The following is a 72089-nucleotide window of genomic DNA, read 5'->3' as shown; positions in this document are numbered from 1 at the left end:
GACCTCGGCCCGGCTACGTGCCCAAGGTTCCCACCGCTCCCTTTCGGGACCAGGTGGTGAACTTACAGGCGCTCCCCACTGGGGAGGAAGACCCAACCCCGTCCGTGTTGTGTCCAGTACGCGCGCTGCGCCTCTACTTAGACCGCACACAGAGTTTCAGGAGCTCGGATCAGCTCTTTGTCTGTTTCGGAGGTCAGCAACAGGGGAGAGCTGTCTCCAAGCAGAGGTTGGCCCACTGGATTGTGGACGCTGTCAAGGCAGCTTACCAATCCCTAAATCGCCCGTGCCCCCTAGGAGTGAGGGCCCACTCCACCCGGGGTGTTGCCTCCTCTTGGGCCTTGGCACGGGGGGCCTCTCTCGCAGACATTTGCAGAGCTGCGGGTTGGGCTACACCCAACACCTTCGCGAGGTTTTACAACCTCCGCGTAGAGCCGGTGTCAGCCCGCGTCCTGCATGGCCACATGTAGGACCGGCAACTGGTAGGGTGTACGCCTGTTCGGTTCTTTTCCCCCTCTCTCGAGTGGGTCAGTATACCGATTTAGCCTCCATTCTTTCCCCACTGGGCGAAGAACAGGCACTCCATCCATCACTAAGCAAGCACCCCCTGGGGCGGGCTGGGCAGAGCAGCCCTGCCCCTTAGGCCGGGTATCACCTGAGTTATTCGCAGCATAGCTCTAACCGGACCTAGTGCTACCAGACGTTGCAACTCCCCAGTAGGGCGGTTCCGTCTGATGTATCCTCATGCTGGTTCCCACCTTGGTAACCCATGACCTCCCCGGGTGGACCTCCACCTCGCGGTTTTCTCTTCAGCCGCACTTTCTTCCCATGAGTTCTTCCCCATCGGTGAGACCATGTTGGTATCTCCACTATTCTCCTCCCTGCGGTAGGAAGTGGTCTCTGTAGCGCATCCCCCACTTGAGGAAGTAGCGCTTACCCAGTGCCTTACGGTTCCGGGCGGCTTCTCGCTGTTAGAGAAACAAGGCCGCCGCCTGTGAGGCCGAAGGTAGGGGCCTTCCCACCTTTCAAGAAAGCTCTGGGACCCCCTACCTACCCACTGGTAGGTTACAATTTCGCGGTAGCGTTCACGGCTGACACGCCCAGGCCAGTCACCGTCGCTTCGTTGAGATTGTGACAGGGCACAGTGTTATGGCGTTTTCCATTGGAACCCCATCTGTCGGTTCGACACAACGTCGAGAGACCGACAGAAAGGGAACGTCTCGGTTACGTTTGTAACCTCGGTTCCCTGATGGAGGGAACGAGACGTTGTGTCCTCTTGCCACAACACGTGCTGTCCTCTGCAGCAGTCATGAGAGGTCTCAGGCTCCTCAGAACTAAGGTGAATGAATGATGCACGCTGTCTCCCTTTTATACCCGGATGTCCGGGGCGGAGTCCGGCATGCAAATTTCATTTGCCAATTTTCATTGGCCTTTTCTAAGTAGTCGGAAGCGATTGGTTCTCAGGGACGAACCCCCATCTGTCGGTTCGACACAACGTCTCGTTCCCTCCATCAGGGAACCGAGGTTACAAACGTAACCGAGACGTTAATGCATACCCATAGAACATTTTTCAACCAATCAGATTGAAGCATTCAACAGTCCCGTGGTATAAATGTATATAAAGCACAGTCTCACAACATATTTACTTGGACGTCTGTTTAAAGCTGGACAGAACTTTTTCAACACCTGTCTGCACTACTTGCATTTAACAGTAATATTAATATGCACAGTATTCTTACATATTTTTAATACAATTTACTGATTATCGATCTGTCTTTTCTATATTCCTCAAGTATTTTTGTGTACACCGCTGAATAACTTTAAAAATAGTAATTTGACCTGTGCTTTATTTTTGAAAACATCTAGTAAATTAGATTATTAATGATACATTGGATTTGCAGGACAAGATCGACATATTTGGTTAAGGTTTTAGTTATAGAAACAATAAACAGTTAATAAATGTAAAAAGTGACTGCTTTGACAATTGTATTGCATTACAAATGTGTAATAACAAATAAAAATCTCTAGTAAAACAGGGAATTGAACAGGAATCGAAAACAGTGGCTAGGAATCGATTCTTGGAATCGATTCTTTCGATTCCCAAACCAGGAATTGGAATCGAATCCAAAAAATTCAGAATCGAACAGCCCTAGTAGTCTGGCACAAAGTTAACTTCCTGTCTGTGTTTGGTGTTATAGGCTAGTAAAATAAAAAAATATTTAATATCCAAATTATATTAATATTTTATTGTATATTACTTAACTGATTCTTTGCAGAGGTCTACCGGAAGTTATGCTTTGGCCACATTAAAAGTTTATGTTATTGCTGCTGAAACTCAACCATGTTTTTAACCATGGTTAGTTCAAATTCGGTGACAATGTACCATATATAGCTACATAATATTATTTTTTTTGTTATTACTTATTTTATTATTATTTTTTGTTATATTTCATAATTTAAATAAATGCAAAAAATATCATTTTCAAAAGTCAGATAAAAAAACTAAATGAGCAAAGAAAGAATGCAGTGTGTATTTTAATCACAAGTACTCTAAAACTGTCTCACTGTAGATTAATGTTTTAACATTACCGGTCTGCTTCTATGTCCTCATACTGTAGCTTTTGATGAAAACCTGACAGAAAAGGTAACCCAAACAGATGACTATTAAACTCTTGTCCTGACAGCATCATGACAGTCACCGGGCCAGTGACAGCTACTACCTCTGATGGTAAACAAATTAATCTTCTTAAAGGTCGCCATTTGTTGTAACGCTTTGCTTTGTATGGTGATGAGCGCTGCAGAGGCTGTCACATTCTCCCGCCATCAGCATTCCGCTCAGGTGAATTGCGCTACGCCTGCTGCGTCACAGCTGTCTCCGGACAACTGCCGAGCACTGGATCTCTGCCCATCCGGACCTGCGTATCTGTGCTGCTGGCCAGCATTTCTCCCTTTAAGCCTTCTGTCCGCGACAAAGATAGAGTCTCTCGCTTGCCTTAAAAATGTGAACACCTGTTCTACTTAAGGCCTCGTGTCGGTCTCTGGAGAGCTGAGCCTCAAAATGACAAAACATGTATAGGCATATTTACTGTTAAAAGAAACTTAGCACAGTTAATTTGAGGGCAACTTAAAGAACTGATTCTAAATTTTCAGCTGCTTTACTCTTAGACTGTGGAAATCTGTCAACAAGTTTATGTCTTGCGACAAATATTGTCACATTCAGCTGATCAAATCTGGCGATCGTCCACTTACACATCAGGTTGAAATGTGCCTACCCTGCTTTTAGATCCGGATGTGATGTCACACAGCTTGAGAAAAGGCATATTGACTGGTTTCCCCACTGCAAATCTAACAGCTTTAGTTTTAGTCCACCAGCTGCCAGGCTCCTGATTAATGGCTGCTCAATGTCTCCCCAATGAAGAGTAGCCATTTGAGTGGGACAGAAATCAAGACAGCGACCCTTTACTAATAACATTCTATTTGAGCAATCTATTGAGTGCACAGACCACTAATGCTTACTGTGTGAAGCGTATGCGAGGCAACAGAAAAGGTTAATAATCTAACCTTTCAGCCTGACCATTCATATACATGTGCACATGTATACACTGACCTTGATCATTTATTTGATTGTACCGAAACTGAGATCACATTTAGATTTTGTCTCAATACCACTCAGTTCTACAGTACATACGCTTACACATACAGGTACATCTCAAAAAATTAGAATATCGTGAAAAGGTCAATATTTTTTGTCACTCATTTCAGAAAGTGAAACCCATATATTATATAGATTCATTACACATAGAGTGAAATATTTCAAGCCTTTATTTCTTGAAATTTTGATGATTGTGTTTTACAGACAATGAAAACCCCAAATTCAGTGTCTCAGAAAATTAGAATATTACATAAGATCACAAATTTTTTTTATTTTAAACAGAAATGTCAGGCTTCTGTAAAGTATGTTCATTTCTATGCACTCAATACTTGGTTGGGCCTCCTTTTGCATGAATTACTGCTTCAATGTGGCGTGGCATGGAGGAAATCAGCCTGTGGCACTGCTCAGGTGTAATGGAAGCCCAGGTTGCTTTGAAAGCGGCCTTCAGGTCGTCTGCATTGTTGGGTCTGGTGTCACTCATCTTCCACTTGACAATACCCCATACATTCTCTATGGGGTTCAGGTCAGGCGGGTTTGCTGGCCAATCAAGCACAGTACCACCATGGTCATTGAACCAGCTTTTGGTACCTTTGGCAGTGTGGAAAATGAAATCAGCATCTCTGTATAGCTTGTCAGCAGAAGGAAGCATGAAGTGCTCTAAAATTTCCTTGTAGATGGCTGCGTTGACTGTGGACTTCAGAAAACACCCCAGGAAATCATTTTTTTATTAGGAGTAGTTTATTTAATCAATAAGTGTAACAAAACATAACAATAGTAGTTAAGTTCAAAATAAAACCATGCAAATAAAAAGCCATCAGCCTTTGGATTTTGCTCCCCCTCGATCGTGACCCCTGAGGTGATTACGTTACGTTAGCAACCGCATTAGGTTAGGTGCAGCAAGTAAATTTACAGCAACACGTTAAACATTCCCATATGTGCATGCAGATTATTTTTCAGGCTTTAAGTTTAGGATATTTTTAATTGTCGAAATGAAATGTTGGTTAATATCGACCAAAGACAATGCAGGGAGGCCAGTGGAGGAGGGCGGAGAAGCGCCGCAGACAGAAAGGCCATCGTCGTAGTAGTACACAATAGTATAAAACAATAAAAACGGCCAGTTCACTGCACCTTTAAATCTCTTTTCTCTGTTCTCTGTGTTTACAATATAGGGTTTCAATAAGAACACTTGTGCATTAATAAGAAAAGAAGAGATGCTTTAAAGTTAAGTTTTTGCTATGTCTATCAAGCATTGATAAAGATTAGAAGTGACACTAAATAATGTGGAAGTTGATCTTTTATGACTGATTCGAATGTCCTGGTTCACAAATGCAAAGATAATGTGATAAAATTAACAGAAAATTGTCTTGGCACACTTAGACATCAACAGTTTCATACAAACCTCAACAATGGTTGACAATCATCAAACTAATTCAGCAGATTAACTGTAATGCATGCTGGGAGTCATGAATGAGTTTTGTACTATGATGTTACCCAGCATGCATTGCCGCATGAAGCTTTCTTTTGTGTTTTCTATTAGTTCATATTGTGTTTTAGAACCACTGTTTAAACCTCACACTGTAGGATCACTCAATATTCACACATTAATAACGCACTCCTGAGCAATTATTTAAATAACCACACAATGATTACAGTCACCAAGCACTTGATCCAGATGGTTCTTAGTATTCATTGTCTAATCAAATGTATTTTAACACACTGTCACAACAGACAATGAAAACTTATCATTAAAGTATAAGAGTCAAGAGCCCAAAGCAAACTCTGATCACAATAATGGTGGTTTGTTGAAATGTATAAATTTTTATTTGAACCAAGCCATACATACATAATTTGAGAATAACTAATAAAATTGCTTGAAACAAGTTGACGTAATTTTTTAAGTTGTCCAACGTTAAAGTATGTTTTTTTAATTTGGTCCAAAGTTTCACTTTTTTCAGTGTAGCACCATTTTTTTTTAGAGTTATGGTATAAACGGGATAATCCACACTTTAACGCACGGCTAGCTGGGGATTATCCCTTAAATAATTCATCTTTTCTCAACAGTATTTATCTGTCAGTCTAATCTAAATACTGTGTTCAGTATAATACCTGAACATTTTCTCCAGGATTTGAAGTTATAAATGCAATGTGACGGATTCCTTAGCTCTGCAGGATATTATAAAAATGCTTATTGGCTGAATTAAGGCACCACAAGAACGCAAAGTCCCAAGCTTGTTGAGCTGTGCCCTAAAACAGCAGACAGATCTATAAAACTTCTACTGTAATGTAAGACAAATATTTGTGATATATATATATATATATGTCTAAATTAGCCATTTTAATGTCAGTGCTTGACAATGCTTGTTGTCAAAGTTGACAAGCACTCTTTAATACATTTTAATGGTTTGAGCTTTGCAAAATCCGTAGACAAATATAAAGGGTGACTAATAATGATGATTTATGATAAAAAATTAAAACCAGTATACCATCTACCAGTATAGGGGCTATTTAACTGTCCAAAGCAGAACCCAAGTCTTTTCATTATTTGCAAAATTACCACAATGGCCTCTACCCTACACTTGCTATCGTACTGTAGGTTCAGCTGGGATGCCAAAGATCATTGCCATTCAATTATGAATGCATGCTTAGTCTCATTCTATACAGAAAAGACTTGATCTTTTAACCCTTCTAAATATTTCTCAGTATTTTCTTTCAACAATGTTGAAAACACCTTTTTTGTGTAAAAACATTACATATAAAGTTGGTCTGATGTGTTCTCATCAGTTAGGACATTTGTTTGTGTAAATCATAAGTTATATATGGACTTTCAATTAAAGCAACAGTGTTTACATGAAGAGTCAGACAAAATCATTTCTTCACTGTTATCAATTTAACCAAATGTTGACAGGAAAGTCTCAAGTTAATTTGATCAATCTGAATTTGTGTGGTATCTCTGTGTCAAACCAGTTTAGCTGCACGCAGGAGAGAAACAGCATTTGGATAATGAAGCACCAAGGTGATTCTGTTCTTACAATGTAGCTGTGCTGTCATGTAATGTCCCATTGTCACTATCACACAGACGTTTTACATTCCTAACCCTAAAGACAAATGATTTAGGATTTTCTGAAGATTTGTGGTTTACTAAAACACAGGTGGTGTCATAATTTGATTTCAGTCTAAATTTTATTTGGTTATGTTGTAGAGTGGTAATCCTGATACAACAGCTCAAATCACATGATCGATGTCTATGGATGTTAGAAATAGTTTGCTTATGGAATAAACTCAGGTTATCATCTTGAGTTTGAGATTAAGCACATCTTTGATAAATATGTTTTAAAAGCTATTAGTGTGAAACATGCATTAAATTTTATTCATATTATTTAGAAAAAGTTTAAATAAGTTTTTAATAGTAAATTACAGTAAATCACAGCAGAAGCACATGAAAGGGGCATTACTGGTAAACTTGCTGCTAAATTCAGATGGGCAGTAACATCAGATGTTCACAGGCTGGAGAGTGATAGCAACAGAAAGAAAGTAAACCTACTGCAGCTGGACAGAGGCAGAAATATCTAACCTTCAAATGCAACAAATTCTTTCTCTTTCCATCTTTCCTCACTTCACATTTTAATATTTCATAATTGCACACTCCACAAAAATAACTATGGTTTAAAAAAAGAAAACATGGTTTTACTACAAGTGTTAACAAAACTTCATTTATGTAGTGGTCTGAGTTTATAAGGCAAGAGCATTGGAGAGTTTTATCTCATTTAAACATTAATATGTTGTTAATTACATCCATTATGTCCCCCTTCTAGCTACACCATGTTGCTGACTAATTGAATATATGAGTCAAAGATGTCTGTATGCCTGTAATGAATTTAATTAATGCAGTTTTTGCTTTAAGCATTCCCGTTAAAGCATATCACGTTGTATGCGTGTTCAGGTGTGTGTTTGTGTTAATCCCCCTGTCAATGTTCAGTGTTTGTCTTGATTTCTGGCAGCTGGCAGCCAACTGGAAACACATAAGGTCTTTCAGGAGGGCAATTCCCCAGCATCCCTCATTATGGGTCTCTCTCTCTCGCTTGCAGGTCCATCACGCACGCACGCACGCACGCACGCACGCACGCACACTCGCTCGCACGCATGCACGCTCAGCCATCGCAGATTTGAGGCAGCCTTCTCGTCTTATTCAAATTGGTCTCGGCAGGAAAATGGGTTCATGATGATGGGGGGAATAACAGTGGAGAAAAGAGCATCTTCGGCTTCAAACACCATTTAATTTGGAGATTAAGTTAATAAAAAGACATTAAGGCCAACGCCTCGCTGTTGTAGCAGGCCATAGCGATACACAGTAATTCCTTCTCATTTAGCGGAAATGAGCTATAAAAGATTAGGACTGTGCGTGGTATTCTTTTTATGTTTATATGTCTCCCAAGGTTTATGGAAAAGCATAATCAGTCGCTTTAATGTGTTGCTTTTTTCTCCGCCGTGATTTTGTGAGACGTGTGGCTTTGGCGCCAGAAACAAAACCGAGCAAGAATTATATGCGAGTTTTAATCAAATTTGCAGTCAAAATGATTAGCTACGATGTCTAATATTATTTAGCTCTAATTACCAGCAGATGGTGTCTTTATCTGCACTTAGGGCGCACGAGGCTTGGAAGTGCTGCATGCACAAGAATAATTAAGAAGTTTAGTTGAGCTGTTGTTTTTTTCCCGGTCTACTTTTGTGTGCTTTAATAGTCAGACTCAGCACCCTAATGTTAATTAGTGCTAATTTGATAATTTGATTACATTTATTCCCGTAATCCGAGGATTCTCTATTGTATCTCTCTCTTAATGTTCCAGCGAGCTTTATCAGCCTGACAAATAACAGTAGGCTATGTTTGCCGTATAGCCTAGCAGCGGTCTCATTCTCTGACATCACACACACTTATATTTATTATTCATGCACATAATCTCACACCATCATTTGCAGATCTCACAATTCCTTCTCACCTCTGCGACAAATGGACACTTAGTATAGATATGTGCGTGTTTTTTGCTGGGAACGGGAACACGGAGCTCACCTGTGGAGACAGAAGCAGACCAGCTCACTGGGGTATTGATGGAGTCATGCAGAGTTAATCAGACTCAATACCAGTGCTGATTCCTTCATTTCCTGCAATGATGGTAATGCAGTCCCTGTTGGAAATTTGTCAGCATATGGTCTTGTGTAATGTTCCTATTCCATCGTGCATAGATGCATTCCATAGGACAGAACGGCATTAACCAAAATGTAGCTGTATAACAGGCTGTAAGAGTGCAGTGGTGTTTGACAGTCTATTATGCCAGTCTTCACAATAAAGTTTGATACAGTCATTATTAACTTTAATAGGATTAGGGTAAACCTGCATGCACATATAGCCACTTGATTGTTTACCTTGTCTAATGGCTGCACACTGTCAGGGGGGTGAATTTGTGCATTTGTGTGGATTTGCATCCATGACAGAATAATTTTGTTGGTAATGCATTGTGGTGTCAGAAGGGGTGGAAATAGAGGGATCACTGAATGAGTCCAGGGGGTGGATTATCTATATGATAGCCTCCAAATGCTATGCCCCTGGTCTGTACTGGTCATAACGGTCAAATCTGCTGAAATAATGATTGAGACATAGAGTATACACAGCATCTAACTTGAAGGGATAGTTCGCCCAAAAATGAATTTTCTGTCATCATTTACTCACCCTCAAATTGTTTCAAATCTGTATAAATGTCTTTGCTCCGTTTTTTGAATTTTGAAGCATGTGGGGTACCAAGTAGTTTTGGGGCACTATTGACTGCCATTATAGTAGTCAGTAGTACCCCAGAACATTCTTCCAAATATCTTCTTTTGTGTACAGTGTAACAATAAAATGTTTACAGGTTTAATTGAGGGTGAGTAAATGATGACTGAATTTTTATTTTTGGGTGTACTATCCCTTTAACTTTCATAATAGACCAACAATCAGGATAAGATATAATGTGGGCTCAAGTGGCTCAAAAGCTGTGTTTGCAACATATGTGTTGATCTCACAAAGTGTGCTTGATACCCTATTAGTGTCCAGATGACAAAAAGAACCCTTTCAGAAATGTAACATAAATGGAGCATCCTTATGAGAATTAGCAGGTTATATGTGGGATAATTTGAATGAGTTTTAGACATAATTATGGTTTAATAATCGGGACCATTACTTTGATCTATATCTAGCGATTACAGGAAATTGATTGTAAATAGACAATGCAAACAAGATTGGGAATGGATATTAAAATCCTTTGTTAATGTCATTCTGTCCACAGTGGAGGAAAGTGAGGCAAGCTCTACATTCTGCTGCAATTACAGCCTCTTCAGCGAATGGTTTATTTGTGCTTAGCAGTTGGCAGTGCATTGATTTCATATGTAATCTGTACACATAGGCCTGAGATGTAAATTTTTCTTACACTCACAAAGCAGCTTTTGATTTTCTGTCGTGCTTTAATTACTGCTTTTCACCGCTAGATGGGAAGCTTTTGTAAACTAATTATTAGATAATCATGGTGTACTGCAACCATGGTGTTTATCATCATCTTTTCTGTGCGTTACGAAAGTGTTTCCTATGCGCACGCAATTTTCTACTGTCTGTTCACTCACTCTAATTCTCAGGGTGACATAGTTAGTATCCATCCCATAATTGTTGGGGTATCTGCACTGTTAATTACTGAAGTAAATGGTTGAACTGCTGCCAAGGACCAATTGTGTTGGTGCTTTGAATTGTGTTTTTACCATCTGTAGAGCTAGAGGAGAGTAGGGAACAGGGGAGCAGGGGGAGGCTTAAGAGCACGCTCACAGCCTCCGGGTCTGAGGCCATATGGAGCCAGCACTTCGCCTGCGCTTTATTGCACACCTTGCTGTTTTAATCAATGGCAAGCCTGTTCACAGGACACAGAGAACAGAGGTTATCGCACTGCGTGTTAGTGGACTTTTTCTCTGGTTTTTGTTTCTTTAACTTTTGTATTTGACTTCTTTAATCTTGTTTGGTAAATGGACCGTCTCGTGTGTTTGTCTGTTTTTGTGCCATAGGCATGAATCAGTATCGCGTATTATTTACTGTAATGTGTTACATTTGAGGAATACGTTAGATCAGGGGTTTTCAGCATGGGGTCTGTCACCCCTAGGGGTCCCATGTGGTTACTGCAGAGGAATCTGCTAATTATTGTTTAAACTCAAACTGCTTTTGTGCGAAATATGCAATAAAAACAAAAATAAGATCAAGCTAATGTTAAGAAGGTATAGTTAAATGTTTATTATCCACTTTACTTAAATACACGAAGTAAAATTAAAATGCAAGTATATAACTGTGTTATAACTCTTTGTGTATTAAATTTAAGGTATAGTTCACCCAAAAATGAAAATTTTGTCTTCATTCACTCATCCTTTTGTCATTTCAAACCTGTATGACTTTCTTTCTTCTGCAGAACTGTATTGAAAACTGTTGGTAACCGAACAATGGCGGTACCCATTCACTTCTATTGTATGGACACAAAACCAATGCAAGTGAATGGGTGCCGGTTAAAGTCCCAGTGAAATGAAAAATTACAATGCCTATTTTTTCATGAAATATTGCAGCATTTTTGTAAATAGTTTATCAATGTGGGTCATTCTCTTTATAAAAAATCGTGTGCCCTCAAAATCTTTAGTTAAAATCTGAAAATGCACTTCCGTCCTGTAGCGACTATCCATCTTAGATGACGTATGTTAGACGGCATGGGCGGTTCATCCGTTAACTCGTCCCCTTTAACTGTCAGTCTGCTGCCAGTTCCATTTCAAAATGCAACGGCTGTTTTTATACATCCAATCAAATCGCAGAGAAAGGCTAAAGCCACGCCCACTATTTTTCTCATTCAAAATTCCATCTGAAATTTCGATCTCAACTTCGGGTTCACGGGGACTTTAACAACCTTCTTCAAAATATCTTTTGTGTTCTCCAAAAGAAAGTCATACAGGTTTGAAATGACAAGAGGGTGAGTAAATAATGACAGCATTTTCATTTTAGGATAAACTATCTCTTTAATTTAGAAATTTTGCAATTTAAGCATCATAACAAATGCGTATCTTTTATGCTATGCTTGAAAATGCAATACTCTGCAACTGTTCCATATTTCCATACAGACTGAAGTCTACCAAGATAGATTCAATCCATTACAAATGTTGTGTGTCAGCTTTTATCTGAACACAGTTATACAGAGTCAAACAGCCAGTATTAACAGCCACATCCCAGTTCAGCATGTTCATTCTCCACTGTTGGTTTAGTGCAGTCATTACGGCTGGTGAGGCCTAATGTTATGGCTCGTGCTAATGGTATACTGTGTGTAATAGTGGCTTTGTGTCTCTCATTGTAATGTTATAGTTTGTGTTAATGGGGCAGCCAGCGTGATGGAGCGAATGTATGTGTGTGTGTAGAAATGCATGGCAGGTTCAGTCAAATGTTATAGTTTGTGTTAATGGCGCATTGAGAGTGTTAACTGCTATAGTCCCAGCTGTAGACACAGCTAGGCCTCCCCTGCCCCAGTTATGCCCTATGCTGAGAGAGACCCCTGCTATTCACCAGCCTGTGTGCATATTGTTTAATTATTGGCTGTTCTGGGAACACCACAGGAGGGAAGACACTGAAACTTACTAGTTCCTTTGTACAAAGTGAGGTAATCAAACCGCATGTTTTTTTCTTTACTGGAGAGCCTGTAAAATGGGCCCGTGGTTGAATTGGCTGTATTAGGAGATAGTTAGGTTAATAGCCTGAGGCAAGGTGTGAACTGAAGTGTGTGTGTTTCAACCTCAGGGCCTTTTAACAGAGCTGACTTATGGCTATAGCACTGACTTTACAGGACTGCATGCAGTGGGCAGCAGTATCCTCAATTATTTTCATCACACACTGACTTTAAATAGCATGAGCAGATGGAGAAATGTTTGCATCGTATGTGACCTGATTTTCCCCCAAATGTGTTTAGTTGATCTGGTAAGATTTTGGCTGTTGTCTATTAAAATTGGTACATCCCTTAGATATTTCCTCAAGGGTCTCAGGAAATATGGATCAGCAGTTTGGAGTGTTTTAATATTGATTTGATGAACTGAATGTTTTGTAATACTTCAATGATTTTTTTCCGTGTGCCCTCTGAGTTCCCTTGTGCAAAAATATATGAAATCATGCATTATTATATTACCAAATATTGAATAATACATATGTAATTTTCATATACTGACAAATATAAGCACTTTGTTCTAGTATATATGGACTATGGAAATGTATTATTTAGAATATTGCATTATATTTTCCAGTATGTTCCCATATTTCCAGTATATTCCCATTACCTATAGTTTGGAATGCAGTCAAAATGAGTTTTAAAAATACTTGAAAAAGGAATGTAAATAACATCTTAATCAACATTTTTCAAGGGTACCAAATCTTTACAATTACATTGCTTTACTCATCAAGCATTTTGTGGCAGGGAATACCAATATTTTCTGTGAATGCAGGTTAACAGTGAGGGCAAAAGCATTTGAAGGCATGCTGAAACAGATGATCATTATCGCTCGACTCAAGGTATTGAATTGTGAATAAATGCAGCGTGCCTATCTGCAGGTGTGGCCACCCTCAATTAGTAACCTGAGGGACCTCCCGCAGAAATCTTAACACAGCAATTAACAACATAATTAAGTGCTAAAGTCATTGTGTCATTCTCCCCCAGCAGAAACAAGAGTGCCATTGACCAGATGAGAGACGACTGGCCTCTGATTGATCGTCTGATTGACTCGCTTGCACAGGCATTTATCACCATCTCCAGAACAGAGAGAGAGAGAGAGAGAGAGAGAGAGAGAGAGAAACAATGTATTATGGCAAGATGAGGTGATTCATTTTCACGTTAAAAAGCAAGTGTGAATGGTCAGAACACTTATAATCAGCTTTTGTGCTCAGGATACACTTGTATATGTATATATGTATATTTGTATAGATTTGTATATACTGTCAGTGAGTGATCTTACATCTACTGTACAATAGCTGAATCTCAAATGTTAAATCAGTCACATCAGAAACTGTCATTAGGAACTTCATCTTTGCAATGTTTGCTCATCTGACTGAACAGACGCGACGTACAGCAAGAGTTAAACGCTTTTCATTCAGTGCTCCAAAACGTAATGACTGCAGATGTGGTCCTATCCCAAGCCAAAAAAAAAACCTAAAATATATGCAACCAAATACATACATCTACTTTGTATGGCTGCATAACTGTTACATGTTACAAACTATAAAAAAAGATTTTTGTATATTAACATTTTTGCCAGCAAAACTTAATTTAGAACAAAGTTTATTATTTCAGGTTAGTCGTTTAATCCGAGCTAAACTACAAGAACCTCGAGGGCCATCAAACGTGATGTAACCCCTGTGATAGATTTCTCATCTCATTTATATCGTTTCTGCTTGTCCCATGAGATCTGTGAAATTGAGAAGCAGACAAGAGAAGGAAGGGAACAGTGGGCGATGGAACATCAAATAAACTGCCAGGTCTTTTTGTGTCAATAAACTAATTTCTCTTTTAGGATTTAACCTCTGACCTCTAGTGGCTGGACCATCCGGGACTGTGTCAGGAGAGAATCTCTTGGGAACTAGATGTGAAAATAAGAGACATGGAGGGAAAGGGAGGGAGCGAGTGAGATTGTATCTGTGCTGAGGATGTGTCAACACAGAATCTCTCTCACACATTGATCCTAACAATCAGAAAGTTCCTTCCGGTTTCCTCATGTGCTGCGTGTTTTACAGATGGGTCCACTGCTACAAACTTAGCACACCTAATGAGCCATCTCACTTTACTTCCACACAGAATTGTGGAATGATGTTATCTTGCTATGGCTTTGTTTGTCATGAGGCTGTTTTGTGTGTATAAAATACTAATACTAGCAGATTCTTAGCAGATTGTTTCCTTTTTGTGCTTCTGCATGTTTTTGTTATATCTCTGTGCCGGTGTGTGGCAATCGTTCAAATACGTTTGGCCACCAGAGGGCGCTGGTATATGGAAAGTACGGGAACATCAATCAGTATCCAACCTTTACTTTAGGTTAGTTAGCGCTTGTTTGCTTCCTTGCACTACAAATTACTCATAGATTTGAAAGTCAAAACACAATGGCTCATCATTTATAATGCAGCACAATTTACAACAAAAATGTACCATGACCAAATGCTATTAATGGGATAGTTTAATAGCAGAATGGAAATTCTTTCCATCATATACTCACCCTCATGTTATTTCAAACCGAAACCTGTATGACTTTCTTTTTCTGTAGAATACAAAAGAAGATATTTTGAAGAATGTTGGTAACCCAACAACATTGGACCACGTTGATTTTCATTGTATGGACACAAAATCTCTTCTTTTGGTTCCACAGAAGAAAGACATGCTGGCATGTAACTGTTTTAAACCGACGTGAGGGTGAATAAATAATCTCTGATTTTGTTATAAATATGTACTTTGTAACCCTGTAAATTAAAGGTTACATCCAAATGCATTAACCATTCTTAAAGTCATTAAAGATTTGAATGGTCTGAACGTTGATTCTGTAATTACTGTACACAAAGACTCGTGCAAACTACTGCTACACACAAATTATCACTAAACACTACAGCACTGCAGCTCAGTCAACAGACAAACATCTGTTTAATGTGCCGTTTCTAGACGTTTCTACACTCTGTGTGACATTTACATGTTTGCTTCAGAGTATGTAGCCTGTTAGCTGCTAACGAGTGGTAGCATTCACAGTGCACTGAATCAGCTGTCAGCACAGCAGAGAGCTGGATTCTTTCAAAACATTAAAGGAACCCACAGGCGTGAAGCCCAAAGAATCCACCTATCCAATCCATTTATCTCTCTCCTCTCCACCTACAGCTGGAGCGTGGTGAGCGCACTGGCGCCGTTGTACTGTGGCTGCCGTCGCATCATCCAGTGGATGCTGCACACTGGTGGTGGTTGAGGAGAGACCCACTCAGATGTTTGTGAAGCGCTTTGGGTGTACATCGATACATAATAAAGCGCTATATAAATGCCTCCTTCATTCAATGCTGGGCGAGATTTGAGGACAAACCCAGCTACAATCAATGCTCTATTTACATTCAAGCCTTTTTGCGAGAGCCCATCTCAATTAATCTATTTATTTACTGCTTCTTTATTATTTGAAGGCTAGCATCAGGTCTCGTGTGTTTGCCCTTGTGTTAGAGTGCTGCATTGTGGCTTCGCCGGAGGCTCAGCTGCAGGATTGTGGTTTTTAATGAAAAAGTGACGCTATAGAGCACAGGTACAGTCCATGCTTGTATTTCACTTGCCTTTGTTATATTTTACAACGGGGCGGTGCGCTTGGATTCTAACAGACACTGTTAATGACCCTCTAGAGCCTTGGGTTAAGCAGACGGGAGCTGCGTCAGGATCGATACAGGGCTGGACTCCCCCACTCTCATACCTTCAATAAGTGCATTCATATACGTGTAATTCTGCCCATTTAGTCTGTCTTTAAATATAACTGGTACTGTGATGCTGGAATATGAGAATCCATTTGTGGTGATACTGTATACACCAGAAATACCATTGATCTATGCACGCTATTTACAGTACAGTAAATAAAAATAGTCTATAGCATACAGATTATGATATAAAACAACCTTGCTTATGGGTCTGTAATTAAAGAGTGAATTTGAATGAATAATTATTCATGTTAGTTCATGGTGCATTAACCAATGTTAACACTTACTACGTTTGAATTTACTCTGTAAAAAAGGCGACGGATATTTACTTAAAAAATGAAGGTAACAGTATTACACAAAATATTTTTAAGTACTTTAAAGCATATTTTTAACGCAATATTCCATGGATAAATCAAGTAAAATTACCTTAATTATTTAAGCACATGTCACATGATAAACTTTAAAAAATCAAGAAGTACTAATTTGAGCATTGGAGTTAACTTCTTGATCTTGTTTAACTTCAGTTTAACATGTATTGTTTACAACATACTGTATATGATGTACAGGTAAACTGATAGTTGTCTCAGTACTGGCATTAGCAGCATTAATGCTCAATGAGTGAAAAAACAAACATCACGAGCTCTCCCATGACCTAAGCACAAGCACCACTCTTCTGAAAGATGGTAACCACGAACAGAATCTCTTCTAAATCTTAAAGACAACTGAACAATAAACACTATCAAGTCTTTCATTTTATTGTAAAGCACACAAAATAGCACTTTTTTCACAAAAATGACTTTCCTAATGCTGTCGTATGCAAAGCATGCTGGGAACTCTAAATTCACTGCTCAGTTAGGGAAATTAACTTAAAGAATTAATGTAGTCCCACCACAAAATAATTAAGTAAAGATCCTTTATACAAGTTTAAGTGGGTTGAACATGATAAAATTAATTGGAATTTACTCAATAATTTGTGCATTTAGAATTCCGAGATATTTATATAATTTTAACTTAAATGTTGGTTAAAAAAACAAGAACACAATTGTATTAAGTAAAGTTTACTCAAATAATTTCATGAAATCTACTACGACACAGAATCATTTTTTACAGTGTAATAATGTATTAATAAATGCTGAAATTAACATGAACTAAGAAAAATAAATGCTGTAGATGTATTTTCATTATTACTTTATGTTAGCAAATTCATAAACTAAATGTTACTAACCTAAAACAAACTTATTGTACTGACCAAACTGATAAAGAAATTGCAATGAAGTACATACTTGAAGTACATAAAATTGTGTCCTTGTGTTCTAGACATGACTATTACTGCAAGTATTACAGTAGGCCTGCATCATATCAGAGTTATGGGTGTGTAAAAAAAGGCAAATGTTTGAACTGTCTTTAGCAAAGGTCAGATGTAGAGGCAGTGGTGTGAGTACATTAGCATACACACTGGCAGAACGTTTAAGGTGACAAATAGGATAAACTCTGAGGTCTGCGCTACCTGGCTCAGAGCTATTACCAGACCCCCTCAGGCTCGATTTATCAGCTCCCTCTCACTGTGTTTCTGCTCTGATATGACTGTGAAAATGTACTAGTTTAAACACAAAACCTTGATCTCACTGACCTCTTAATATGCTTATAATGATCCCATTTACCAAACAGATGTTACACAGCCAAGCCTTAACATAGGCAGTAGGCACTTAACAAGACAGCGCTGGCCTTTGTCAGTCAGTGCATGGTTTAACAATACCTTAAGTAGAATTATTTTCAGTATTTAATTCACAGTTAGATCAGAGTGGAACTGTGAGGTATTTACTGAATGATAAATAGAACAAACAAACAAGTTTACTTAAGTAAAACCTTATAATTACACAAATTAATACAATCAAGCATATCAATGTTGCTTAACTGGTGTTTGTAAAACACTTTCAGAATTGATACACTCATCTTTTGTGTAAGTCAATTGGTTATCAGATTGACAGAGGAAAAATGTATTTATAATATTCAAACAGAGATATACAGTAGTTGGTGCCCAGTGTAGACCCTGCCACTAAGGTGATAGATGAGCCAAATAAACAGGTAATAAAATATTCACAAGCCAATTTATTATGCATGTGCATCACTACTTTATGGATGCACAGAGGACCTCATTTCCATATTGCTCACACTTTAGCCATTACAATCAGAGTGATGCTGGACTCTTTCGAACTCCAGTGGATCAGGTGGTGAGTGGTTTGATGTTCAATACAGAATGCAATGATTCGGTCCAAACTGAGGAACAAGTGTTTTAAAGGAAAGAACAATATGGGAAATATAATGAACTTTTATAGATTTAAACAAATGTTGGCATCAACATTTCAAATACTAGAAAGACCTTGATCAGAAATTGTTTAAATTCTCTATAATAAATCTTTTTTATGAGCATAAATGTGGCCACCTTGCAAAACACCTACGAATTTTAAATGGTCCGGACGAGGAAATCTGAATCTGTCTGTCTTAAACGATAAATGCTTGTTTATCTTTCGTTTTTCTCTCAGTGCAGAGAGTTAAATACCAACAACTCAAAGAGCTCCATCTCCGATAAGCAGCTTGTCAAAAAAAGAGCAAGAGAGAAAAGACCATTTGGGTGGATAAAATGTTTTTTAATGACCAAACACTGCATTTTAGGCCAGCCCTCCCTCCTATGGACCTCTACACAGCCAGGTCCAGACTTTGATTTCTGATAATTGGGCTTGCTGATCTGGCATGTTTTTTCTTTAATACTGCACAAGCAGACGGATCTAACAGCAGGCCCACAGAGGGACAGTTTGACAAACTGCCATTTTCATCTCTCCTCTAATCAGCACTTTACTAGATGCATTGACTCTTGTACTCCATTCCTGCTTGCAATTCCATCCCTAAACATGCAACAATGAAACTCAGCCATTACTTATTGTGTGGTTTGACACACAATCAATGTCACGCAGAGCAGATGATGACTTTGTGTGGAGGACCTCAGATCATGGAGGGTTAAGCACTCATTAGATTTGATTATGTGTTTATGAGCCACGTGCATACGGATGTGTATTCAGCTGTACACACAAACTGTATTTTAAAATGTTAAGGCTATCGAAATGATAAAATCCCCTACTTCTTTTTCCCCTTTTGGTAATTGTAATATGGGTAATATAATATGATCATTAAACGGAGAGCTCTTAGTAAGTTTTCAAAGCCGACTGTTTAAACTGTACCATCAGAGAAGAATGGTCTTCAGTCTATTGAACGCAGCCCCACTGCGTATTTAAGCTTTTAGCTTTTGTTCTCGTACAAAATGAGCACAGTAAACATTTAAGGTGGTATTCTTCTACTCTTTCAGACTATGAATTTGTTCCATTAACAGGCCAGCTTTAGGACTGACAATAGATCAGAGCATTGATAGGCTAGAGACACCAAGTTTGATGTAAAACCTGATCCTGTTTGGAAAGCAGTGATCACATCATTGTGGATTTCAGATCAGAGTTAGCTTTCATAGCTGTTTATCATTACACATAAAGCCTGCCTGCGGTTTACAATATCCAGACTGCATTAGCAGGACTGTGAGGTCGGAAGAAACAAAACTCTTCTTTACCAAAGGATCAATGTCTGTTGAGGCTTTTGCAATCAGGCTGTGACCGTGATTGAGGGAGTGAGCCATCCCCTAAGATAAGGCTGTAATCAACAAGGCACTTAATGTTCTGTGTTGTACATTCAATTACACACTAATGAGTTGTGCAAAATGGAAATCTTTAAATACTAATGCTATTTAAATTGTTTGTAAGTAAAGCACAAAAAGAGGAAAACCTATAAAATAGTAAACGATCTAATATAATATACAGTAATAGTGAAAGAAATAACCTATGAAGACGTGTTAAACAAATAAAATAAAGATGTAATGAGGCAAATTATTATTATAATTATTAGAAATATTAAGGTACCTCTCAATTAATTAAAAATTACAGCCAATTACCAACTTTTGAAATAAGCCTTCGGCTTTTTAAAATCAATTAGATACAGACACTAGAGGTAACAGTGCAAAATACAGACACTTGACTAACATCTAGCATTTTTTTCAGAAAAGATAAAAAACATAAACATACTATACAATAAAGTTTTCTATTTCTATGAGAAAAACAGAAAAGAGGCACCTGGTTGGTTAGTACACGTATGGGTGTAATGCATGATATAAAATAAACAAGGACAAAATAAACAACAAAAAACAAAAACAACAAATGACATAAATAAATACATTTTCACTTCGCGAATTAAAATCGCAGTACAATTTCTGAATCATTGCGGCTTTTGTGAGGCTTTTATTGCCGTCACATCTTCAGCTTCCGGGTAAATGTCGGTACATTTCCGCTAAACTTCCTCTACTTTATTTTCTTTGTTGACAGTCAGTTAACTGCTTAAACTACATGATAAAAACCGCTGTTCATATGTACTTAGTATATCTATGATGATATCGCGCTCGTTTGTTTATAGCTTTATGGCAAAAATGCGTCATGTTTCCATCACTTACTGTTAGTGAGCTAAGCAGCTAGCCGCCTAGCCTAATAAACAGCTGCTGTGTGTCTGGGAGTCTCCGCAAAAAGTCAAGATTATGTTTCTCTCTTTGCTTTTGGTATGCTTTTACTTGTTTTGACTAACATGTGCAGCATGGAAGCAGAAGGAATAATCATTCGGATAAAGACACCCATGGGGGACATGGACTCATCAGTGGACTGTCCATCACATCTGAACTTCAATGATTTACTGGTGAGATTATTTACAGTTTATTTACAGCGTGGTAAGGTTCATATCTCGGTATATTCAAGAGGAAGAAACCGTTTGTAGATTCATTCCCCGAAGTGAATTGGGTTTAGAGTGGTGGTGCTGATTGACAGCTGTCATTCACATGTGTGATTACTCAGTGATTCTCTTGTGTGACAGGCGGCGATCAGAGATGTCATGCCTGAAGCTACAATCACAGCTTTTGAATGTAAGCAGCTGTGATTATAAATATTTACTTTAGCATAGACCGAACACATTCTTGCACTCCTTTAATTTGGTTGATTAAAAGTGGTAATCATTCATTTTATTAAATTATGTATAATTTGTTTAATAAAAATGTCTGAAGTCATGTAACAGTAACTAATAGTTTGCATAATGAGTGCCAAAAATATCTTTTACATTTTAAAGAATTGTTTAACCTGAAGATGATTCATGTGTGTATTCTTTGGTTTCAGATGAGGATGAAGTTGGCGACCGAATTACAGTTCGGAGTGATGAGGAGCTCAAAGCCATGCTGTCCTATGTGAGTAAAAAAATGTGTTTGTAATGTTACAGAAAGTATGTTACAGAAATATATGCAAAGCTTAAATATATGCATAACATTTTATGTTTATTTTTAAGGTGGACAGTTTTTGTTTGTTTTGAAGAATTATAGCTACTGACCCTAAACTGCTCAGGTCTGTAATACTATTGTAATACTGTACTTTTAGTCCTAGAGGTGTTTTTGTTGGACAGAAAAAGCTATTAAAAATCTGTTTTCCTAGATCTGTTCACCCTTGGGGAAAACGTACTCATTACTTTTCAGATTGGCAAGGATGACAAGTAGATACATATTTCCCGTTTCTGTACAGTTTTCTTCATCTGTTTCCTTTTTTTGGCCATACCACTTGATGTTTCCATGACAACATTTGGTTTCTAGCTTGCAACTGCATTTTACAGGTGTTAACCAAGCAAGATTAGCGAAGAATAAACAGTAATAAATTATTGTTTATTTATTTTTGGAATTCATTATTTTTTTGTTTATTCAGGCAGTGCATTTCCGTGTGCATCAGGAAGAATTAACAAAAACATTAACAAATGTCTGCAATTCCGCAATCTTTTCTGTGATAACTGTTTGACTTTTTTTATTTAGATAATCTTACATATTTGTAGTTTTTCTGCCTTTTAATCTTTTTGTTTGCTGTTCCATCTTCACTTGAGACCGCCTTAGAAGTGTTTCTCAATACTTACTGCTTACATTGTGGACACCAAGTGTAATGACTCGTAATAGTTTTTTTCCCTCTGTGAAGTACAGTGGAAGTTAAATGAACTATCAACTTTTATTATTTATTATTCAATACTTAAAGTTTCGCCTCATTAGAAGCAAGGGCCTCCTGGGTAGAGGAATTTTTCAAAATCCACTTTCAGCTGGTGTTGTCTTTTACCCCCCATCAGCTCTCAATGACTCTACAGTAGCCATGGGCTTCAAAAACCACTGCTTCTTCTTCTGCAGGAAATGAAATCACTTAAATGTGATATTTATTTATTTTCAGAGATCCTTTATCAATGTTGTACCTCTCAAGGCCATTGTAGTCATTAGCCAGATTTAGGCCAGAAGGTGACACACTGACAATCATGTCTCGGGGGTGTCCTGGAGTGCCAGAGTGTAATTCAACTTTCTTTCTGCCTTGATTAATTCTGTGTTGGTTGTGCTGATGTTTGAAATGCAGATTTTGACATTGGAGAAATTTGAGGAAATGCGTGCGTTCTCATCTGTTATCTCGGCGACCAGCGTTAATACTTGCGCAGACTTTGCCACTTAAGGAACGTGGTGGTGTCACACATCACGAAGAAATTCGTTGAGGTTGTGTTACTCTGACAGTGAATATTACCGTGCATTGCAGATTGCCTCTCTGTCGTATTTTGGTTAACAGCGCAACTGAGTCCACTTTTTCTGAAAATGAGTTTTTCCTCCCGCGATGCCGTTTGGTCCTCCGGGGAGACCTCAGGCTGCTGAGAAAGGTGGAATTTAATATGCGTCTAACATGTCCGGGGGGGGGGGGGCTGTCGCACGTACATTTAACCCATCATTGTGGATGTATTTTAAGCATGTGCCCTTTGCCTCCGTGGCTCTTTGGTGTCTGTTGGGACCTTTATGAATTTGCTTCAATTAATTCCACATGATCTAGCGCTATGTAGACTTAATAGGAATTATGAGATGACTTCTTGCTTTACAGGTGCATAAGCTAATTCACAGGACTCTCCTAACCTTCAAACTGACTGGATAGTTTTTCAGCAGTCTGCAAGTAAATCGTGACTTTGAGGTCTCGGAGATGTTCTGTGTCCCCAGCGAACCCTCAAGGATTGTTTTTACCATCAGCCCTTCCAGTATGAAGGAAAAGGATGTTAGTTCAAAGTTAAAGACCGACCCACGTCAGACGTCACCTCGTGATTGGCTAACACACACACACACAAACAGATCTCCCAGGCTGGGCCGGCTAATTACGGAGCCGCCGTTAATGATTGGGGTCCAACAGAGCGGAGGTCCGACGCCTCTGTCCCTTCCAGCTCTCAAGCTGCCTTCCTGTGATCAAACTGCCTTTAGTTATTGTCCAACAAAGGGCGATTTCTTTTAATACACTGTTACAGATTAGTTAGGTAATTGCAGCCCTAATCGATAGCGCAACCGAGTGGAAAATTAAAGGTGTGTGTGTTTTGGTTGAGCTACATGGTTTCAGTGCCTGCGGGCAGCGCAGAGAGGTGACAGTGATAAATAGGGTATTTAATAACAGCTGCTCTAACACTGCTTCCTCTGCATGTCCTCATGTGTGCCCTGGCGTATTCATCAGACATTCACACGCGGCGGAGGGACAGCACTGTACCGCTGGCCCCTCAGTTACGCTCGCTTTTGACCTTTGTCTTGTTCGGGCTTTGTCTCTCACTCTCTCGCTCGCTCTCAAACACTGACATTCTCCCCTCCTCTCTTGTCCATCTGGGTCTGTGGTTTTTAATGGGTTTATTGTGTGTGATGGGGGCCCTGTGTTTAGACACAAAGGTCCCGTGCTGGACTGAGATGAGGGTACGGGCAACCAGATGGTTCTGGTAACCGAAACATCTATTGAATGTTCTTTTGGCAGGAGACACGGGATCAGCGCTTGTGCGTGTGAAAGCGAGCACGGTTTAATATTTCTATAACAGAATCTGCAAAAGTGCATGTTTTTGTTATATAGTTGGAAGGTGTATGAAATTCTTTGTACTTGCTGTTCATAAGACTGGGATGTTTTGTTATATAGGCTGAAGTAAATAATAATGAGTAATTATACAATTCTTGTGGTTTTAACGGTTGAATTTTTTTAATAACATTTAGGTATTCATTTTAATAATATTACTCAACTCTCAACTCAACTTTATTTATATAGCGCTTTTTACAATTTTCATTGTTACAAAGCAGCTGTACATAAGACATATTGACTATAAGCAAAACAATTAAAGTTGTACCTGGAAAAACAAGAAAAAGTTGAAAACACAGAAGACAGACCTACCCACATACAAAACACTCTACACACACAATATGCACACGTACTAACACACATAGACATAGACACACACACACGGACGTGGACGCGCACACACACGCTTTGGTTGACTATCCCCGTGGGGACAGTCCATAGGCGTAATGTTTTTATACTGTACAAACTGTATATTCTATCCCCTAAACCTAAAGATCATAGATCACTTTTTGCATTTTTAGATTTTTAAAAAATATCGTTCTGTACAATTTATTAGCTTTTGTGCCCATGAGGACCTCAATTTTGGTCCCCACGGTGACACGAATCCCCATGTGTTGGTGTGCATTCAGGTTTAGGTCCCCACCAGGATATACAAACATGAACACACTCACGTACACAGACAAGTACGCGCACACACAGACACGCACGCACACACACACTCTCAGTGAGAGCACACATTTAAGATAAAGGAGAGAGAAACACAGGTCAAATATAACAGACTATAAATTCCTATATGCAATATTAATTAAGTAAAACTTTAAAATTCTAAAGCAGCCCCCCCGGCCAGGCAAATAGTGCAAAAAACAGTATGCAAATGGTGGCGAGGAATCCAAAACTCTAATCGAGAAAAAAAACCTCAGGAGAACCCAGGCCCAACCAGGGGATTCCAGTTCCCCTCTGGCAAAAGCTGCTGCCTCTGCACAAGCTCCAGAGAACTTGCACAACAAGGCTAAATAAAATAAATAAACTTACTAATAAGGTAAATTATAGTTTAAGATTATCATTAATAATCTAATAGCATTTGAATGTGGTGAAGGCGTGTCAGGTGACCGCGTCCTTCTTTATCCAGCTCTATCATCTCAGCTCTTGTCAGGTCGCCGCTTCCCATTCTCCGCTCTACCATCAGGTCAGGCCATGAAGACGTGTCAGGTGACCGCGTCCTTCTTTATCCAGCTCTATCATCTCAGCTCTTGTCAGGTCGCCGCTTCCCATTCTCCACTCTACCATCAGGTGTGGGCATGAACTGCATCCTGCTCACTGTGGTAACCTTGGAACAATGAGACAAGACTGGCTGAGAATAGAGTACTGATCTGCACTCTTTGATGCAACAAGTACATCAGTTGTGTTTTTGGTTCCGGTTGATCTAACTAATGCAGCCTAAACCCTCAGAGGATTTATATTATGGAAGTGTAGTGTATGCAAGATTAAAAAGATGCGTCGTTAGTCTAGATTTATACTGACAGAGTGTGTCTGCCTCCCGGACAGGGCAGGGAAGACCATTCCAAAGTTTAGGCGCTAGATAGGAAAAGGATCTACCACCTGCACTTGATTTTGAAATTCTAGGTATTACCAACTGACAGGACGCCTGAGAGCATAATGCACGTGAAGGACTGTAATACAAAAGGAGTTCATTCAAGTATTGAGGCGCTAAACCATGTAGGGCTTTATAGGTAATGAGCAAGATTTTAAAGTTAACGCGATGCTTTATAGGTAACCAGTGCAAGGTTGACAGAACCGGGCTAATATGTTCATACTTTTTTGTACGTGTAAGAACTCGAGCTGCCGCGTTTTGGACCAGTTGGAGTTTTTGTAATAAGCCTGCTGGGCAACCACGTAACAGTGCATTACAGTAATCTAGTCTTGATGTCATGAATGCATGAATTAACTTCTCTGCATCTGACATTGACAGCATATGACGTAGTTTAGATATATTCTTAAAATGGAAAAACACAATTTTACAGGTGTTGGCGACGTGGCTCTCAAATGACAGATTACTATCGAATAGAACGCCAAGATTCTTTGCTGACGACGAGGGTTTTATGGAACATCCGTCAATAGTTAAGCAGTATTCTTGGTTGTTACGTATAGCAGTTTTCAGTCCAATAAGTAACACTTCTGTTTTGTCCGAGTTCAGTAATAAAAAGTTGTTACTCATCCAGTTTTTTATATCGACTATGCATTCCATTATTCGATGGAACTGTTGTGTTTCATGAGGCTTCGAGGAAAAATATAGTGGAGTATCATCAGCATAACAGTGAAAGCTAACTCCGTGTCACTTTATTATATCTCCTAGAGGTAGCATGTATAATGCGAAGAGCAGAGGCCCTAAGACTGAGCCCTGTGGTACACCGTACTGGACTTGCGATTTGCGTGACACCTCATTGTTTATTGCTACAAATTGAAAATGATTTAAGATTTAAACCATTTCAAAGCTATTCCTTTAATGCCGACGTAATTTTTGAGTCTATGTAGGAGTGTGCTGTGGTCAATGGTATCGAATGCAGCACTAAGGTCTAGCAGCACCAATAACGAGATACAACCTCGGTCAGACGCCAATAGCAGATCATTTGTAACTCTGATCAAAGCAGTCTCTGTACTGTGACATGCTCTAAATGCAGACTGGAATTCTTCATTCTTCAATATTAAACATCAACAAAAGATCACATTAATAAAATCACAAGATAAAAGTGTTTACAGACTCTATTTCAGTCTATTATGTGTTGTAATTAATGAATAGGCAGCCGTTACTGGCAGATTGCTTTCACGTCAGGCTGAAATGAGATGGCTCTTCCAGACTCCAGGCAGCCATTACAACAGATGAATTGATACAGAGAGTGACTGGAGTTTCAGAAAAATTACCTGAGCAGGGTGCCGGATTCATTTACGAATTCCCTTTCGCTCATTGCAATTGACTCTAATAGGAAGAGAGTTTTTGATGTCAAATTGCTTTTATGTACTTCTTGAGACTTTTATCTGTACGACTTTTAGAGTGATATTGATTGTGTGTGTAATATTAAAAAATAACTTCTCTCCAGAGTTTCTAATTTGTTGTTGTACTTCATTCTCTGCAGTACTGCAACACGGTGATGGAGCAGCGCATCAATGGATTGTTACCTGAGCCTTTACAGATTTTTCCACGAGGTTTGTGATGTGTGTATGTGTGTCCGTCCGATTTACAGTTTACCACTGCAACAGTAAACCTGCCTGAGGCCTACCTAGATCCAAGATCACAGCTTAAAGGGGTCATATGGCGCGAATACGTGTTTTTCTGTGTCTTTGTTGTGTAATAAGTTGCCCATGCATGTATTAGACACGTAAAATTGCAAAAATTTAAGTGTCGGAACAAAAGATGCATTCTATCTAAAAGCGAATGCTCACCCAGACCTGCCTGAAATGCCTCGTGTAACCACACCCCCACAAATCGTCAGTTAGTGGTATGATTTGACTAAGACCGCCCAAATGTAGAAGCAAGTAAGGTGGATGTACCTGTCAGTACAATTGCTTTGGAACCTAATGTTCCAAATATGGTAAGAAGCGTTACATTTCCGTTACACGCTTGCAGTATTCGACCAATCACTACGCACTGGTTAACTGGCCAATCATAGCACACCTCGCTTTTCAGAGCGATGAGCTTTGTAAAAAATCTGAAAGAGGTGAAAGAGGACATACAAACAAACACGGTATGTGGAAAATACAGCGTTTTTGAACCTTAAATTGTGTATACACATTGCATTACATCTAAAACAAGAGGTGGAGATACAACCGTTTAAAACTCTGGAATCTGACGGTGCAAAAGAATCAAAATATTGAGAAAATTGCCTTTGAAGTTGTTAATCAGTGGCACTGTAGCAGACCATCCACTCACAAAAATAAAGTTTTTATATATTTAGGGTAGGAAATTTACATGTGTGTTCATGGAACATGATCTTTAATGATTTTTGGCATAAAAGAAAAATCAATAATTTTGACCCATTCAATGTATTTTGGGCTTTTACTAAAAAAAATTTGGTTTTGTGATCCGGTGTCACATTTTACACATTTCAAGCATTCTGCTTCTCTCTTTCCTGGCTTCACATGATCTACAATCTAGTCAATTTTTTTCCAGCTGGTAAGACCCCAGGGATCCGGAACATACATGGCCTGAAGGTATGTGTCTCAATGATTGTTTCAGCATCGGTTATGCAGCGTACCACTTATTGAAATGTCAATTGAAGTCAAGACTCTTTCTGTCTGTCTCTCCTATGCTATCCCCTCACTGCATTTCATTGAATTCTTAATCAGCTGAAACCATTTCCTGGTCTTTGTATGTGACTGAGATAAGAAAATGCTATGTTAATGAGTAAGTCACATCTGAATGTAACACATTTTGTGTTTGTTTACTTAAGCAGTATGATCACGGTGATCTTGTTCTTGTTGTTTTGGTTTCATTTAGAATTAATTTGGCTTGAAAAGGGTGAACTGATAAACCGCTGTAAATGAGGTCTTCATAGACACTAATTAAAGAGAGAATCGCTGCTTTACTGCACCACACTATACGACCTGCAGACCTCAATTAATCTACTTATTTATATAGAGCCTCTCTTTGAGTGCTTTTCCTTCATTCTCCCTCTGCGATCCGTTGGTGGGGATCTGACAATAAGCAATCTAATGAATCCTCTTTAATGACAAATATAGGACAATGTTGATTCATTATTTTCTTTTTTTTTTAACCTAAGGATGTCCACAGAGTTATATTTAATTTTGCCTGATAGATGCAGTGACCCCTTTCCTCAAGCCTCTCTCTTTATTTCTCTCCGTTTCCCCCACAAAAGCCAATTAACCTTGCGGCCAAACCAGGCAGTTTGCTGTTGAATCACAGGTTAATTAGCACAGGGATCTGATTGTCTTTGTTTGCCCGCAGGTGAACACGCGGCCCGAATCCTCAAGTGGCAGGGGCTCATCTGCGGCCGATTCCCTGTCCAATGATAGGTGAGTGAGCCCAGATCGCATCTGTCCTCATTGAGAACGTTTACATGCGCAGTTTTAATGCGCCACGGTGGGGTTTTTTGTAGTCCAGCTGCTTATTCTTAAGGTGGTCTGATATATCTCTGCTGTCCTTCTAAACCAATACAAAGTGTTAAAAAGTGCTCGTCAACGGAATAATTTAAAAAGTACAGTGTTTTGTCCATTTCCTGAAAACATCCGAGGTTTTGGAAGGACATCAGCGATATTATTAGTGTGATTCCAAAGGCTTGGGTTTTGGTTTATTGAGTTTAAATGGTTATGACATTAGTTGACAGACTTGCACAAAGGTTGCAGATGCTGGTTCTTATCAGACCTGGAAAATAGTCCTACTCTAAATACAAATGTTAATCAGCATGGTCTTGTTAGAAACTGTGTGAAGATTAAAAAAGATGATATTGAGATTTGGGGGCAATATTGCATTTTCCCTTAATAGAAGAAATGCTTAGAAATCTCATGATAGCATTTACAGTACAACATTTTGGCAGTTTTAATTGGATTTAGTTTAAGAGGAGAAAACCCTTGGTATAGCTAAGCACTGGACAAAAACATGCAGTCTGAAGGCCACTGTGTGTTTGTATATTCAGCATTAAAAAAGAAGAAAGAAATATCAGTAAAAGTTGAGTGAAGTAGATTAGTCTCATTTTTGAATTTTTTATTTAAAGTATCTGCTCTGTCTGCACAGTTTACTACTAATATTTTTTATAAATGAAGATTTCATGTTTCAAAACTTATTGATTTACAAAATAAAATAACAAATGTTTGCTAACATGATTTTAAAGAACATGGCTAAGTCAGTTAATAAGGCTAACATTTAGTTTTTTGCATTTTCTGTTCACCAGTTTAAAGAAGTCTTCAGCTGAGCTAAAGAAGATTTTGACAAACGGACAGGTAGAGTTTCCCCCTCTCTTTCCACATTCAGACAGACTTCTGGTTCAATGTTTATATTGACAGAACAGCTTTGCTTCTGTCAAAGTGGCTTAACTGATCATCTTGTTAGTAATGCTGTTATAACTTTACCATCTGACGCTTCATAGCACTTAGCCCGTTTTATGTGTCTGTGTGTGAATCTGAGAAAATGTATATTGATTGCTCCTAAAGGGCTGTTCAATGACCCTTTCCCTGCGGTACGGTTGAGATCTTTATCGTGAGCGATCAGAGCTGTATCTGGGTGTGCTTTTGCTGTTCACCCCCATCCACAGGCCTCCAGCAGGCCAGTTTGTCGACCAAAGTGTGTCAGATAGACAATTAAGAGAGTCACGTCCCCTGTGACACCTGTAACATGCACAGTTAATGGAGCCCCAGCAGCCTCCCTCACACACACACACACACACACACACACGCACGCACACACACACACGCTCATGTTTGTATATCCCGGTGGGGACCTAAACCTGAATACACACCAACACATGGGGACTCGTGTCACCTCAATTTTGGTCCCCACGGGCAAAAAAGCTAATAAATTGTACAGAACAATATTTTTTACAAATCTAAAAATGCAAAAAGTGTTCTATGATCTTTAGGTTTAGGGATAGGGGATAGAATATACAGTTTGTACAGTATAAAAACATTACGCCTATGGACTGTCCCCACGGGGATAGTCAACCAAAGCACACGCACGCACACACGCACGCACGCACGCACGCACGCACGCACGCACGCACACACACACATTCATTGTCATTGCGTCTCTCTCTGTCAAACAGGCACATTGTAATGCAAACATACACAAGATGTCTTTCTCCCACACTTGAGTCTAATCAAAGGACCTGTATTGGGCCCTTGCAGTCAGGGTGAGGCCTGTCAGTAGAGCATTGACTTCACATCAGCTTCAGTTCACGAGGGGAAACACTTACCCTACAATAACAGATGCAAATATTGACGCCTAACCATTCGCATTTGCCATGACAAAAGCCAAATCAAAACTTTGCTTACCACAAACAATTGATTTAAATCTCAGTTGAAGTCTTTATAAAACAGCTGAATTACAGCTCTGGAGGAAATGAAGAGACCACTTATAGCCTTTAATCAGCAGTTTTACATGTATGGTGGATATTTCATTCCAGTGTTTGTAGAATTACAACAAAAGCAGAAACTTCAGGAATGACCCAACAGTAATGTGAAGGACTGAGAGCATGTAAAAAAAATCAGGCTTATTCCATCAAATTAATTTTTAAATCTTCTTAAACTACATGTAAAACATGTGAATATGAATGTTTTCTTTTCAGTATTTAAGGTCTTATTTTGACCAGCCTGTCCAGTTTTCATTTTCTGCAAATAAATGCAAATAAAAACAATATTTTGATTATGAAAAATGTCATTACTTACAACAAAAATGATTATTTTTCTAAATGTAAAAACAAAAATAATTTTGGACTGATGTCTTTCCAGGGCAGTATATGAAGAGTTTATTTGCAATACATTTTAAAATATAAAAAAGTTATATTTTTTAAAAATAATTTTGAACAATCTTTTAATCATTTAGATTTTTTAATTATATATTTTTTGTAAAATAAAAATATATATATACGGTACATTTTTGACTATTTTTTTTCAAAAATCATGTTTTTTATGCCATCATGTTTTTATTATTTTTGTTATTATTTTATTATGTTATTGTGTTAAATTTGTTGAGTTATTATCAATCAAAACAACCCAACTCTGACCTGATTGATGTTACTTGGGATGCACAATAAAAAAACATGATTTAAAAAATGATCTTTTCACAAATAAACTCTTTATATGCAACTGTGATTGCTGTTTGTGATTATTGTTTTCTGCACCCCTGTCTAACTGTGGCAAAACCATATCTGACCTTTTTGGTGTTTCATTGCTGACAGGGATTCAAAAGTAAAGGATACATCTCAACTATGTGTTCATTGCAAAGTTCAAAGTTGGAACTGAAAATATAGTCTCCAGTTAGAAACTGCATTTACAGGCCAGGTCAGAAGATGATCTTTCACTGTCTCCTTCAATCTCTCAAGAGGAAATTCATTCAATTCAGTAATCTTCCTCACTCGCATGTTGAAAAATCTAAAGGTCAGAGAGTCGAGATGGGTAAAGCCTATAGCGGTGTATTGTATTCAAACATTCAGGCAAGTAGTGAAAAGTGTGGACGGGAGAGAGAGAGAGACTGTTCTGATGTGCATCATAGTGACAGCACAAGAAAACAAACTGGTCCCTCTGGCCTCTTGGTGTCACAAGGGCCTGTATTGTATTACCATTTTGACAGCTTTTATCAAAGTCGAACAAGACAGTGCAGGCAAACAAATCGTCATTAAACTTTCCATCACTCTCCTCTCTGGTGTTGTCCTTTTATAAATTAGACAGCAAATGTTGTATTGATCCCCCTCTCTGTCCGCTACTGAACTTCAAATGACCTTATAGTGGAGTCTCTGAGTTCTTTATGCTTTTTCCCCACTTGGCGTTTCCATGCTCTTTCTGTTTTTTTTTATCTTTCTCAATTTGTTCATCTGTTCAGTTTAATTTACTTCATAATTTACACATTTATTGAAGAAGAAGAAGAAATGAAACGGCTTTAGTGGTGATTGTATGGTTACATAGAACATCTCGTGGGAATTAGGGGGAATGATTGTGTGTGTGCGTGCACCCACCCACACAAATAAGTACAACTACAAAATCAAATGCCTTTCAAGATGATTTAGATTATTTAGAAGTAGGAACAAAGAATTCAGTTTTCTCCTTGGGTAAACTACCGTATCTGAAGAAATCTTTTCTCTCTCTTCTGTGTTTGTTTAGATAAATGAACATGACCTCCAGTACCAGGAGCAGCTTGGCCATGGAAATGGAGGAACAGTTTACAAGTGAGTGCTGCTCTCATGATTTTTACCTTGAGATTTAATTAGACCAATTCCCTTTCAATAGACCTTTCTTAACCCTTTAGTTTAGCATCTATAGGATTTGACTGAAGCCAGAAGAATTGAATCATAAATGTCACCGAATAGCCAACGTTTTGTTGTCAGCACTCAGGTCTCACATGTGCTCCTGTTTTCAAACATCCTTCATTGCCCTCTCAGTATTCTGATTTATTAAATGTCTTGAGACATTAGAGTAAAGGACAGCATTCATTCAGAGCTTTGGAAGTTGAAATAATTCTTTATGACCCCATGTAGTGTGATGCATGGCAGCCAAGTAGATGCAGTCGCAGGAGAAAACAAGGTCATTAAACACAATCATCATTTTATTTACTTTCACAAGGGTCTGCATGCTTCTGCGGATGATGCAGGCGCACATCGTATGCTTTTGTTACTGGAGGACCACCTTCGGTTTGTTGTAAAAATGCCAATAATGCAGTCTAAACAAGAATGCTGGTCTGACAAGCTCAGCATTAAATGTGTTTGCCTGGAATGATTTTTTTCCTCTTAAACAAAATAAATGCTGAATTTTGCATTTATCTATTAATTTGAACCTTTATACCTTCGTAAGCGACAAAGTAATACAAATCGTCTGAACACCCAGAGAGCCTGAATGGAAGATACTCATAAAAATCTGCTGTGGCTTGTAGGGAAAATTTAGGCCAGTCTTTCATACATCTCCACAACCGCCCTCAATCACCTCTACCACACTCGCTCGCTCTCCTTTATGCAAAACACACACCTTTGTGACCGTCAGACGGCATGCAGTATGGTGCCAGGGGTATTTGCTTAAATTGCTTTTCCTTAAGAATAAATGTTTTTTTTTCTGTGGGGCTTTCACCTAACCTGGACCCTTTGATGTTGTGTTACTGTGTTGAGATATGATGAGTTAAAATAATACATATTGGGACGGTTTCCCAGACAGGGTTTAAGCCTAGTCCCAGACTAAAAACTTTAATGTAAGCAGTGTCTTGATCAAAAACAACTTGTACTGGCATATCTTAAAATATATCAGTGCGATTGTTTTGTCTCAAGATGTACACCAGTAATGTGTTTTTGTAAAGTATGTTTTTGAAAAATACTTTAATATCCTAATTTAACTAAGGCCTAATCCTGTTTTAAGGTAATGCCTGTCCAGAAAACCGCCCCAGTATGTTCTTTCCTTTGGGGAATTCTAAGGGTTAAATCAGCTTATAAAAAGTGTGTGTGCCCTCCCTTCATTTGAAATAAACCCAACACTTAATGCTTCAATAAGAATATCTGTTAACATAGTCATTATCCACACACAGACCAGCAGAGTAGATAATAAATGGGTTGCCAGGTATCCTGAATAAATCCTAGACTGACTGTGAGTGCTTGTCCAAACTTGTCATATTGTATTTTTTTAATGCATTTTTTATTTCTGTGTTCTTTTTTTTAAGTGCTATTTTGATGCTACTGTACAGTACAGTGACGGTAACACCGTGATACCTTATTAATACAATAGTACATTAGTATATATTTGTAATACCCCCAAATTCTTGATGTTAGTGTGTCTTTGTGGCCTTCCTTCAGGTGAGACGATCATCTGGTCATCTCAGGTTAGATGGCGAAAGAGAAAGAGACAGAGAGAGCTGTCTGGTCTGCATTGGCTGCTGTAATCGAAACCTGTTTGTGTGGTTGCGTGTGCGTGTATTCGTCTGCAAACCTGCATGCATGGGATGGCTTTCTTCGAGAGGTCCATGAATACTGCATGACAGAGCTTTCATTACCCCGGGCTCTGGAGTGTAAATAACAAACAGAGAATAGGGACACATTTACGGGGGTCAGGACCATGCGTCACTACGTCAGCACACCCTGACCGTGCGCCTGTCACAGTCATCCCTGGATGAGTACTCAACGGGGTCAAAGTTCGAGAACTTTAGGTGAACTTTGTAATTGGGCATAGTTAGATCCGTTATTGATCGAGGTGTCCTGAAGCAACCACTTAGATAGCATAAATGAGTTTGCTGGTATTACTAAGTAGGAAGTTTATTGAAGTCATTTATTAAGTGTATGCTTTTATCCAGCCGAAAGATTTAAAAGTCACTTGGCTATGTTAACTATTCATTTTTGTTTCTTTATTTAAAAACAATAGAACCTTTAGCACACTATGAATAATTTCATATTAGTGTTCTTGTAGCATTGCTTTAGAAGGCCTATAGGTGGTGGGTTCGATTTCCAGGGAACACATACTGATAAAAATGTTTTTTTTTTTCTGAAATTCGGTAGCGTTAAATAAATAGTCCAAAACTAGAAAGCTAGGGCATTTGCAAATGTATCACTGTGTATCCTGTATGGCTCAGAATCGTCCAAAGTGTAAAGTGTACCCACACAAGACAATGAGGTGAGAAGGGATCGAGTGTCGCCATCCTAAATGAGGGAAGTTAGCCGTCGCGTCACTTAGAGCGACATTAATTAAAGGCTTGCTGGAGTTACGAAGTGTCTGGAGCTGTAACCAGATCAGCCATCTATTTCCCATAAATCACCTGCACAGCGCTCTAGTCACAAACCATTGGAAATTTGTTCGATTAGACATCTCATATCTCATCTACATAGAGAGGTTCATAATGAAAATAGTATTTTCTGATCTTTTCTCTTGCATGATTCTCATATTCCCACAAACACACACAGACATGCACACAGTGATCTTGTCGTGTTAAATCCACCCTCGGTTGACAGCTGTCTGTTGTTATAGTATATTATCTGGTGGAACGGGCCGTGTCGTGGGTTATGGTAACCCAATCTAGCGCCAGCACCTCCTGCAGTAACCAGATCCAGTGCTCGGAACGAGCGAGGATCATAATTAAATAATTGCGGCTTTGCCGTTAATTCGACCTGTAACAGGAGGCCTGTCTGGGAGAGCTTACGCTGAAATGGGAACGGAGCTGATAACGCTCCACAGCTCAGAATGTCTGAGGTTTCGCAGGTGACTGACTCAGGCTTGACCTCGCCTGCATTTGACACTTAGGATGAGGACACCCCCTCCTCATAGCTCTTTTCTGTAGCGATTAAGCCTCTGATAATCTGTAAATAAATACAAACGTTTAAAAAGTACCCGAGTGTCCTAAATGGACATATAGATGTAGATCTGACTTTAACAAAACTCTGAACATAGTTACCGTCCTTAATCCTCGGCCCTTGAGTTGTTCTGCATGTTGTTTAGACACTTAAGCAATTCTTTGAATCGTTTCAATGTCATTGCTTTTTTGTGAAGAATGATATTTTTGATGGTAAAATATATAGATAAAAGATAAAAAAATATTTGCATGTTTGATGTCCATAGTTGATAAAGAACAGACCATTTTGCAAGATGTACTGTAAACAACGCTGGTCAAGAAACACTTCCTGTTTCAGTTTTATAACATTACACATGCTAAAACAAAATACAACCAACAGAACATTTAAAACTAAATATAAATGTAAAACAAACATATTTTAGACCTAGTTATGTATGTAAAATAAAATAAATAGGTAAAAGAAAACAGAAAAACAACAAAACACTGCTTCTGGACCAGTGTTATTTACATCTTGAAAAACTGTACGGATATACAGTATATATAATATTCCTGTTTTTATTCTTGTAGGGTCTCTAAGTGAACCTGAGTAAAACTGACATACATCTTAGTTAGCCTATACCTGTTTTGAAAATTTGGTTATGTTGAAGTGAAATTTATCCATTTTTTTATTTGTGGCAATGTCCAAATGCTTTTAACTGCCAATGTATGTAATATCAGGCGAAATAAACTTACCAAAAGCTTACCAAATTGGCTAGTTTGGATTGGCATTAACTGTAAATCTTTCCCTCCTGACAGAGCACATCATCTGCTTGGCAAAAGAGTTCTAGCAGTGAAGGTAAGAATGCAAACATCCTCACATTTAAAGTGATAGTTCAGCCAAAAATGAAAATTCTGTCATCATTTACTCACCCTCTTGTAAACCTGTATGACATTCTTTCTTCTGCGGAACACAAAAGAAGATATTTTGAAGAATGTCGTTAACCGGCGTCCATTATCTTACATTGGTCTTGTGTCCATACAATAGAAGTGAATGGGTGCCGGCGCTGTTCGTTAACTAACTTGCTTTAAAATATTTTCTTTTGTGTTCTGCGGAAGAAAGAAAGTCATACGGGTTTGAAATGACAAGAGGGTGAGTAAATGATGAATTTTCATTTTTGGGTGAACTATCACTTTAAGATCATCTAAAACGTTTAGAAGCTCTGAAAATGCATGCAGTTCTTTAAATGTACATTACAACATCTTATTTACTGAAAACAAATTCGTACAGCCAGTTTGCTTTTGAGCAAATGGTTCTTGTAAGAACCTGCAGAGCAAGGTGAACCAGAGGAGCACGACCTCATTGGACGTGGTCGTAACTCTGGCAGGAAGTGAAGAATAACAGCTGGAGATGTTAACAGTGCTCTGTTTATTGAAGGGCACTAAAGAGCAGATCCAAGACTTTTGGCTGGCACACTTAAACATGATCGAGAAGACCTCACTGCTCCTCCTACTGTACTCCAACATTTTTTTCTTAGATTTTCCTCATTAGGTTCTATTCGATTTACTTTCATCCTCTCTTCTCTCTTATCTTCTATCTCCTCTCATTTCGTCTGCTCATCTTTCCATCTGTACTCAGCCTGGGTCTGCTTGAGCAGAGCTATCAGCCTTTGGCTAGGGCTGTAAGTGATCTCTGCTGAGCTTTAACTGCGTGGCCTTTGCCTTACTGCCTTACCTGTAATCAATTATTTCAGTGGGAGGCTGATAATCTAACTTTAACTAAAGAAGCATTTTAGCTGGTCACTACTTCGTTACAAAAGTAGAGAAGAGAAGTGCATTCATTGTAGCAACTGCTTACATTTTAAAACTATTACATGAAAGTATGTTTTTGGACAATCCTTTTAAAAGTCCAGATGCTTAAAATGTATTTACAAATAGTGGATTTTCTTAATTTCCTGTGAAACTGTGTATTGAAATCTCTCGGTAGCTTCTCAAGCATCCACTTTCAACACTAATGCATGGGCCTACTGGATTAAAATATCAATGCGGCCCACTTAAGCAGCGGAGGCTCATTTTGATCAATCACAATATATTTTATTACAGTGTTCCTCTTTTGAATGAGTGCCGAATGTTTGCCAGTATAAACTGGATGGGAAATATTCTCTTCAAGGCAGTTGTGAATTAGGCAAATGAACACGTGGGTTTGAAGAATCTTTTGCGTAAGAGTTATGTTTTTGTCTACATGGATATGCTTTGAGACGAGTGTTCTTTGTGTGTAAGTGTGTCTGTTCAAATGAGGGTTTTGTTTTTCGCAGGTTATTCCTCTTGACATCACAGTGGAGCTGCAGAAGCAGATCATGTCGGAACTTGAGATCCTTTATAAGGTCTGAAGCTCCTTTTCACCTTGCACGAATACTAAGTTTGTATGTATATCACTTTTTTCCAATGCATTTCAAATCTAGGAAGAGTGACCTGGTTTTGATGTGGGCACTCATGCGACCAGCACTTTTTTCAGTACTGTAGTGATATTCTCGCCATTCTCTCAGTATAACTTGGAGTTTAAACCTCTTACTAAACTAATTTGATCTCAGACTGCTTCAGGAATCGGATGTAAGTCAGTTTATTTACCAAACAACAAACAAATTCGTGTAGAGTAGTTTGTGGTTTCAGTTTTCAGGTTAGTTTGAGGTGTATGACTGTGATAAGTATGAAAGAAGTGGCGTTAATTATTTAGAGATCAGTGCCCATGTAGTCCAGTGTATCTACTCCAGTAACCTACACTGACAACAGCTGCCAGATAGACTTTAATTTATTACCAAATCACCCTTTGTGCACATTAAACCAATCACATCGAATAATCGGCCAGTCAGACAAATCAAAATAATCGAGGTTATGCTAACCTGCATTATCACGTTGACTTGCGTTAATTAACTACCTCACAAATATACTTTCATTTAAACAACAATTACATGTTTCCTTTAATTAAGTTTCCACTGACACATATCAAGTGTATCACCGTTATAAAATTACAGGCTATAGTATGTAGTCCAAACAGTATAAACAGACGTCCACCTGGCGAGGCTGGGTTTATACATCACTGTATATGGTCATACTTTTATGATAAAGAGCAAAACGTATGCTTGATATTTTGTTTGCCATCCTTTTAATATATTTGATTGTTTTGTTTACAGTGTGACTCTCCGTACATAATCAAATTCTACAGTGCATTCTTTGTGGAGAACAGAATATCTATATGCACTGAGTTTATGGATGGTAGGTATTATCTGTTGATTTGGCCATTGTATATTATTGCCATTTATTGGCATTATGTTGAATATAAATGCTTTACTACAGTAATAGAGGTCTGTCTTTACTGTGCACCGTCATAGACAGATTTGTTCTATGTTTGTAAGATCCCTTTCCAACAATTTGGAAAGTTATATAACTTTTTTCAAATCATTTACCTCCCTAATTTTTAAATTTGGCATTTATATTGACACTCATATCTTGAGGATTTTTGAAGAGAGGTGGGATTTTACTGTTGTAAGTAAACAGACTTGTGAAGTCTTCCCGGCAGGTGATTTAACTAGAGAAAAAAAAACTTGAGCCATAGCAAGGAAACACAATGTTACAAATACCAAAGATATGGGGGTTGGGATAAATAGACAGATTGTGATGTATTGTTGTTATTGGTACAGGTGGTTCTCTGGATGTGTACTGGAAAATTCCCGAGCATGTCTTGGGGAGGATTGCCGTAGCTGTAAGTCATAAGACTTGTTGCATGCATATGAGAGAAGTTTAGTTGGAAATCAGTGAGACTGGCAATATAGACCTATGTGTGTTGATTTTTACATCATTTTACTGTAAACCTTAAAACCCCCTCTTCATAACACTTTTGTGTCAATGGTTGTATGTTTGTTGCTATGAGTATGTTTGTGTTGTAATGCATTTCTGTATGTCTGTATAGGTGGTAAAAGGATTAACATACCTATGGAGCCTAAAGATTTTACACAGAGGTGAGGGGGTGACTTTAAAATATATATTGAATAAACGTCTGAACAAACATCTACGGAAAAAAATCCAAATTGTCATTTAATCAGCATTTATAGATGTATTGTGGCCATTCCAGTCCAGTGTCTGTTGAATTTCAACAAAATCAAACCTCAGGAGTGACATTAAGTCAACCAACATTTCAAGATGTGAAACACAGCATAACAAGACGCATGAAAACTGTGATGAAAATAGTGGAATCACATAAAAAATAATTTTCTCACTTTTTCGAAATTCATGTACAAACATTACTGTTGTGTTGCTTAAAAGTGAATATGAACTTGTTTTCTTTGCAGTATTTGAGGTTTGAAAAAATACAGAGCATCTTTTCTGTTATTTTGTCCTGTTTCTCCAGTTTTCATTTTCTGCAAATAAATGCAAATAGAAACAATGTTTTTATTTGAAATTTGGGAGAAATGTTGTTTGTAGTTTACAGAATGAAACAAAAGTTTTACCCAATCACTATATGCATAGCAAATTCAGAAAAACTGAGAATCATTTTGAAATGGCCGCTTAATTTTTCCTGCGGTTGTATATTTAATATCTACAGTAAATATTGGCTACAATTGGCTTTGTGTATGTGTAAATGCATTGATTGTGTATTTGTGCAGATGTGAAACCCTCCAACATGCTGGTGAACACTCGAGGTCAGGTCAAATTGTGTGACTTTGGAGTCAGCACACAGGTACAGTTTCCTCTGATTATTTGTGTGTTTGTGTTTGTTTGCATTAATGTGTATACTCATGCGAGTCTTATTTAGGTGTGCAGAATATAGTGAGCACAGTCATATCAACCTTTGTCCCGTCTGTCTCAATTTCTCTCTTCTCTCCCCTGTCTCGATCCTCTAGAGAGATGTTGTCTTTGCTCCCAAACTCCCTAGACACTTCCTAGATTGCTTCTCTCCTCTCACTTTCAGATCGTTCTAATTACCACATTGACCAGATATTCAGCATGTGTGTTGGCGTCTGTGTGTGTGGCTGGAGACAATAGTTCACACTGACAAAGTCAGCATCCATCTCTCCACCTCCAATACACTCAGGAGTCCAACAATGGAGCCCAATCACACCACACGCCCCTCTGTTAATTAATATTCATACCCACATTCCCCGTAGAGATTCGACTTGAAGCTGACCCCTGGATGAGGTGCACGCACGCACGTTCTCCCGTCCAGACCGATTCTGTATTTAGGACCAGCGTATCTTTCATTCACTTTCACACAGTGAGAAAGACACGCGTCAGGCCGCTGGGGAATGCTCTCATTATGTCTGTCCTGTCATTGCTGACATGTGTCATTGTGCTCACATCTCACCATCTCTCCCCTGTGAGAGAAACGACTAAAATTAAACCTGGCTGGCATTTCAATAACACATTCTTTTCAGGAGATTTCAATCAGTTACTGTTGCTGTGTGCTTTATCTTATGGCAATGAGCTCAGGACGCCTCACATCTGTATTGAATTTTATGATTAAACAAAGATAATAATTATTTTGCTTTGATCATTGGATGTCAATTGAACTGTTTCAGCTATAATATTTGTCAGTTGTGGTATATGCAAAAGAAAAGATCACTATTACTATTTCTAATACGCAGAGGTGGGGATGTGAACGCAGTCATAACCCATAGTATTGAACTTTGGTGCTTGACTTGTCCTTCTCTATTAATACTACATATGTAAATGACTCTTGAAGAGACAATTGAATCCTAAAGTGTGGCAATAGTTTGGCTTCGCAAAACTGAAGTTGGTGTTTTTGTTCATCTCATTTGTGCACTTCATATAATATTTAAAGCGGAGGTAACACAAAACAGTTTCTGCCAATATTCATATTAATCTTGCCTATAGAGTAATACTGCATACTTCGTATCTTCGAAGAGTATTTAGTTTGATCACATTTATAAAAAACAGATACAGCTGTATGATTATTTCCGAAAACAGTCGAGCTCCTGGAGGCGTCCAGTGGGCGGAACTAAAGCACGAGCACACAATACATCATTGCATTATTCTTGCATATCTGTTGATTCACTAAAAGTTTGTGTTGTTTACATTATGCACATACGTGCCAGTTGCCAACAAAACACAGACATTTGACTCAGTTTCACTTACCGCGTCCGGTTCATGTCTGGCATCTTTTAGCACTGGGACCGCTCCATCTATCAGTTTCAAACGATGTCCAAATCCAGCGTTATATCCACCGTTTATGTAAGGGATAATCCACGGCTAGCTGTGCATTAAAGGAATTTAATGCACGACGTGGAGGCACAAATCCTTTAATGCACAGCTAGCTGTGGATTATCCCGCTTATACCATGGTTGTTTGCCAAGTTAAAGATTTTATTGATGTTTACAGTGTTTATTGATGTTTACATTTTAGATCAAAAAGGTGAAAATGACGGTTATTTTGTCAGTTCATTTTAAATGTAATCAAACTGACTGGAGCTACCCGTGCGTTCAAAGCTTTTAATGCACACCTTCAGCCAATCAGAATCCAGTATTCAAGCAGACCATGGTATGAAATGCAGTGAACAAACAAACACAGCTGAACTTCTGTAACCTGAACGAAGCATATTGATGGGAGTGCTCTATCTCTCGCTCTCGCTGGTTGACGTGTAGGCATGCTTTTCCGGAAAAATTGTCCAATAAGGGACTAAGCCTCGTCACGTAATGGAAATTCATGTTCTAAAAAAACTTTCTGAAACCTATATGGACCCTGGTGGAGTGTATCGAGCACAGAAATACTACGTCATACGTCCAACTCGTTTTTTGACAAGTTGACCATGTCAAGCATAAGAAGCTAGCATGTTTAAAAGTGTAAAGACGTCAGAATGTATGAAATAGCATTTTACCCCCAGCACCCACCCCCTTAAAGATTTAAAGGTGTCTTTCTCTTTTTTCTTCCACAGTTGGTGAACTCCATTGCTAAAACATATGTGGGAACCAACGCATACATGGCAGTAAGCGGCATTCATTCCTGTGACAGTGTTTCTATTCAGAATCTTTTTTTCAATTTTCAAATTGGTGTCGCCAGTCCTGCTTCATACATTAATATATTGTAGGGTAAAGGCTTTGTGTCATGTGTGGATTGTGTAATAATGCTTCAGCACTTACAAGCATAAATTCACATCAAACCCCACACATAAATGGTTGTCACAAAAGGTAGCGCACATGTTTGGCCCTCAGTTCCTATTCAAACCAGTTGTTATGTTTCTATTCACTGTTTATTCCTCTGTGTGTTTTTTGTTCTGTAGCCAGAGCGGATATCAGGGGAGCAGTATGGTATCCACTCAGATGTATGGAGTGTAGGAATCTCTTTCATGGAGGTAAAACATTCATATTATACCATTTTTGGGTGCATTAAAACCCACATACTGTATACACGTCTTTGCATTCGTAGTTTGGGTGGACTGGTGTCTTGCGGTTTCTGCTGAGTGCTGCTGATAGTCCCTGCAGGCAGCTTGTCCAAACAGATGTTGGCCTACAGCTATGCATGGATCACACTCAGGATCTCCCACTGACACACACACACACACCACACACTCGTATGCTATGCTGTCTTTTTTGACCCATCTTTTTTCCTGTTCTAAAGTTCTAATGCAAGCATAAGACTGAGAAACAAGATTTTTCATTTCTTTGTGTTTGTACAGGAAAAATGGTTTCTGTTTATTCAAAAAAGACATGGAATAAATTGTGTTTGTGTGTGTGTGTGTTTCTGTCTTCAAATACAGAAATGTATGTGTATTGAGACATTAAAGAAAGGGGAAGTGTGTGTATGTTAGAGAGCACAGGATTCGGAGTCAGTGTGGCAAAACGCTATCAATCACTCAGCCAGCAGAACGTCCAGTAATTATAGTGCTGTGTTCTCTTTACCTCCACTACTACACCAGTCCCAGAGGTGTGTGTGAATACAGCACAGGTGTGTGCGTACGGTATGGAAGATTTGTTTTGTGCAGGGGATGTTTTTTATAAGCAGAAACCAGCAGCATAAAATGTATGAGTGGATTAGATTTCAATATGGTGGTTTAACTCCCGTGCTGAAAATGCCGTGCTGGTAGTTCTCTTCGGCTTTATTGATTCTCATTTTGTAATTGTCAGCGCTTCTCATTGGCTGTGATGAATTGTTATTGTATCCCTGGACTCAATCCATTGATTGCATTTATCAATACTGCTTGATATCATCACTGAGATGTTAAGGGAGAGAAACATCAAGGGTCATATGGATTGACACTATTATGAGTTGATGAACAGTTTATTGATCCGATTATGAGCTAGAATTGAACGTGCTGTGTTGTATCGTGTTGTTAGAAAAGAGATTGATTCTCGTTCGGCTGCTGGAATGTTGTAGCAGTTCAGGTAATTTACCTGTAGGTTTTGTTGGCTGATTTCTTAAATGAAGCAAACTCACCTCTGAATGGAGACTGAACTGAAATGAGTTTGATGGGTATTTCAGCTTCAATGAAACTCTAAACTTGACATTTAGTTTGTGTGTTCATTCAGACACATAAGTAAGTGAGTAACTTTTCACATTTTTTCCATTTACAGTTGGCACTGGGCTCTTTTCCATATCCACAGGTGAGTCTACATCAACTAATCTTATACTAGTTTAGCTCTCTTAAAGGGATAGTTCACCCCCCAAAAAAACTTCTGTCATCATTTACTCACCTCCGAGTTGTTTCAAATCTGTATACATTTCTTTGTTCTGATGAACACAGAGAAAGATATTTGGAAGAATGTATGCACTTCTCGGACCCCATTGACTACCATAGTGGGAAAAATTACTTTATCATTTTTTGTTCTGTCGAACACAAAAGAAGACATTTTGAAGAATGTTGGACAGCAAACATTTCTGAGGCACTTTTGACTACCATTGTCATTTTTCCTACTATGGTAGTCAATGGGTGTCCAAGAACTGTTTGGTTACAAGCATTCGTCCAAATATCATTTCTGTGTTTAACCAAACAAAGAAATTTATGCAAATTTGGAACAACTAGAGAGTGAGTAATTCCTGACAAGTCTTTTGGGTGAACTATGCATTTAATGTTTATTCTCTTGTATGCTCAATATGTACTTAGGCACAGTGGATGCCCCATTCTTTGTAATCTCTTCCCATCCTTGTTTACCAACTTTACGTTACATCCCAGTCAATTGGATCTTTTTCAGATTATTCGATTTTAGGAATGACAATCCCTGATTATAATCTGAATTGATTTTGAGCATCTTCTAGTTTAGGAACTGCATGGTACCTATGCCCAAAGCATGTCATTTATAGTACCTGACGTATGGCATAGATTTTGCTGTATGTGATATACTTCTTTAATTAAACCATGTCAAATTGGTGCTGTGTTTAGGGCAAGTATAACACAATTATAAAATGTGTTTTACTTTTATTTTTAATAAAATAATTGTTGTGGAATATATTCTAAATGAGGAGTCTAAGGAGTCTACTCTTTCCATTGAATTATGAATGATCAGCAGACCAATCATCTCATTTTTAGTCCTTAAAGCATGCAGCAGTTTACCCCAAAATTATAATTCTGTCATCATTTATTCACCTTCAAGTTTTTCCAAATGTTTATAACTTTCTTTGGTTAGATATTTGGAAGGATGGTTGTAACCTAACAGTTTTTGGCCACCATTGACTACCATAGTAGAAAAAAAACATAACTTTTTTGTTCTGTTGAACACAAAAGAAGATATTTTGAAGAATGTAGAGAAGCAAACAGTTGTGGGGCACTTTTGACTACCATTGCCATTTTTCCTACTATGGTAGTCAATGGTGCCCAAGAACTGTTTGGTTGCAAGCATTCTTTCAAATATCTTTCTCTGTGTTCATCAGAACAACAAAATGTATACATATTTGGAACAACTCGAGGGTGAGTAAATGATGACAGAATTTTCATTTTTAGGTGAACTGTCCCTTTAAACGTCCCAGCTTCTTTTTCAAATTCATGACATTTGGCTGTTAGGAAATTCCCAGTGTTCTTATTGAACTTTGTTTCTACCATCCACATAGACATCTATACCGAACTTTGATTGAAAGCCCCAGTTTCTCTAATCAGACTCTTAGCTGTTAAAGTTGTGCATGTTGGAGTGCAGTGAGTTTCAGGGGCCCTTTAATGAGGGAAATGTTGACTAATGCTCAATAAATTACTCCCAGCATGCCTGTTGGGTTAATTAGCATATTAAAACAAAGCAGCCACTCAGGGCATGCGGGGGGAAATCAGAAAGGAACATTTTGAGGCTGCGTCTAGTGCCAAAGCCTTGAGCGTTGAGTTTAGAAGAACAGTCACAGAGGCTGGGCTTGGCACTTCTGTGCGTTTGTGCTGTATCTCACACATCACTTGATGCAAAGCTGTTGGCTACAATTGAAAGAGGTTACACAACGAAATAAAAAATGAGTTGCGGTGAATTGCTAATGTGCAACACATTAAAACAATTTGGTGCTATGAAGAGTGTGATTGAGATCTTTACGATTAATCATAGATCTTGTTAGATTCTGTGTTACATGCACGGTTACGTCACAAAATAATAGACGGTTAAAGAAACTGAGAAAACATACAAAAGCTGATAGGTAAAAACAGAAAGAAGTGTATGAGGCGGTGTGTGTATTAGTGTATCCGTGTGGTTTTCTGTGTGTGCATTAGCCCGTGGCCTCCAGGCTTGTTTCATTTGAAATTGTTTTCCTCTGCTCTCCAGCGTTATCTATTAACAGGGCCATTATCATGTTAATCCACAGAGTATTATTACATAAACTAATGTATTCACATACACAAACACTCCCTCATACACACACAGACATTGAGAACAGTAGACTTCAGAGTTGTCCTTAAGATATTGGCAAAAATCTATATTTTCATGCTTTTAAAAATCCGTTCAGGTCTATTATTCTTTCCACAGTACATCCTCAAACCTCATACATCATTATCAGATAAAGCGATAGTGATTGATCGAGAAACCAAAAACGGCAAAACTTTTGTTCTCGGCCCGTAGAGCCAGAGGCGCAATATACTGAAGCATTGCATGTATACACACCCCATTAATTTATTACTTCCTCCTCTAATCTCGCTTTCCCCGTGTTCCTGCGTTTCTGCAATTCTTATGGAATGAAATGGAGAGAGGCATGAAGGAGAAAGAGGGAGGGGGCTAGCCAGTAAGAGAGGGAGAGAGAGCTCAACCTCCCACTGCTAGAGCGTTTTTGCTCTTGATGTTAATTTTCACAGCTCCATATGGTGCTGCGCAGACTCTTCACCTGCAGGCATGACACACACACGCACACACACGCACGCACACACACACACACACGCCACCCAGCCAGCACACACGCTACCTCAGGCCTGGCCTGTCACTCACATCAGCCTAGGCATCTGTCTGTTCTCTCTCTCACACACATGCTCGCGCAGTCATTGTCCATTGTGTGTGGTGATCTTAAGACTTGCCCCCATACCACCCACATTAGACCAGAGCTTTAAATCTGCTGCTTTTTGTGAGCGCATGCTTACGCGTGTGTGTATATGTGTGCATTCCTGTGTGTTTTCTGTGTGTGTTATCTTGTCATTGATTATAAAAGGCTCTTTAATTTCGTCTCACCCCATGTTGGGATTAATTTGCATTCTTTGTCAGGAGTTAATGGCGTCTCCCGATGGCTCGCTCGGAAAATCTTTGAAGACTGCAGACTGGCTGGCGTGTGTATACAGCCTCCAGCGCTTCTCCTCCTGATTGATTTGTTGTTGCCTTTTCGGTTTTCCGGCTGTTTCGGTTTCAGCTCATTTTGAGTCTCTTATTCATCTGAATACGCTATGTGATGTAGCTCTCCTAGAGCTTTAACACTACGTATAAATGCATTTGAGTGAGAGATGCTTGCCTGGATGCTTTGACGTGCATTAAAATGGTTGAATTATATATTTCACCTTGCGTTAAATATTTTGTTCTCTATCAATAATTGCCAATCAACACGAGAACAATGTTGATTTGCATTTAGTTTTAATTTAAGAGGTTCATTTGCGGATTTCGCTTTGGTGCGTGAGATTTGGATTTTTCCCCTCAAGTAATTAAAGTTAAAATGTAACATTTTCAGATGGCAACAGTTGTGGTCTTGACTGTTCAGTGCAGGTGACATCAGTGTGTTTCATCTAACTGATTATATTGGAAAACTACACATAAGGCAAATATTGATGTCTTTAATTGTCCTGTGATTGCTGGGGTTTGCAGTTTTAGCCAACGCTGCGTGTTATTTAGTTCCTACATTAAACTCCAAAGTCTCTAGGTACTTAAAGAGAGAAGGGCCTTGTTTAATTGAGAGAGAGAATCAATGACCAGCATAATATATCATCAGAGTGGCCTCACACCTTGAGGTGTTAGTTTAAACTGTGCATTTCAGGCAGGAGGTTTGGACCAAGTTACGTAAGCTGTGCATTGGCCTCCTGTGAGCTGGATAAAAAACCATTGTTTCGGCATGTTTAGTAATTTATTATTTATTTCTAGATATGCAAAACAGATACGGAAAACAGAAAAGGTTATTATATATAATAGTATTGATGAAGCTCTTATCATTATTATCATTACTGAGGTTATAATGTTAAAGGACCCGTTTGTAAAATTATGTAGTACAATATACATAACTGTGTCTTCAGAGGTGTATAAAGACCTTACATAATGAAGCGTTATGTTTTTATTACCTTAGAATGAGCTATTTCTATCTACATACCAGGGTTTTTCCTGGCTCAAAATGAGGCGGAGGTGGTGCCAACCTGACACGCACATGTAGGGCTACTGTACCTTTAAGTGGCTTAACCAAACACTTTACACATTAAAACATTAAACGTTCTAAGAATTAGATGAAAATGACAATTATTAAGTTATATAAAATATTACTTTGATTCATCCAAACAGAAATGTTTTTAAATCAAATAAAGTTTTTTTATGCTTTTCAACTAACTTTTCAGCCCACAATAGCCAACTAAATTAACCAGTCTTACTAATTGAGCAAAGCTCATTCACATCCTGCGTTCTCTTGTGGTTCACTGAGCTTTAAATGATTCGCTGTTCTTTTACATTCGCTAGTGACTGAAAAGTTTCAACAGTTTAATGAATCGGTTCAAATGAGTCATTCTGATCGCAATGTGCGTTTGTTCATACTGACGCACTCGCTGTGTACAGTAAAACGCCGATTCAACGAACCATCTGCACAGCTCAAAACATTACAATGATGTACGTCACGTTAATTTAAGAAACATTTTAAGAAATTGAACGTACTAGGATGCAAAACAAACAATATTCACCTGAACAGCGGCGAAACACAGTTAATACAGCTCCTAATATAGCTCTTGTACTGCAACTCTTCAGCGCCTCACTGTGCTGATAACGAAACAGCGCCTCCTCTGCAGCGTAATGGCGCAACTGCAGTTAAAAATGACAGTCTGTGTTGACTGCGGTTACAAATGACAGTCTGTTGAATACACGCAGTGTTTTTTGTGAAGACACTTGACATAATTTTGGCGAGAGTCTGAGGCGGCACAAAATTTGACGGAGGCGGCCGCCTCCAGTTTTTCTATGCAGGAAAAACCCTGCATACACCGCAGGTCCCCTTGCATGGAATTCGCCATGTTGTTTCTACAGTAGCCCTAAACGGACAAACCGCTCTACAGAACGTGTTTCCTAAATACGTTATCTGCTTTGGCAAAGAAGCAAAAACGTGATGTTATCTTAGTCCTGTGTAAGCCGCGTAGTGCTTCGAAAAGGAGGGGGGAGAGGTGGAGTGAGCCGTTGGTTACAATTCGCAACCTCACCGCTAGATGCTGTTAAATTTTACTGACTGGTCCTTTAACACTTGACCTGTGAATATTTAATAGATGAAGTTCAAAATGTGTGAAATTTTGTATACTTTATGTTGGTCTCCCTTTTTCTAACTCATCCAGTGAATTGAGCTAATTAGAAACTTGGCACTAAAAAAAACACACAACATGTTTTCACATAATTGTAACACATGAGTGCTCACATGAGTGTACCATAATCATTATTAGACCAGTTGTGTTATACTGCTTGACTGTTAGAGAACTAACACACTTTTATTCCTAGACTGGGATGTCTTATGAGATGCATATCATGTTGTTACTTGTACAGTCAAACATATAAACCTGGAGGCAAATAAAAAGCAGGAAATAGAAAATTAACAAAAAAACATTGCTTGGTGAAGCTTGTCCTAATTGAGGATCAGACTATTAGCAACTGTGGTTTCATTATGTAAATGATGTTAACACATCATGCCCATATCTTGCCAACAGGGTTTTCATAATCTTCTCCCAGTGATCGTAAAAATGTCCAAGTGCAACGCTTGTGATTATTACATGCTAATTACATGTAGCCTGTTTTCTGTTGTTGTTTTTTGCTCTCACCCTCCCACTCTGATTCCAAATCCCTGTTTCTTCTTTTTCTCCCCTTCCAGATTCAAAAGAACCAGGGCTCCTTAATGGTAAGTGTTTTTCTTGTATTTTCGGAGATGTAGACGGCCCCTCCCGTAAGCCCTCGCGCAGTATTCTCCTCACCTCGCTTGGTTGCCTCCCTCTGAAGTTAATACAACACAATATTATGCTCAGTCTTAACGGCCTGTATTCAGATTAGGTGCCATTAGAAATAAGAAAACATTACAGATCAAATGGCTTTTTCCGAGTCAGAGTGCATTTGATTAAGCTGTATTGCTACCTGTTTTATTGCATTAATGATTTTATTTTTGCACTGTAAGGACGTTATCCGGGGTCTAATCTCTTTTTCTTCCACCCCCCTCTTCCACAGCCTCTTCAGTTATTGCAGTGTATTGTTGATGAGGTGAGTCTTTGTCCCATGTACGAAAACGTCCCTAATGGGGTGGAAAGCTGATATTTTGTTTCCTAATGAAGCGAGGTGCATTATCAGCTCTGCTCAGGGTTTGGAAACTGGAACTGTCGTGAGATTGGCCGCGCTGATCTCGAGGTCTCCAACGAAACATTTGCCTAAATTCTGGATGTGAAGTTAGAAATAGACTAAAAATATGTGGAAATATGATAAATAATCCTAGTTTTATAAATCATGTCAGCAAACTGTCAGCAACATGCTTTTAGTTTCTTTTTTTATCTCTTTCATTCCTTCGTATTCTGTTCCTCTCCTACACACTCAGAGTTTGCTGGGGTAATGTAGCATGACAGTGCTCTGGACAACTGAGGGTTGCGGACCACAGAGTTGTTGCATTAACCTTGACATGCGTTAGGCGCTAAAATACACCCAGCTAAACCCTGACACGTTTTCTCACCCTTATCTCTTTAAGGAGCTGGGTTAGGGTCAGTTGAACATAGATATTTATTGAACAGATACAGCTCTGTGTTAGACTCCCTTCTTCGATATACACAAAATTCTGGTATATATAACAGTTCCACTTTGCTAGAGTTGTATGTAGTAATTCGCCTGTCATCTTTGTGTTTCTCTTGGAAGGGTAAAGTAACAGTGACTAAAACATCTGTGTCTAAGCAATGTGGTCAAGAAAAATCTCAGCTCCTCTAAAAATGAAAATGTTGTCATCATTTACATAGTTATCATGTTTGGTGACTGAGGCTTTAGTGACTAATATTCTTCTTAACATCTTAATTTGTGTTCATTGGAAATAAGAGTCTTCAAGTGATAGTTCACCCGAAAATGAAAATTCTGTCATCATTTACTTTCATCGCTTTCTTTCTTCTGCAGAACTCAAAAGAAGATATTGTGAAGAATGTTGGTAACCGAACCATGGTGGTACGCATTGACTTGCACTGGTTTTGCGGCCACGCAATACAAGTGAATGGGTACCGCCGTTGATCGGGTACCAACATTCTTCAAAATATCTTCTTTTGTGTTCTGCAGAAGACAGAAACTCATACAGGTTCGAAATGACAAGAGGTTGAGTAAATGATGACAGGAATTGTAATTTTGGAGTGAACAACCCCTTGAAATTAGCATGTCTAAAGAGAAAAGTGAGGTCATCTTTCACCCCACTCACAAACACTCAAACAATCTCCAAATTTACATCGCTCTCCCCAGCATTTAGTTAAAGCCCGTAGGCCATGGTAACTCCGACATTTAAATGCGCTTTCCACCGCTATGTGAGTAATTAATAAGTAATTGTGTTAATTGTGTGTGTGGGGGGAGTCTCTCCTTTCTCTTCTCTGCTTGAGCTCCTCACTGACACGTGCTAATAACAGAGCCTGAGAGAGATGGAGGAGAGGGCCGCATAAACACACATTAAACATACTGAACGTGTCCTTTCCGCTATAGATCGTGCGTAATTAATAATTAAACGGCCGCTCGTGTAATGAGTTGACCCGGATAACCCGTTCATTACTCACCCGGCAGACGCATCGCTCAAACTATTTTTTGCTGTGCCCTTCGCTCCAGCTCCCTCAGGCCAGCGAACGCGCTGCCACGCTGCCAGCCACCGCATTTAGCTGACCATAGCCTTATTACTCACCTCCGCTGATTTACAACCTTCACAGAGAGACGGATAAAGATGCGCGTGCTCCCCTGGACCTACTTTAGAGAGTAATCTAGTGCAGAGAGTGAATGTGATAGACTGAAAGAGCAGGAGAATAGAGAACGTTAGAAATTGAACCTGAGAGAATAAGAAGAACCCTGCTCTTGAGAGAGACGGAAATAAAGACGATACCTGGCAAAGAAGGACTTCATGACCAGGCAATTAAAGGAAAAGTTTTGACGTTCAACATGTTTTAAGACCTCCCGGCGTCTTCGGAACACAAATAAACACATTTTAGGGACATCCAAGAGATGTCCAGAAAAGTACTAAAGACATTGTTAAATTGGTCCATCCGCTCATAGTGGCTCATGTATTTATTTGAAGCGACGACGATACTTAATATGCGAAAAACAAACCAAAATAACGACTTTAATCGATTTATTCTCCTCTGTCTTGTCAGTCTATGGTGTGCGTTCACGAGAGCACTTCGACGCATGCGCATTCGGTGGGGCCGGCGTTCTGATTGACAACCCGGAAGCGCAACTCTGTGTTTACAAGCAGGCGCACGCTGTATATAAGCTGATCTTCACAAAATGTCTGATGATTTCGATATTGAGGAAGACTTGCACGTTTTTGCCCAACCGTACAAATGCATGCGTCGAAGTGCTCTCGTGAAGGCGCACCCTAGACTGACAAGACAGAGGAGAATAAATCGATTAAAGTCGTTATTTTGGTTTGTTTTTTGCACATAAAGTATCGTCGTCGCTTCAAATAAATACATGAGCCACTATGAGCGGATGGACCAATTTAACAATGTCTTTAGTACTTTTCTGGACCTTGACAACAACTATAACCATGATGTCTAGGAGGCCTGGAAATCTCTCGGATGTCACCTAAATATCTTTATTTGTGTTCTGAAGATGCCGGGAGGTCTTAAAACATGTTGAACGTCATGTGGGCGAGTAAAAAACAAGCCAATGTTGATTATGAGATGAACTTTTCCTTTAAAGGATATTCAGCGCCGAGACCCGATCGACGTGAACGTAGCATCGGTAATGATGAAAAGTCGCTTAAAGCGATAAGTGTCGTGAAGTACATGAGATAAATTCAGGAAGGTCACAGGTGGCTGACCACTTGGACTTTGAGAGCATGTCGGTAATGACAGTCCACCTTGTTTGAAGGGCATTGTGAATATCAGCGAGATGATGTGCGTGCGACTGGTTTCCATGGTGACCCCAGTATAAATAATCAGCCTCAGGGCTCAGGGGAAGGGTGAATAAACGGCTAAATGAGGTGATGCATACACGAGCTATTTTGTCCTCCTGTTTCTCTCGTGCTTACTCTTTCACCTCCTCCCGTATTCGCTTTTTCTTTCCTTTCTCGCTTTCCTAGATCAGGTACAGCTCAGTGTTTTGCATTTGTAGTGCTTCTTTATGGGAGACAGCTTATTTTCACTATTTCAGAACGACACACTCGTCCATCTGCATGGCGACCCGTCTTTAATTGTCCCTCTCGGCTTTTGTATTGAAGATTTGGGCTTAAATTCACCTCTGTAATTACTGATCTAATTTTGCCTGATAATTGCTGGCGGGCAATTACATGTATATTTACTGCTGGTATTGTGGAGGAAGACAGGCTGCGGTCTTGTTCTGTTTGTAGTGTGGGATAATGGCAGCAAGCTGCATAATCTAACAGTGCTTTCATCATCATCCTGATCATGCAGCCGCCACATCAAAGACCCTGAATGAAGGTGTCCGTGTGCTCGTGCGTGCACATCTGTTTGTGTACGTGTACCTGCGTATGCGTCTCACTGTATTTACATGTGCCTGGTTGTACATATTGCCGTGAATCTATGTTTTTGGTCTGAGCGTGTGTGTGTGTGTGTGTGTGTGTGTGTGTGTTTGTGTGTGGTATGGCCTCCAGGCTTGGCTGTGTAATGATGTGTAGCTGCAGTAAAGCCCCTCCAGCTATGTTCATTTGAATAGGTGTATTTCACACCCCTAAATCCCACAACGGCAAACCCAAAAACCTTTTTAAAAGTCATTCTTTTCTATCATCCCATTATCTGAAAGTATTTGGGTGTTTTGTAAACCAAAATGAGTTTGCTTGTATGCTGCAGTTAAGGTTTAATTTAATTCCCACTGCCCACTAACAGCAGTTTTTTCTTCTCTTTGTCCCTCACAAATACACATTTCTCATTATAAAATCCATTCAGCCTGCCTTCCAATACATCAGTCCTTCCCAAACACCTTGAGTTTCATTCTGTGTTTAAGGCTTTTGTTGCCTTCGAACATGTTGATGTCCTCCGTTTTTTTCTTTGAGGCCATATAATTCAAATGACGCAGAATTAAGTGATTAAGGTTAGAATAAAAATGCACCTTTCTCTGAACCTCTCGTGCTTGTATTTGTTTGTCACATTTGGTTTTTCTTCGCTAGTCTTAGATCAAATATGGGGTCTGAATTCTTGCTAAAGCTTACTTTAGACTGAATTTGAGTCAATTTTGTCCCAGAGGCATTTGAATACACACTCGGATACAAGCGTCCTATTCACACAATAAAAGAGGGAGGATTGGAATTTGACTTTTTGTCGTTTGTTCCATTTGGTTTTATTGTGTTTGTCCTCAGAAGTGTCCGATTTAATTTTCTGACGATGTTAAGATTGTTTGGGGGTTGAGGTCAGAACCAATGTATGCTTTCTGCTTCGTTGTCATGAATGGCCTTCTCTGCCATTCTCTGTGCGAGACTATGCTTTTTGTCTGTCCTTCTGTGTTTGTTCCATGTTTTGTGTCAGAGATCTTCTACTGTCCAACAAAAGAGGGGGTTCAGGTGCGGCCAATAAAATGAATATACACACAGCTTCTTTTGACTGTCCACACGCACATACCTCATTATGGATCATAAATCTTTGGCAACCTTGTCAAGGCAAAAACAGAAGCTAAAGAAACAGTTATAAACATAGATGTTTTTAAGTTGTTTAAGTGAGGTTGTTCATATTTTAATATGCTGTGTTTCTTTATTTGATGTTTTTGTCAATGAAAGGTGTATGTGTGTTTTTGTGTATTTGTTTTTTGTCTTGACGGTATTTGACTCTTCTGACATATACTTTTTTGTGGAGCATGTTAACTTAATAAAGAAGATATGTTTGTGATGATGTTATAGCAAGCTTTTATATACAGTATGTTTTCTTTATTTTCAGGACCCTCCTATGCTTCCTGTTGGTCAGTTCAGTGAGAAATTTGTCAACTTTATTACACAATGGTGAGTTTTTCTTTGCAGTGTTTGGGGTCTAAAAAAATACAGAGAATATTGTTAGTAGTTCACAGAATAAAACAGAAATGATCATTTCACATACCTATAAATAGTCAATTTAGAAAAAGTAAAAAAAATTGGTCTCTTAATTAATATTAATATTTCGCGGCTGTATATGATGAAAATGGCATACATTTACAAACAAATGTAAATGGGTAGTTGACAGACTAATATGCACATTTTTAAGAAACAATTTAGAACATTTTCAAGCAAAAAAAAAACTAATGAAAATAAATCTCTCTTATGCTATTGTATATGATAAATATAAATATTTAATAATATGAAACAATGGAATATTAACCGTTTGTTTTCTAAATTTTGCTATGTCACACCATAGGACACATGTACGATTTATTCGTCCAAAATACACTTTCCTGTAATACTCAGTTTAAGGATAATAATGTGGGACTGTTCTTCATGTCTATTGTAGAGTTGTGTTATTGTGTGCCTGAATTATTTTTGCATCTGCATCTAAAGTGTAATGGGAGAGTGGGAGAGGTGTGTAAATCTTACCAGATAGCACAGCAATTAGACCAACTTTACACAACGGTAAATATTTACTTGACGTTCATCCCCGGTCTGTTGACCCTTCCTCAAAAACATCCGCACACAAATTTCCCTTTCACAGGTCATGCCCCAAGAAACCCGAATTCCCAGCCAGCCTCTTGTATGGTTTCTCTGCCACTCTGGGCCTGTGGGCATAGTGGGTGAAGCCAGATGTTTTGGGATTTGTGTAGCAGCTGATGTTTACTTGCAATGCACTTTATTTACACAAACAGGTCACCTGGCTCACGTTCGCCACCCCTGCCTAGCGCTGCTCTTCCAACATCCTCTTCTATTAATAGGCTGTTCTGAGTGTGTGTGTCATTCATCATGGTCCAAATGGGCCCCTCTGTAGGCCGCTCTGTCCCTGTAATCCCTCCCATTCCTTATCTGGGTCAGCTTGACTAATTTACCTGCACTTAGGTGTGATCTGTGCCAAGGAGAATTGATAATTACTTACCTCTCCCTTTATCACTTTGAGGCCTGGTTAGATTAACCTCAACGGTACAATGATAAAAAGGATGAAAATATGTAGAAGATGAAGAAGATGTACTGGAAGATCTGGAAGGTTTAGTAGCAGGCATTTATTAGGGAAAGTAAAAAATTACGCTTTTATAAGTTCATTGTACTATGAATTGTACATTTTAGCACTCTCCTTTTTGGTCACAAAAGATCATCCATCTAAACTAAATGGTGTTTTACATTTCTGGTGTTTCAAAAACCCAAATACAGTACTTTACATTCAACCTTCCTCAATGTTAAGAACATTTTTGTTAAGTAATCAGAAATTTGGGTTGCCCATTCACAGTGAGCTATTAAGGGAACATAGATACGAATATTTTTTTTCTAAAGAACAGAAGACATAAGCATGTTATAAGAGTATATTTAGAATTTATGATTTGGTCAAGAGTCAAGAGCATTCATAGAAACCCCTTTTGATGAGAGAAGCTGGTAGGTCAAGATTTCACATACTCAGTCGTACAGCGTATTCACTCTCAAGGAGTTTTAGTGCTTCTTTTTCTTTCATCCTTTTGAATGAACAATGGAGGATTAATTACTGTGTGGAATTACGTTTATGATGGCCTCTTCTGCTGTTTTTTTTCAACACAGTATGAGGAAGCAACCCAAAGAAAGACCTGCGCCGAACAACCTTATGGTAAGTCTTTTTCACGCTCTTCAAGCCAGTGCAGATCAGCCATCAAGAGGATTCAAACGGGAATATTAGACAGAGAGAGTCTATGAATGGGTGCATTTATGGTTTGAAGGCTTTTGTTGAAACTGTGGGTGAAACCTTGTCCTATTATTTCCTATGTTTTATAAATAAATAAACTTGGTGTTTTATGGATTATGTACTAATCTGCACGTTGCATGTAACGTTCATGACCATCAATCAGTTGATTTCAGCTCTGAGTGCTTTTCAACCTTTTACTTCTCTCATGTGGGTTCAGGAGTGGAAGGACAGAATAACTAACAAAAACCTAATTGTGTACATTAACTTGAATAAAAACTATTCTTCAGCATTGTGGTATTATGACAAACTTTCAGCTCTAAAAAATCTGCTCTATATGCTTCCATTCAAGCATCTTTTAAAAGACTGGGATACATTTACTTTGAAATCCAAGCCTGTCATAGGGATGTTCAACGATTAATCGCATCCAAAACAATGTTTGTGTTTGCATATGTATGCACTGTGCATATTTATTTTGTATTTATAAACACGTTCAAATTTATATGGGCCATTCTACAGAATTAGTGCAAACTGCTGTCCCACATCAAAAAAACTCATTTAAAAAGCATTCAAGTATTCAAATCTTAGTTGTTTACTAAGATCCTTCTATCATCTTTCGAAACCCACAATAATATTTAAAATATCAGTAAGCTTAATATATATAAAATCATAATTTATTGGGTACTTTCCCAAACCCCTAAATGTCAACACATGAAAATTATATAAAATATTTTATTTTTAAGTGATTAAACTTTATGTAAAAAAAATGTGTCCCGGATTTTCATGTCACTACCGAAACACTGATTTTAGCCATACCCCTACATTTTTGATGAAGAATAATTACTGTGTCCCTCTCATTAATAAGCTACATGGTGAGTAGATCGGTCTTATCATTTTGAAGTAAATGTGTTTAAAGGCTGAAAATCTGTGTGTAACTTTAAGGAATGTCACTACCAAACATCTTTTTTCTGCAATTAAGCAAACTTCTTTGGGCGTTATTCCATAAAATTTAGTTTTTATGTGTGTACATTTGTTCAGAACTGTGCTTGCAAACCATGTGCTGATAAGCATCTTTGAGCTAGGGTCAAAGTATTCAAAAATTGTCAATAACAAAACAGTCACGACTTAAACGTATCACTGGGTATCATTGTTTCGGTAGTGACAAAAATAGTTTCTGTAGTAAAAAAAGGAACACTTAATCCTTTATTTGGGGAAATAAAACTCCGTGCAGTTATGCAAATCGTTAGTATTTTAGTATGTTTTAGTAGTGATATAGTATGTGAGCTGTAGGTTTTCTATTAGATATTTACCGTCAGATGTGTCTCTGCTATACTGTATGTGCTGGCTGCGTATGTGCAACATAGTTAGTTATTTGTATTAACATAAAATGTTGAAAGTCTGATTCATCTGTGCAAATTAAATATTGTGATCACTACCAAAACGTTACCATCACTACTGAAAATGTGTGTGTCACGACCAAAACATGGGATGTTTTGTCAAAGATAAAGTATATTAAATTATCAACTAAGATGTTATGATAGTGTTTGGGTCAATGTATATATAAACTAATGAATCCTTAACTTTGAAATCGGTATGATCAATTTTATGCCTTTTACAAAGAAAGATTGGATTCAAAATACAACAAATCTCATAAATTACACTTGAAACATCGTTAAAATCGTAAATATTATTGATTTACATGTGGAAACATTTTTTTAAATAACAAAAATATATTTAAAAGTAGATTTAAACAAAATCTTAAAATGTAAATATAATCCTTATTAAATGATATATTGTTGTGTTTCGGTAGTGACAAAATTTGGGAAGAGCAAGAATTTTCCAAAACGTTCTGAAATTACAATATGAAAGTAACTGCACAATTACTAGAAATGTGTACCTTTGATATTATACAATTTTCTTACATAAAAATGTCTGGGGAAAAAACACTTTTTTTCATGCTGTTTCCAACTCTGATTTTGCACCAATTCTGTAGAATGGCCCATAGGAAAAATGTATATATTAATAAAATTTAATTTATATACAAACATTTATTCATTTTTATATTTTATATTTTTCTTAACTATATATACATGTATATATACTCCCTCTTCGAACTGTTGCCATCTGGCCGGCGCTACAGAGCACTGACCACCAGAACAGCCAGACACAAGAACAGTTTTTTTCCCGCAGGCTATCCTCAGCCTGAACAATTAAAAGCTCTTACTACACACTGTCCATCACATTGCACACTTGCACATTGCACATAGCATCTGGAAACTGTACATTGTAAGAAACAATAGGTTAAACCTGTAAGTAACACATCTGTACTCTCTTTTAAAAAAATCATATGTTGTTTTTTGTCTGTATATTTTCACTTTTTGTATATAGTGCATTAATGTTTTTATTGAATTCTCATTTTTTCTATTTTAATGTATATTTGCACTATGTTTGTACACCATGTGTACACTTTCTTCTGCACTAAGCTCCTGTCGCCAAATCAAATTCCTTGTGTGTGTAAACACACTTGTTAATAAAGTGCTTTCTGATGTATGTGTATGTTTATAAAAGAATATGCACAGAACACAGACATATATTATGTATACACAAACTTTTATTCTGTCATGGAGGCTTTGGAGGACAAGACAGTGCCATTTGATTCATAAGAAACAACTTTTAACTTAGTCATTTTTTTTCAACTTGAGGTTAATGGATGGATGAAACAAGGTTTTAATATGTCTGGTCAGGTGTTGTTGCTGATGCGTTTCTTTTTGAATGATCCTTTGCGGTGGCACAAACATATTAAAACTGCCTAGGAAAACGGATAAAAATGTATTTAAAGTAGTTTTCATCTGTGAAAGAAATGGTTCACTTAGAATTGAGTCACCCTTTGAGAACACAGGGCTTTCTGTACATGACTAGTTCCAGTCCGTGAAAAAAAAGCTTTTATGTCAGACATTGGAAATAGTCTTTTTTAACCGTCTGAGGCATACGATTTTCCGTGTAATTGTTCATTATTTGCATGTGAAACTTTGTGACCAATTGAATACAAATCATTTCGGCAGATTGCCACTTTATGATTTTTCAGAATGAAGTCTGTGTCTTGAAAAAGAGCCAGTATGCACAAAAGCTTATGGGTGTGATTAACTCAAGAGTTTGAAAAATGCTGTCCTCTCTTCTCTGTGTTATGCCACTGGGAACAACTAAAATTCCCCTACTGCGTGGACTGCTGAAATCTGATGTTGTGTGTCTGCTCACAAGTTTGCACTCTGAGTCTTTAAAGGCTGTCAACATAGCAGCTGTGTTTTCTTTCAGCACCACGGACAGCGTAGTCCACAGAGATCTGACTGCTAATGTAGAGATGGTGAACTGTGGATGTGATTGTTCTGTCTTTCTGTCCAGCAATTGAACTAAGTCAAAAGAAATCATCTTTTTGCATTTTTGTATTTTTACATTGTCTGATTAAATGTGGGATGCTTTAGTTTCAGACATGGAAAAAGTCCTAACCCAGAATATCATGCCTCATGTTTAAATGTGAGTGAATATGTGTGTAAAGCTTTTAGTTTTAGATCTAGTGCAGTGATTGACATCTTCTCCTCTGCTAAGAGTTCTGTCATTGTCACTCAGCCTTTTAGCACCTTTTCTCCTCTTCTGGCCTCTGCCACCCCCCTCCTGCTCCCTGTGGGCTGTCCAGGGGCTCAGCTGCAGCAGATATGAGCTTTAGCCTGGAACAAAAGCAGAAAGAGTCCTACCGACTCTGTGAATCCGTCACAATGCGACTATATCCACCCCCACGTCTCCTGATTGCGTGGGCTGATGAGCTAAGGAGAGATTGCTTGCGTTCATGTGCTTTAAGACCCAGGGGAAGGGCCCTTAAAAAGACACACTGTCCCGCTGAATGCCAGTGGCCCGTGCCGGGGGGGCTCTGATGAGAACAGGCTTTAAAAGCCCTCTGACACTGCTCTGATGACTTGTTTACACATTAGCACGCTGAGGAGCTTCTCGAAATCCCCAGAGGGTAATCCTACCTTTTAGCTCTCTGACACTGTCTGTCTGCCATCCCTCCCTCTCATCCCTCTGAGATCTGGGGCTCTCCGAAGCTACTGGACCCTCTTTGACACAAAAACTTTAAATGTTTGATATCTTGGACGTTTGATATAACTCCTGATAAACCTGGGCAGTTTTTAGAGATTAAAGGGATAGTTCACCCAAAAATGAAAAGTCTGTCATCATTTACTCACCCTCTTGTCATTTCAAACCTGTATGATGTCCTTCTGCACAACACAAAAGAAGATATTTTGAAGAATGTTGGTAATCAAGCAACCGTGGTACCCGTGGTTGACTTGCATTGGTTTTGTGTCCGTACAATAAGTCAATGGGTGCCGCTGTTGTTCAGTTACCAACATTCTTCAAAATATCTCGTACGATTTGGAGATCTGTCGGAGGATTGGTAGATGTTCAGATTTCATAGTTGTTGGAAGTTAGCTGAAAGCAAACCTTCTATCACACTCACTAAAGTAAATGGTGTATTAGTTTAGCTATAAGCAAAGTAGGTCTACCCTGCAGCTCTTTAATCCATATACTGTAGATGGTCTGTATCATGGTGACTGTTGAATTAAAAGATCAGCGGTTATGAAATCTTTACATTGTCCAAGAGCTCATATACATGGTTCCTGATCCGTCGGGAGCAGGTCATTAGTATGCAAATCTGTAAAGACCCAGTTATTACGCTGACTTATTCACCTACTCTGCGTCTCTGGCACACGTTTTCTCTCAGCTTGAATATCGGCACGCACATACAATGACATGCATTCCACGGAGCTGTCGCTGTTCGCCAACACATTCTAATGAGGTGATGACCAACCACTTGTTATAATTGCTTTGGACTCCTTTTAATTTTCAAGCTTATTAATCATATGTAGGGTTATTTAAAAATGCATAAATTAATCTTAGATTAAAAGGCCTTTAACAGACTCGAAACAATTAAAGAGAGAGGTGAGATTTCCCCTGGGTTTGGCAGTTTTACTTTAATGGAGAATTCAGGTGATTATCACACTTTGATATGGGGCTGTGATTAATGTAGCCACACTTTTAAATGAGATTTTTCCATTTATTTATTTTTGTTCACGTGTTAAAGCGGGGAGACTGTAATGACCTAACTAACGGAGTACGTATACTGCCTCTCTCCACTCTGCAAGTGTGCCAAGCTTGCAGCAGGTGGGTTAATTAATGAAGGGCCCGTTTCTGGCATGCTCCGGCACACGCAAACATACATGGAACAGAGGGACTTACAGGTGGTGGGGTTTGTGCGCTTGTGATCCATCGCAGCACAGCCAAACAAGCAGGTGACCGTCTAAGCTCTGATTTATTTCAGGTCATGAGACACACAAACGAGAGCTAGCAGGCCTGTATGTTTGGTTAATTTGTTGAGTGTCCATTGTTCAAGTTGCGATTATTCTCTTAGCTAGTGGTAAGTTGTGTATTACACACAGTGTCCCCTTTCTCAATTGCCTATTCTATGTCAGATCGAAAAACAGACTGGGATCACACCGTCACCCAAGCAGGCAGGCTTAACATGCAGAGGCAAGTTCATCTGCAGAGCTGCATATTTCAGCATTGGGTCTGGTGGTAGAACTGGCACTGAGCGTTCGGCTGCCCGGGCGATGTGTGATTGATGAGATGGGTGCCTGGTTGAGCTGCCCCTCAGGTTTGCCCTCTCCAACGCTCCTGCACTGAGAGTGATTAACCTCACTGTGGCACAGGCAGAACTCACCATTATGAGGACAGAAGGATGGATGGCATTGAGTTGTCCTCATTGAGACGTGGAAGGAAGGATGAGGAATATAGAGACTGGCATTGCAGTGGTAGAGAGAAGATGGCAACTCATCAGAAGTCTTTCATTTGTGTCATGTGTTTAAGTTTAGGATTTGATAAAGGGTAGTTGTCATTTACACATTAGCAGTATTCTCTAGGATTCTAAGTTGAATGTTTTATTACCAAGTTATTAGTATTTAAGAAGCTTTGTGGCAGAGAAATTAAAGCTGATGTGCTTATTTACTGGACTCGAATTAACCTACAGAGCACAGTTAAGACAACAGTAGTTGAACCCATGATTTACAATCCACCCCTAACTTTATTCAATCACTAGTGACATTTTGAGTTTTTATTTTTAAATAAATTATTTGTTAATTTGTCTCTTTTCCCATTTACAGTAATAGTTCACCCAAAAATGAAAATTCTGTCATCATTTACTCAATCTTTTTCATTTCAAACATGCGTGATCTGTTTCTTCCGCAGAACACAAAAGAAGATATTTCGAAGAATGTTGTTAACAGGCACCCATTCACTTGCATTAGTTTTGTGTCCATACGTGAATGGGTGCCGGCGTAGTTTGGTTACTAACATTCTTCAAAATATCTTCTTTTGTGTTCTGCAGAAGAAAGATATCATACAGGTTTGAAATGACGAATGGGAGTAAATGATGACAGGAATTTTCATTTTTTTGTGTATTTAAGCAACAAATCTCTATAACAAAATTATAATTCTGTATGAGAGAAACCACAATGATGAAAAATCAATTGCTATGTATCCATCTCATTCTGTACTTTTCTCTTATCTTCCTTCAGGACCATCCCTTTATTATGCAATATGATGATGGCAACACAGAGGTGGTGTCCATGTGGGTGTGCCGCAGCCTAGAGGACCGCAGAGCCCAGCAGGCACAGAGGCTTATGTAAAGAATGGTGGCAAAATTTCATCTTCCAGTCAACTGACAGAAGCATCAGCAGAGCTTACAGAACCTCGTGTAGAGCCCCACAACCTAACCTTCAGTTGCAATGGTGCATGGTGTGAGAACTGCTTCAGTGGTCTTATTTAGATTATACTAGCATTTTGACAGGAGGATTTTCATCATGGTTGGTGAATATTGCATTGCCTAAACCCAAATCTTTAACTTCGTACTTCTACAATGGATTTCTTTTCACTTCTTGTGCAGATTCCAAAGTAAATGTTTTACCAGAAGATCCTCACAGGGGGGCTGTTGCTTGCTCAACTCAAATTTAGTTCCCATGGATTTGAATCTGAGTAAAAATAATGAGAGACTGTCTCTGTACTTAAAGCAACAATCTGGTTTTGCCAAAACATTACGGCCGCGTCATAAATCATCTCGTGTTCTGTAAAACTGTTCGGTTTTAAAATATATGAGATTGTGTCAAGCATTGCTCCATGCGGCTGTTGTTTTTAAAGCTGCTTTTTGTTGAGTTTCACAAATGGGCTGACAGGGCTGGCAATACCCCATTGAAGTTAGAAAAATGTGATGATGTGAATAGCAGCTTGTGTGGAGGCGTGATGCAATGAGACTTCAGATATTCCAGTAGTAGCATTCTGTAATACTGTATGAAAGCCCACTGGGTCTTGTTCTTGCCTTGATATGGGTCCAAATCTAGAGGTTTATGAAAAATTATAATTTTGTAGGATGCATTTAATTAATTTGATTTGTTTCTGCCTTACATCTTGTGCCCTGTGTAAGGGACATTTTGGAGTACAATCTAGTACTTCAAGTTAAGTTATTCATTTTGCATAATCTGTGCTGTTTTACTTCACATAGATCTGAATTTACCTTCGGTTGGTTTGTAACAGCTTTGCGAACTGCAGACGTACTGCTAAGTTATCTTGCTAAGACATTAGCACTGTGCTAAAATAGCACAAATTCCTCCACACAGAAAGTAATAGCACAGCAGTTTCTGTGACTCAAAACAGCACTGGTTTCATGAAGATGTTACGGTAAGTTAGTGCCTCCACCAACAGCCACAAAACATTCCCATTAGGTCAGAAACTATAGGCTTCACTTTAAAGAAGAAACCAATCAATAAGTGAGTAAACTGGTATGTATTGTAGCAATTCTAAATTAAGCTCACTTGTTTAAAGACTGGATCAGCTTAAAGTGAATCAGCACACCTACTCTAATGTCACTTTTTCTATGCATCGCAGGAAAGAGCATTGTCATACATCAGCTTTTACACTGACAGCTGTTGGCAAATAAACACGAGCCATCACATCTGTCTTCTGATACTAGAGGAGTCATTTTAATGTTTGATCAGTGTTACTTCGTGGATTGTGTTTTGATGAAAGTGACAGATATTAAATGTTATTAAATGAGAAAAAGAAATACTGTATAATTGAACAGGAATACTGTCAGGGGTCATTTTATATTAGAGCAAATGTGTATATGTGCTAAATGACATTTGTAATTGTCACGTACCAAAGCCAAATACATTATTTTGTTTGTTTTTTAGCTGTAGTATAAGTTATATTATTTGTTAGTTTTCTTTGCACCGTCACTGTTTGAATTCTTAAAAATCATAATCTGGCCAAATCACTTTTCAGGTTCAGGCCAACTATCAAAGTATGTCTCAGATCTGTGAGAAACAAAACAATTGTGTGAATTCCTGAATCAGTTGAGGAAAGGTTTCAACATCAGGTGATTCTGTGAATAAACATTTCAAATATTGTTTTAATTGTTTAATTGTTTTTTGATGAAATTTGAACAAGGCTTTTCTCTTGTGCAAATTTTGACATAATAATGTAATGTTTCTGTGATATCCATTAGCCTATGTTGTGTTCCATCTAACAGTAATGGTGATGCTTTATGTTGAAATCTTTTTGAAAATACCTTATATCATTCTGTCTAAATCATGACTTGAGTTTATTTCCTCTAAAGAAGCACTATTTAAAAAAGAAGACTTTAAAGTCCAGACTGTATATTTATTTTGTTTCACACACTTCATTAAGACTGGTGTGTTTTGACACATCATGGCTGCCTGTTCCTTACATTGTTCATAAGATAAATAATTTAGTATTAGGCTATATTATAATTATAACCTATCATCTTCATAGAATATAGTCTTTAGATTAGTCTTATCTCTCATAAGATAAGCATTAGTTCACACAAGTGTGTTTAAATGATGGTATTTGATTACACATAATTCATTAGTGGTCATGGGTTTTCCTAGTGTTGGGGTCCATATACAGGATGAGTGTGGTGGGAATCTGATACAGGGGTCGGAGTCACTCTCCTCCCTGCATGAGTGCATATTGAACCGGATCACTGTTAGTGTTCGCTTACACATCCCGCCCTTAATGTTTACAATAACTTCTGATGTACCGTTATGATGATCAATACAAAAAGCAAAAGAAATGTCAAGACAAAAATTATATTTTAAATTGTGAAGCTCAGTCTCGGATATTATATACAATCGCCCAAAATGTAGCTATCTTATTTTCTAAAATCGATCATATTCATTAGGCTGAAGCAAACTGCTGTGAGAAGCGAGTTTAAATCAAAATGCGCCGAATACAATTATTATGAAATAATTAACTCAAGTTATTTAACTACTTTTTATCGATAAAAATGACTGTAATTACGTGTGACAGATTGATGCTCAGTTTCTTTCTAAAAAATATAGAATAAGACCATTTAACATTCTCTACTAACCCTTATGAAAACTGACCATGTTCTCAGTAATCATCGTTTAACCGTGATTTAAATATTTCCAAAGGAATAGGCCTACATATACAACTAATAACTCCCTTTTGAAATCGCAAAACAGTAAAATGCACTTGAAAATATAGCAAAAAATGACCCACATATGCATTTTAGGGTTAAACTGCATTAGATGCATTAGACGCTCAGTATTCCTCCTGCTGTATGTGCCGTGAGCCCCATATAGTGCTGCTGTAATGCAACCTTTCTCATGCAGTCCGCTTTGATTAGCGCGGGGGCCGGACGAGCACTGAAAGACCTGTTCACAGCCATTACCAAGATTCCTTTATCAATGTCTAGTAATTAAAATGTCACCACTTAATTTTCAGGCCACGGAGAACCTCTTGTAGCAATCTTTTCCTAATAAAAACAGTAATCGAAACGCTATTTTCACTCGAAACAAAAAGGTTGCGGCAGGCGACTCAGGGGTGTCAAGGCGACAGAGATCAATATGAGAGAAGCTGATTGATCTCGCGCTAAAGTGAAATTTATTGGGGTCGTGGTTTTATACTGCGCGGATATAGCGGTGACTGTAGAACACTGGTTCTCAGTTGAGGCGTTTATTAAACCTCTCTTGCTGAATTAGTCTGCCTTTGATTTATGTGCCAATCTTCTCAATGACCTCCAGGACAAGATCTGTTATTTTCCTAGAGTCCACCGGTTTGAAATTGAAATGTTTCCATCTTTGTTCTTATCGGAGCTTACCTGAATACTCCGAGCCTCTTGAGAAACAAATAGGCCCACCTGTATTGCATACATTCAAAGAAAAGCCAGTGTTGTGTAAAATCACATTGAAACTGCATGTATCACAGTAAATTTAGGCATTATTCGTTTTTAAATCTTCACGTTTTTTATGCACAATTATTTCGTTCTTTTGGTAAATAATGTTGGAAAGTGTGCGACTTTTTTATTAAAGCAATAATGACGTCATTGCGTAATAATAACACATTGTGTGACACATTTGCTAACATATAAAGTTTTTATTTCCAACCTCAAAAGTGTTGAATATACATTGTTCCAGTTGTTATATTTCCAATGAGGTTATATTTAATATCAAAACAAATGACTGTTTGTAGCTCAAGATAAATGAGACCACTCCTTACACCAACACCGCAGGGTCTCGTTTGCTACAGCAAATAAAAGTACTAAAACGAATATTTTTTTAATTGTTTTTATACTAATTATACAAAGGGATTATATACAGGACACTGTTTAATTAAGAAATATTTGCCCAGTTCTTCTTTGATATCTGACAACTGGCCTATATAATGTTTCCTTAATTAGTTTACTGATGCTCGTGTAATGTAATAGCTTGTATATTAATGAGCCAATAATGGCATATGTCGTCCTGAAACACAATATTTATCGTATTGATTCAACCGTTATGTAAAAACAGGCATTGATTATTTAATAACATGTCAAAGAGGTTACTAAGCACATTTAACTCAAAGTAATATGGTTGGTGTGCTAAAAGTAATGGCTTTAAAATGATGGCTCTACGTTATTACTAAAATGTTTTATTAGAGATTATTATTATAAGGAGGTGTCAATCTGCACAAACACAGAAATATATATATTTTTTCGAGATATTCAATTCAACGGTTTGACTAAATGCTGGCTGCATGGGTGACTTGTTTAAAGATGGGTGTTGTGTAGCTCTACCTGCTCGGGGGAGGATCCAGTAGTCTTGTAGGACATGTGAGCCCCGTCTTCTCTCCATAAACGCTAACAATGCAGCATCGAGTCTGATCTCTAAATAATTAACAAGAAAGGAATAATTACAGAATAAAATTGTAATTATTGTTGGGCCAGAACGAAGCTTCTTGGTTGTGAAAGGAAACACGACCAGGCAGATCTGGTTAAAGTTTCCCTTGCCATAAATAATGAATTAGGTTTAGCCGGTGGCCCCTCGGTCATAGAGCATAATAAAGCGTCGCTTGACAGATTTTTTTCGCATTTGTTTTTAACTTTGTAACACATCGAAAAGCAACGAATTGCCCCTTTACTTTTAAAATGCACCTAAAATTCTCTAATGTAATTTGAAATGTAAGCAGAACTTATTTGTTGGAAAACCGCATCTATTCTAATGTTTATTCAATGTACTGTATATTGTGAATGTTAATCGTTTCGATTTTTATATAGGCCTACTGTTTTTTATACTGTTTTAGGCGGCAGGTAATATATTAATAAATTTGAGAAACTGTCCAAACCAACATTTATTTCTAAAATAAACAACTAATTACACACAAGAAGCACAATTTAACACAGTGTGACATTTTACCATCTTTATAAAGAAGTAATGGGACCACCGATTTCCACACGTTAAACATAACTGGTGAACACGTCACCGAAACACTTCTGAAAAAAAAATGTCCTAGCCTATTTTTCGTGGACAGCACAACTTCGTCTGGCCTCATATTAATATCTTTACGTCAAGACTTAGTGGGGTTAACTGAAGGGCATTGATCAGCTTTTAAATAGTTAATACGGACATATAGGGTTGCACCACTTACCTCAGCTCATTGCTCTGATATATCACTGTTTGTACACACTAGCCGCTCTCACTGGCTGGTGTGTTTAACAAATGTGTATCATTCACCGTGAGACATGTGACGTAAAAGGCGCTGACCGTCAGCCTTTAATAGCAGTTTAGACTGCATGGCCTGCGGACCTATGGCCTCGAGCAAATGATTCATGAAAATTCATAATGTTGTATTGTCTGATATATCCGACGTGTCACTCAAATATGAACATCATTAAATTCTAAAATTCGTGGGAAACTTATTAGTCCTAGAGAAACAAAAACAGGTGTGGATTTTATCACTTTCAGTAAAATAACAAAGCATAATAATTTAACGTTGTTCATTGTTCTTTATGCTTCTACTGCCGCCCTAATAGTTCATGCGCACCGCCAGTAAGCAAAAACGATTAAATGGCACTTAGCGTCCTGCTTTTGTCATCTATCTATCTATCTATCTATCTATCTATCTATCTATCTATCTATCTATCTATCTATCTATCTATCTATCTATCTATCTATCTATCTATCTATCTATCTATCTATCTATCTATCTATCTATCTATCTAAGCTCAATTTGATTTGGCACTTTGGCAGTGATCTTTGTTTCGTAATTGTGTCAGCAAACGGTTAATACCAGAATCGGATTTGATCTCAGTGGGTGTGCCTTTCATTCTTTTGGCGTCCCCTCTTTTGAAGTAGATCGCGCACAACCTATTAAGAAGAGGCACGAGCTTCGGGACTGCCATGTGGTCACTCCGTGTGCACTCCCATCACCACGCAAGAGAGCTGAGTGGGATGGAAAGCCTAAAGCTGTTTTAAGAGGAGAGTGGAAGACTATTTCTAACCTCGAAGTTCTCCTCGCGCACTGTAGACGAGTCACGGACGTTTTTTATCCTTCCTTCAGGCCTGTTTATCTAACGGAAAGACTTACTCATCTGAGCTCTTTACCTGATAAAAGGTAGGCTATGTTTGTTTTTATATTTACAAGTTTATTAAATTAAAAGTGATGTATTTTCTTGAAATAACGATCTTAAATTAGCTAAATTATTTTGGCCATCATTAGGATGTTTGGAATATAGAAAAAAAGATTTGCCTGTTTTAAAACATACCGTTCCTTGACCAATTACAGCACCTATAATTCACTGGCAGCAAATATAATATATAATGGTAAATAATAAATATAAAGAATATTTTAACATTAAAAAAAATGTGAATTTAGGAAGTCATCTGAGGTAACCACATCTAAGGGAATAAGATTCTCTCGCAAAGCTCCTTTCGCAATGTCTTAATTATAAATGATAAGACTTTTATTAACAGATCGAAGTCGAACAGCACATGCTTTGTAATTAGCCTACACAGAAAGCGGCTTAGTGCTTCTTTTCCTTGTTGCTAAGCTCATTGGCGTAGCTAAAAGATGCTTCCCTTCTGCCCCTTTTGCGTATTAGAGCGATAAGAGGCCTTTAAGTAATCGCTCCGGATTCTGAGCCGATTTGGAGACATTAAGCAATGATGCAGGCTCTTAGGTCAAAGAGTGGATGCTACTGAGGTTAGATTAGAGAAGTGAGTTTATTAACATGAATATTTGAGCGAATAATAATTTCGGGCTTCTACTTTAAACGTATATATATGACGTATTATTTAAATTATTTTAACCGGACTGTAATCTGTATTGTATTGTAATGCAAAACGTGACAATAATATTTTCGTCTAGCTAAATGTTTTCAATAGCAAAAATGTTTTTTTTAGGATGAAACATTACTTTAAAAATAGTGGTCGAAACCAACATTACATGGTAAAAGTAGGTAGACATTTAAAATACAAATTCACAGCTGTATTTTTTTAGCTAAATGCTAATAGGCTAATTATTATTTTGTTTTTTTTTTGTTGCGTTTTAATATAGCCTAATAGGACAAATCCATCATAATTCCCTTATTCGTGATAATTGATGAATTTTAATATAATTTCTAATTTCTTATTTGTCCTCCACAGACTTCAGGAATGGAGTCGATACCCAGTCAACTGTCTGCGGGACGAGATGCCGGTTCTTCCCCTAACTCAAAGCAAGAACTGCAGCCTTATTCCGGCACCAGCTCGCTGAAACCAAATCAAGTGAGTGAGATTGGGCTGTACGGAGTGCCCATCGTCTCTTTGGTCATAGACGGTCAGGAGAGACTGTGTCTAGCGCAAATTTCCAACACTTTACTGAAGAACTATAGCTACAATGAAATCCACAACAGACGCGTGGCTCTTGGAGTTACATGCGTGCAGTGCACACCTGTGCAGCTGGAGATCCTGAGACGCGCGGGAGCCATGCCCATCTCCTCGCGCCGCTGTGGC

At 38.4% G+C, this 72089-nt stretch overlaps 2 protein-coding genes across 10 annotated transcripts in view; both read left to right on the top strand.

Moving 5' to 3' along the window:
* Positions 1-20501: 20501 nt before the first annotated feature.
* map2k5 (mitogen-activated protein kinase kinase 5) lies at positions 20502-66399 on the top strand. Of its 2 annotated transcripts, XM_057336041.1 has the most exons (22): positions 20502-20924; positions 21099-21147; positions 21395-21462; positions 27280-27349; positions 28314-28354; positions 29109-29176; positions 30052-30100; positions 32972-33036; positions 36921-36960; positions 38417-38485; positions 39293-39374; positions 39800-39861; positions 40069-40117; positions 40763-40836; positions 43048-43098; positions 43393-43464; positions 44684-44713; positions 50583-50609; positions 50930-50962; positions 55810-55871; positions 57576-57621; positions 64317-66399. In XM_057336041.1, the coding sequence occupies exons 1-22, from the start codon at positions 20793-20795 to the stop codon at positions 64425-64427; spliced, it is 1350 nt and encodes a 449-aa protein (XP_057192024.1). In that variant the 5' UTR covers positions 20502-20792; the 3' UTR covers positions 64428-66399. The 2 variants fall into 2 exon arrangements, with proteins under 2 accessions (XP_057192024.1, XP_057192032.1); XM_057336049.1 differs by lacking the exons at positions 44684-44713; positions 50583-50609; positions 50930-50962; ... (1 more) ...; positions 57576-57621; positions 64317-66399 and adding an exon at positions 43539-44674.
* Positions 66400-70485: 4086 nt separating this feature from the next.
* The window catches only part of skor1a (SKI family transcriptional corepressor 1a), a 6514-nt gene continuing 4910 nt past the window's right edge, over positions 70486-72089 (top strand). For all 8 annotated transcript variants that reach the window (XM_057338167.1, XM_057338159.1, XM_057338203.1 and 5 more), the window contains exons 1-2: positions 70486-70710; positions 71742-72089. The exon at positions 71742-72089 is cut by the window's right edge and continues 1359 nt beyond it. In XM_057338167.1, coding sequence (XP_057194150.1) covers positions 71751-72089 — 339 coding nt within the window. In that variant the 5' untranslated portion in view covers positions 70486-70710; positions 71742-71750. The remainder of the gene's footprint in view (positions 70711-71741) is intronic.

Source organism: Triplophysa rosa, linkage group LG1 (assembly GCF_024868665.1).
Source record: "Triplophysa rosa linkage group LG1, Trosa_1v2, whole genome shotgun sequence".
NCBI lineage: Eukaryota > Metazoa > Chordata > Actinopteri > Cypriniformes > Nemacheilidae > Triplophysa > Triplophysa rosa.
Note: the sequence above shows the minus strand (reverse complement) of the source record. Positions and strands in the feature narration are given on the sequence as shown.

Excerpts from the sequence above, each read along its gene's own strand:
- map2k5 (XM_057336041.1), top strand. The coding sequence starts at position 20,793 with ATGCTTTTACTTGTTTTGACTAACATGTGCAGCATGGAAGCAGAAGGA. Across the intron at positions 21,148-21,394 it reads TACAATCACAGCTTTTGAAT|ATGAGGATGAAGTTGGCGAC; the intron begins GTAAGCAGCTGT and ends CTTTGGTTTCAG. Across the intron at positions 27,350-28,313 it reads TTTACAGATTTTTCCACGAG|CTGGTAAGACCCCAGGGATC; the intron begins GTTTGTGATGTG and ends ATTTTTTTCCAG.